The following is a 71,147-nucleotide window of genomic DNA, read 5'->3' as shown; positions in this document are numbered from 1 at the left end:
GATTCAATAAAAACACCCACCATTGATGTGAGCTCCAAAGAGTTTTATGGTGAAGGTTATGATGACAGTGACAAAAGGATCCCAGACATGACAATTATAAACAAACAATTAGGTATCGAAATAATTCCCCTTGAGTTTTTATGAATTTGTTTCTTGGTAAGAGATTTAGGTTGGAAATTTGGGTGAATTTTTTAGGTTGGAATCCCAAGACACCAATCTGGGAGATGTTGGAATCGACGCTTACATATCAGTACAAGACATATGCTGAAGCAATTAAGCAAACCATTGCAAAACCAGTAGCTAGTTGAATGTGCTTATATGAAAAGGGACTCTTTTTGTTTTTAGGAACTATACCTATATTTTGTTGTGTACCCTGTCATTAGACTCATTACAACCAAAAAATTGATTTACTTGAATATATCAAGCCTGAAAGATTCTGCTACATAAATGATGTCGTATTACTAAAAGAATTCATGCAAAATCGGTTTATAGGACTGTTGTAATATTATTTACACGTCATCTTCATTTTTTAGTTGGTTAATAGTCTGTCCAGTTTTAGTTTGGTTTCAAGTCAAGGATATGTTTGTAAGGAATCTGAGAACTCCAAGGTGAGGAGATGTTTCGACGGGACGCACACTATTTTCATTCCGATTTTGGGATCTGGAAACCATTTACATTTTTAACAATTTTAAATTAATCAAAATTAATTTAATTGGTTTGAGTTATATGTTTTAGTACAATATTTTTCTTTCACAAACTAGGAAACTAATATAGTTTTTTTTAGTCATCCTATGTCTTAGTATGAAAAATGATGTAGAAGAAGCTAACCAACGGCATCATGTTGGTTCAGATGTATTGACGTCAACCAAATAGTTTTCTATTGATCAAATAGAAGAAGCTAACCAATGAAGTGAAGAAATAAGAAGGCTAAAGGTGTACAAATCGGATTTTCTCTGAAACGGTTTTAGTCAACAAAGTCAAAACCAAATTGAATCCATGCTGGTTTTGGAGCAAAAATATTCGAACCGGTTAGGGTTGAAAAAAAGACCTATGTTTTCTTCACTTTTCTATATTTTGCCAAACTTGATTTCGGTTTTAGGATTTAACAAATTCATTCTTGATCATACATGGACCAAAAAACCAAACTTATGGCTTTGCCATGCTGTAATGTACTTTTCTAGCGTTGAAGGTCGTTTGGGAGTTCAAAATGATATTTTTGTTAGCGGATATTATTCATGCACCTTTTGTATTTTTATTTGTGTATTGTATTGAAGCCCGATAGTATTAGCCTTGTATTGTAATCGGCCCTTATGGGTTTGTATTAATACGTTTGTTAATGACTAATTCATCATGGGAAATTATCTCAACTAGCATAGTATCAAGCCAAAAGCCATAAGCGACGATTCCTCTCTATGTCGACTCTTCTCATCAATTGACACTCTCATTCACCTGTTTCTTCTTCTTTTTCATAATGACAGGTTCTACCTCCACCACCCCCATTCACAATGCTTATGCTATTACAAATATAAAAACTTACGTTCCTCTCATTCTTGATCTCACAACTCGGAATTATGAAACCTGGAGTGATTTTTTCCGAGCCCATTGTATTGCCTATGATGTTTTGGATCATATAGATGATTCATACGAGCCACCTAACAAGCCACCGACAACAACAGCCTAGGAACAACTCGATCAACTGGTCAAGCTCTGGATTTTTGGTTCAATCTCCCAAAAACCAATCACTTCCACCCATTCTCCAAATGCTAATGCCCCTAAGATCTGGACTAATCTCTACACCATCTTCTACGAGAACAAAGAATCTATAGCCATGCAATTGGAAACAGAGCTCCGAACCATCTCCATGGGAGACCTCTCCATTCATGACTACTGTGAAAAAGTTAAAAAACTTGGAGACTTGCTTGAAGGCCTTAGAGAAACGCTAAAAAGAACGCAACTTGGTCACACATGCTCTTAATGGTCTCTCCAACAAATACGAAGGTGTTTCCTGGATCATTCATTTCACAAAACCGTCCTTTTCTGAAATGAGATCCATGTTGTCGGTTGAAGAAACTCAACTTATATCTCCCTCCATCACCGCTCCTTTGCATGACAGCCACTCATCATCATCTACCCTTCTTCATGTAGGTTCAACCTCATCCAACTGTGGCAATGGAGGCGGTTCGTACCGAGGCCGCAACCAAAACAGACGTGGCAGGGGGTTCCAACAACCGGCGGGGTGGCGACAATATCTCTCATCAGCCTCCTTGTTTTTTTGGTCAGTGTGTCCAGTAATACGGCTAGATTTTTATGCCTCCGCCACAACCACCACGCAATAGTGACAGACTCCACCCTCGGCCTATACGCAACAGTGGTCTAGTGGAGCTTCAACCCTGAGCCATGTGGCAGACCCAATTCCAGCTTGGCAGTCAACCTAACAACTCCACACATTAGGCCCATCTTCACCAAACAAATACGGATCATCCTCGTTGGGCTTGGTTGGGATCTTATCAACCCACCTCACTCCCGTAACTGTTTAATACCATGACTCTTAACGATTTGGGCAATGACGGTTGGGTTATGGACACTAGAGTGACTGACCATGTTCATGTACAATAAGGTATACTCAAAACCGTATGTAATACTCATTATCCTCCATCTATTTATGTTGGTAATGGACCTGCAATACCTGTTGTGACTTTGGGACATTCTCTTTTTCCTATCCCTAATATCTATCGTTCCCTTCACTTAAAAAATGTTCTTATCACACCCGACATTGTCAAAAATCCTTATTTCTGTTAGCAAATTCACTACTTATAATAATTGTTCTATTGATTTTGATCCTTATGGTTTTACCGTTCTTGATTATCAGACACGCCTCCCTCTATTCCGTTGTGATAGCACCATGCCCCTTTATCTTGTCTCAAGCTCCACAAGTAATGCTTTTGTCTCCATCTCACCCATCACGTGGCATCAATGACTCGATACAATCAAGTCTTGAAGCATTTATCTTCAAATATTTCTATTTCTTTTCAATTTCCAAAAAATAATGTAGTGTACCATGTGTGTTAACTTGGCAAACACACTAGATTACCATTTTATTTGTCCGATTCTTCTGTTTCTGCACCTTTTGAAATCATTCATTGTGATTTATGGACATTGCCTATCTCTAGTAATGGTGGTTTAAAATATTATGTCTTGTTTCTTGATCATTTCACTCACTACTTTTTTTTGGTGATTAAGATTTTAAAATTTGTCAAAATTGTCTTTGGAAAAAAAATTGAAATAAATATTACTTGCAAAATAATTGTCAATTCTAGTTTTGCATATGATTCGATTATTTGATATTTATTAAAAATAACTATTTAAATGTCACATAATTTTATTAATACATTGTTTCAGACCACATGATAATACATAGAAACTATTAGGAAACTATATAGCAATTGGTAAAAATATTTTACACATTGCTCCATCTTCCAGACCACTGTATTATCTAAAAATATAATTTTCCTAATTTCGACGGGTTATCGATCGTAATTATGAACATGCAAGAAAATGAAAAATATCAAATCTTACTTAAATATAATTCACAAGAGATCATTAACATCCTTTGGAACATGGGATTCCTTAAAGAACTGTTGCGAAATACATATAAATATATAAAGTACATTTGTTGTATATATAATAGCTATACCAAATGAAGAAATGAATTCTCGTAATCGGTTGAATTTCCAACAAACACATCCATAATAAAACATATAATAGATGCTTACCTCTATGTAATTTATGGATGATATTATACATGCTAGAAGAAGTTTTGTGGGCCATTGATCCCGTGCCTAGTATGAGGATAATGAACTTAATGGAGCCTTGATAGCAAGATGAGCTATTATAAATGAAGAGAAAATCGAGTCATCAAAACCATGTTATCAACTTCTAACATAACTTTTGTGCAAGATGTTCTACGAAGGGCAATTGTTGACCAAAACCAATAGCATCAACTTCTAACATAACTATTAATCAGTATGCTTACATGCAATTGTTGACCAAAACCAATAGCATCAAGCTTCATTAAGTCCTGTCAATCATGAAGCAAAAAATATAATAGCATCCTTCATACTCTCAAGGTTAGTTTCCGAACTATGCCAATAGAAATAAATATCTAGTATAATGTAATGTAAAAGGAAATCTATTAAGAATCAAAACGGTAACATAAAGACTTAATAAATAGCTCTAATATGTAAAAAAATTATGAATTATGTATGTTTTATCTAGTTTGATACTTAGAATAGGTCCCTTATTGTCTATCCTTAATTATAACTTAGAAAGTCAAAAGCCATAAGTATCGATAATACCCCTTATCAATATTTTGTTCCAAATCCTGCATTCCACCTTTAGACTCATTATTTTTGTTTATATTGAGGCCTTAATATATCAAAACAGAATACCCATCACATGATGAGACTTAATAAACATAACATTTTACTTTCATTTATGTTGATCATAATGAATTTTGTAAATACATTTTGATTTATGAATTGTTTATCATGATCTTTTTTTGGAACTCTATTCAGCTCAATGAAACTTTGTGAACAAATAACATTGAATGTTGAAACAATGTGAGTTGTTTATGTGGCATGGGCTGACATGGTGTTCCTAATCGGCAAAATATTTATTCAAGCATTTTAAAAAACAGTTGACAGGAAAAATATTGCCTTGTTGCTCAACCCAAGATCTCATCAACCATCATGCCTTCATCCTAATCAAACAACACAATTGTCAACTTTTCTTGTAAAAATTGAAGTTGTTAATCAGTAATGTTGTAATGTTTACATGCAATTGTTTGACAAAACCAACAACAGAAAGCTTCATTAATTAACTTCTATGCATAATCAAACTTTTGTACGATGAGAGGGAATAAGACACAATCAATGGTTTTTCTATAAATGATTAAAACAATCCTAATTTTGTCTTTGATTGACAAAAATTCCCCCATATTGTTGTGGTAGTAAAGGTCCAAATCCATAATAGGAGAATCGATTTTGACTACAACTTTTGGTAAAAGTTAACAGCACGGCCGTTTGTTTTACAGAGGGAGAGAATGAGAGACAAGCGATTGAGGCAAAAGATACAAGAAAAAATAAGCATATGTTGAGATAGGGAGAGACACACAAAATCTTAAAGCAATGAAGCCTTACCATTTGATGCACCACATCTAATAGTTCCAAATTAGATCATGCGGCTTTGATTTGCGAATCGAGCTCAAGATACGACCAAATAAGAACTGTAACACTCCAAAAATCAAAGAAATTTTAAATTTTCAAAATCAACCATTTAACAGCATTGTTTATAAAGCAATCATTGTTTCAAAAACATTATTTCAAAATCAGAGTTTCCCCAAGACCCATTGACATAAAACAGGAGTTATAAATCATCCTCTGAAGTACCTGAAACCATAAAGTAAAACTATAATTCAAAGCTTAGTGAGTCTCCCCAAAGTACCAACACACCATATAACAAACAAGCATATACATTTGAGTAGCCAACCTGACTAGACCGTCTCGCATGGCCTACAACTTATCTGGATCGCTCTACGAGCAGTGGACTTGAGTGGACCGCCTCGCATGGCCTACAACTTATCTGGACCGCTCTACGAGTAGTCGACCTGACTGGACTACCTCGCATGGCCTACAACCTATCTGGAATGTTCTACGGGCCGCTGACCTGACTTGAATGCCACGCAGGGCCTACAGCTTATCTGGTAGTCCCCGAGTGTCTTGGACTACAACACAAAGCATGACCTCCTCAACCTAACCATAATATGTCGACATGTGTAACAGATAAACATAAACACAAAACTAGCAAATACAGATAATCATACTGATCTACTAATTAGTCATATACTAGCATAATACTATCCTATAACCAGGATACCTAATCTAGTGGACCGACAATGGTGTCTTCGACCCACAACACGGTGAGGACAACTCACTTCTCAGTCTTAATGTCGTCTGAATAAATCCCTGCTCTGACAACCGGCTCTACTCGACTCCAAAATATCAAAACAATTCTCATTAATAACATTTTCCGAAAATAACCTTGTTCAAAACTAGTCAAAATCAACAAACAAACCAAGTCAAACCAGCCTAGTCAACTCAGACCTTGTACGTGGGGTATACACGCGTCCGAGGCATCTGGGATCAACCTGCGTACATGCAACATACCATTTGGTACACTTAGCGTATGCACAGTTTTTCCATTTTAACCACTTAAGAGCTTAATACTTTGATGTTTTACATCCAAATGCAAATCCAAGGCCAAAATACCATTTAGAGCCATAAAGTTTCCAACTTTATGACTTTGCATGCCCATTAAGTGCTTAATACAAACAATCCCAACTTCTTAACACCTTAAGACCTTCTAAGGCATGCATGGGGAAGAACTAAGCATCAAGATCTCATTTTTATGAATCAAGACCATTCATTGGTTCTAAAATGACAACTTATTTGATCAAGAGCTTGCCATGCTTAAGAATCACAAGGGTTGGGACCAAAAACGACTTAAATTGAGGAATATCTAGATCTAGAAGAAAGGTTGATCAAGCTAGGAGCTTTTTACCTCCTGGAGGTTGCTAGCAAGTAGAGAATCCCAGATCTAAGTTTCTTCCAAGTTCAAATGTCATTTTACCACCTTCTTCTTCTTCTTCTTCTTCTTCTTCTTCAAGAATACCACCAAAACACACAAATTAGCTCAAAGTGCACTCTTCACGCTTAGGGTTAGCTAGAGGGACGATTTTTCAGATGGAGGTTGATGAGGGTGAAGGTCTTGGGGCAATAAGGATGTTTAAATACGGTCCAAACCCTACATTTTAGGGTTTGAAACTCTCGTACGTACGCCCTGTGTACGCCCAACATATTACTTTCCTTGCATGTACGCCTTGCGTATGAAGCGTATGCCCAACGCACTAAGTCTCGACCCAAAATTACCAAAATGCCACTACGAGCCATTTTCCAATCCTTCTTATACATGTACACCCGCAGATCCGGGCTAGTCAATTTAGAGGCAATAGGGGTCAAAAATGTCTTTTCGACAAAAGATTATTTAGAATGAATAGTCTTAACCAAGTTTTAGAATATGTCACAAGGTTTCTGTACATATAAAGAACGCCGAAATCCGAGTTATAACGAAGAAGTTATGGCCCGCCGAAGTTTTACGGCAAAACCGGCACTGCACCGGAAGACGTAAATAGTGAATTTATGATAGAAGACTTTTTAGCCTTAGTAATCTAAACAAAAGTCGTAGAATATGTTAAACTAAGAGCGTCGATAAAAAGAACGCCCAAATCTGACTTCGTATGAGGAAGTTATGATTTTTCTAAGATTCGGCTTAGCAGTGTACAACCCGAAACTCGAATTTTAGTTCGAGCGGTTTTTGGCTTACGTGAAATAAATGAGAGTTGAAGATCTCATTAATAGGAACTCAACGGTAAAAAGACAGACGAAAACGGAGTCCGTATGAAGGAGTTACGAATTCTTTGCGGTCATTTAACAGTCTAAACGCCTCGTACTGTTAAATTTAAGATCGGTCGAGAATTAGCCGACGGAGTCAAAATGAAAGTTGTAGATATTATTTTTACCTACGCGTGGATATAAAGAACGTCAAAAACGGAGGTCGTATGTGAAAGTTACGGATTTTAGAAGTCGGAAGTGTGTTGTGCGAAAATGGGTGATGTGACACAATCTTGGCCATTGCTTTCTCCCCAAGTCTTGCCACTAGATGGTGACATGTGGCACTAAGTTCAGCCATTTTCACCCTATAAATACCACCTCTCCCACCCTCATTTTCTTCATACCTTTCCCATTCTTTCTTCTCTTTACTCTCTCTAGAACCTCTCTCTAGCCCCGAAATCCCCCGAAAAGCCTAGGGAACCTCCCTAGCACGAGGCGGAAGCCCCGGAGTGCTCGACGGCTCTGAGAAGAAGAGCTTTTCGGCTTGGAAACGCTGCTCCAAGCAAAGCCTGGTTTTCTATAAAACCCGTTGTAAGTGAGCTACGCCTACACTATTTTTAATATAGTTTTTATTTAATTATATTAACGTTATTAAGAACATATAATAAATACTTGGGCTATTATTATGGGTTATATAAGTATTTTTTTAACGCTTATATAATAGTAATAATAGCTAGACTATTAATTAGTCTCGGCGAATAATAGACTAAAATCTATTGGTGATAATACTAGGTTTCGTCGAAGGAAATTATTTTAAAGTAAACGAAGCGCTGTCCGAGTACCGAGTCACCACCTTCTCAGGTGAGTGCATAGTCCCTTTCATGAACATGATTTTAATACAAGTATTGATTGAAGTATTAATTATATGTTTATGTGCGAGTTAATTGATGTTGCTTGAAATTCGTGTTAAAGAACATACCTGATTATATTTGATAATTTAGGATAAAGAGTAGACCTAAATTAAATATGAGGAATATTGGGTAGTATATTCTTACGAGTACAAGTGAGTTAAACTCAGAGAATAGAAGTTAGTATATGTCACTTATCCGGGAGTATGGATTAGACATAGTCATTGTCCCTAGTCCGAGAATATGGATTAGGCATAATCATTCGTCGTTAATCCGAGAGTATGGATTAGCTATTGTCCCTAGTCCGAGAGTATGGATTAGGCATAATCATTCATCTTTAATCCGAGAGTATGGATTAGTCATTCGTCCCTAGTCCGAGAGTATGGATTTAGTAAATTCGTTCATTTCTGATCCGAGAGTATGGAGTAGGTAAAACGACTAATCTTAGGTCCGAGAGTATGGATAGCCTCGTTGCGAGGATCGACGGGGTGGGATAAGAGTTGTTTATATATATGTATGTTGAAATTGTATATTTTTTGAATTTTAAACTATATATATGGTATAACATTGTGGGATTGAAATCCCTATGTGCTCACCAGGTTTCCCAACCTGACCCACTCAGTTTATTTATATCACAGGTGTTGATATGAAGTGACATTACACTGAGAGATTTAAAGAGATGTAGACCACTAGTGTGAATAATTGTAAGTTCTGTTTATGCTTATGTTCCTGTATTAACGATGACATCCCAAACGTTTTAAAATGAAATAAATACGTTTCTTCGAAAATGTTTTAATAACGTATTTACCATGTTTTTCTGGGAACAAATTCCGCAACCTTTTTATAAAATGAAGTACTCTGATTTTTATAAAGCATAAACAAAATCGATCTTTTCTGGCCGTGATTTTGGGGATGTCACAATACACATGGACCAAAATGCAATATTTCTTCATATATAGGGTTAAAATTGATATTACCTCATCATCGAGATGTTATAAGAACTAAGGTTACAAATCAAGGCGTGGACTGGTGCGTGGTGTCTGATGGTTGTTACAATGCTGATGACTAATCATGTGAAGATGAGGTGGGGAATACGAACCAATGAATGCATACAGAAAGACTCATTTGTAGATGAAGATGGGAAATCAAGTCGTATTTACTGATGAAACCATAAGTCGATTTATGGTTTGAAAACATGAATTGGTAGAATAGTTTAGATGGTGAGATGATAAACAGGTGAAATGGGCTTTACTTGCAAATCAACGGTATTAAATAAAAAAAATTAGAAATTTCAAACCGAAAATCAAAAGAAATCAGAAGAGAATCAAGTATTACATGATTAGAAGGGGGGATAGAGAAAATCGGGTTTACCAAACAAATTCGATTGATACTCCAGAGAAGAGGAGAGGAGATAAGGAATTTCAAAAAATTCAAATCCTTTTATCCTCAAATCACGTTTAATTGAACCGATTTCAAATTTCAATTACGAATTTCATAGATGAAATTCGAGTTTGTAGAAACCAAAATGTAAAAGAATATAAGCAAGCCGCATGGCAAAACAAATGTGTAGAAAGAAGACATGTGGCTTGTTTAGATTTTGTTTATTAGACTAAGGAGAATGGTAATACTAGTAACACCTTGTTACCTCAAATTTTGGAGTGTCACTCATTTGTTAACATTTAACACTTATTCTTAGCATTTGGTAGGGAGTGATAAAACTCCTAGCACTTTATTTTTTTCTTTTTCTAATTTAATTAAATTACTTTATTTTAATGTAGAAACATTTTTTGTGCATAAATATTAAAAAATTTATTTTTTAAACCATAGATGAATTTGTTTTGTAGTTATTATTATTATTATTATAAATGAATGTGTACCATTGTGATATCATTATGAAACATAACTTTCACTTGATTTAGAAATAATCTTAAAACTCCATGGACTAAGCTTAAGTAAAGTAAAATTACTAGGACCATTCGATAAATATACCATATTTCATCTGCTTCATCTTTTTCTCTTTTGGGGAAACCAAACAACAAAGACGATTTATCTTCTTCTCTTTTGAACAAAATCGTCATTTTTGCATTGAAAGGTTCGTTAAATTGAATTCAACAAATTGAATTTTGTCAAGCAAATTAGTAATCTGGTCAAACCACACACAGACCAATCACATTCGTTTCTCACCTTCTCTCTCTTCTCGCCAACATTGTGACGAGCCCCCTAGCGAGCACTAGGGGCAATGTTCTAAGTTGCTTAGCATGGTTGGCGAGGGTATTTGGCGAGCCACTCCGCTTAGCCTTAGAGGAGGTAGATTGATGATAATGATTGTTGGGGGTTTTCAATTCTTTTTTGTATTATCTAAATGTTGTGTTTATGTACGTATGTTATGTACCCTATGGAAACCCAACACAAATCAACTTTTCTAAACCCAACATAAAATATGGTATTCTAAGTGTGTTTGAGTGTTGCAATTACACACACATCTTGTGTCGTGTCATGAGAGGGTAGCAAATATTGTTTGTGACCCATGGCACAATAAAACTTTATAGATTAGCAACTTACACCATATTTCTAAGCCTCTCCTAGATACCATCTTCATCTATAGATGATGGAAATGGTTAGGGGGTTTGCTTATTTAATCTTTATTTTCTTATATCGATATGGCACCAATAATAAAAAGATATTAGTGTTTGGATTGGTAAAAATTATAAACACTTATTAATCGAGTTGAATAAGGAGTTTTGAATAATTTGTTTTCTCCTTATTTATTTGAGACTCCTTGTTTAAGTGTCCATATATATTAGTGTCATTTTCTTTTTCATGAAATGTTATGTAAATTTGGTTTCCCTTTATTTATTTGAGACTCCTTATTTGAGTTTGGAAGTTGGAACCTAATTACTTATTTACCCCTATCTTAACCACTTAACCTAATAATCCATATACATAATAGTGCCGTTTTCTTTTTCATGAAATGTTACCGGTATTTTTTTTTTTCAAACGACCGGTTTGCATCATCGTATCATTTGGTTAGTATTTATTTCGTATATTTAATTCTTAATATTAATAGACATTCATTCCTTTTAAGATGGTAGAAATTGTTAAACTCACTTCATAAAAATGTTACACCTTTAAATTAGTCTCTTGTAAATAACCAAAACCCGAATTACCCGTCTGACCAGTTTTCAATTCGGGTAATCGGGTCGGATAACTTAGGTATCGGGTATATATTTTCGGGTATTCGGGTTACCCTATTTTTTGTAGGCTGGGTATAGGGTTTCAGGTTGCGATTCAAAAAGTGTAGCGACAGTTTGAGCCCGGAATACCCGATTTATTTAAAAAATAAAGGATCCGTTGGGTAATATCCACAATTATCCATATGTTGTTTATGACTTTCCCTAAATTCCTGATCATTTTTTTGCTTATTTATAGTGTTTTAGTTTGCAAATCTTCCATCTAAAACAATGAGTAATATATCTATTCTATATATTAAACTCTTTTTTGATTCTATCATGCGATTCAACTTTTAAACTAAAATCTTTGAGTATTTGTTTTTTAACCTCTTATTATTGATTAGATTAAGCTGTTAAATGATTTCTTGATATCTCAAGTATTATTGACTAAAAATTTTCAATTTTCAAAGTTGAATAACTTCATTTATGTTTCGTTTGCTCATATAAATAAGACTAATAAAACATGATATATTTACTTGATTACATTTATTTTCAGGTAATATTCGAATTACCCAAGTCCGACCTACTATCCAAATTAATCGAATTTAATTCGGGTCGAATAACAAGTATTTTTTTTATATGAAAAACCCGAATTAACATACCCGATTTAAGCGAAACGCGAAAAGTTTACTTGATCGACACCCCTACTTTAAATGCGTTTCAAATGCAATTAGAGAAAAACTTTAAAACGAATGTAGTGCAACACATTTAAAATCATATAATATCATGTAGCATGTAACATCTTTAATTTTTTTTTTTTTTTTTTTTTTTTTTTTTTTTTTTTTTTTGTATTTGAATTTTAATTTTGCAGATAGTCTCTCCCTCTTGTATGCCTTTATTTTATTTTTTTATCTTTATTGTTTATAACGTTTTAGTATGTTAGTTCTTTTTTAGTACTCTCTTGTTCACTCTAATTTCTTACCTATTTTCTAATTTCTCAGATCCGTACTTTTTTTTTTTTTCAAATGTCCGATCGTTATGTCTTAAATTACTTTTCCTTTATTTGTACATTTTCCATTTTTTTTCATTATGCATATGCATCACACCATCCAAGTAACGAAGTAGTGTCTCATCTGAGGGGATATGATTGTCATTTCTAATTTCTACATCCATATCTAGCTAATTGTATATAATTAGTTAGTTAATTCTATACAATTAGTTGTGAGATCATAAATTAAATGGGTTAATTATATATATATATATATATATATATATATATATATATATATATATATATATATATAATCTAAATATTTGAGAATTTTAAATTTATAAGAAAAATAATGAATTATTAAAATTAAAATGTTTGTTTTATCTTTTATATTTAAACAAATAATTTAAATCAAAGTTGTTAATATCGGGATCCTACATAGGATCGTTTTTGGGTTTGTATGATCGAGATCGGGATCCTAAGACCCCACAAAATAAAATATAATTTTAATTTATAATTTTTAATCATGAAAAATAGTTCAAACATTCAATTTTTTGTTTAAAAGTTATAAAAACTTCAAAATATTAATCATAAGTTGCAACACAAAATGATAAATACTAAATTGGTAAGGGTAAAAGACATAAAATGTTTTAAAAAAAAGAAGGGAGGTAGGATCGGATCGGATCTCAATCCTACGATTCTACTTACGATCTTACGATCCTACCATAAATACGATCTTTTGACGATCTGGATCGTTTTTCATACCTATGATCGTACGATCGGACGATCGGACGATCAAGATCGCGATTTTAACAACATGATTTAAATATTAAAAAAAAGAAATTAATAAAATTTAATTTTAGAAATTTAAAATTAGAATGAATGTTCATTAATAAAATTGATATTAATTTATTATTATATTTATTATAGTTATTACATTAAAATATTATATAAAATTTTATAAAATAAGAAAACCTATGAAATAACGGAAAAAAAATAATTCAAAATAAAAAAAATAACATTTAATAAACAAAATAATAATAAGAAAACTAAATAATAATAAGAAACTAAATAATAAGAGTATGATACGTGAAGGAAAAAAAAACCTTAGAGTAGATAAAAAGTAAATTCTAAAACTAAACAAAATAAATTGATTATAGAAAAGTTGTCAACAAGCTATCAAAATCCAAAAATGGAAACCGTAGCTCATGAGCTCAGTAATGGAAACACCATCACCGCTCCTGACGGAGAACAAACCGGCTCCGCCTTCAAGCTAGTTGGCTTCAACAACTTCCTCCGAACAAATCCAATGTCCGACAAATTCTCAGTCAAAAGGTTCCACCACGTTGAATTCTGGTGCTCCGACGCCACCAAAACTGCCTGTCGTTTCTCTTGGGGCCTTGGCATGCCCATCGTTCAGAAGTCTGATCTATCTACCGGAAACACAACTCACGCCTCCTACCTCCTCCGCTCCGGCCAACTCAACTTCCTCTTCACCGCTCCTTATTCCCCTTCCACCACCACCACTGCCGCCTCCATCCCGACGTTTTCCCTAACGGATTGCCGCAACTTCACCGCCTCCCACGGGCTCGCAGTCCGCTCAATCGCCATCGAAGTCGAAGACGCCGAAATCGCTTTCTCCATCAGCGTCTCCCACGGCGCCAAACCCTCCTCTGCTCCAATCACCCTTGGAGATAACGACGTCGTATTGTCTGAAGTAAAACTTTACGGTGACGTCGTTTTGCGTTACGTAAGCTACAAGAGTCCCAACTACGATGCCATATCTACTTTTTTGCCCGGGTTCAAACCCGTTGAAAATACGTCGTCGCTTCCTGACCTTGACTACGGGATTCGCGGCCTTGATCACGCCGTAGGCAACGTCCCGGAACTAGCTCCGGCTGTAGATTACGTGAAATCATTCACCGGATTCCATACGTTCGCCGAATTCACGGCGGATGATGTTGGTACGAACGAAAGTGGACTCAATGCGGTCAATTTAGCATGCAATAACGAGATGGTTTTGATCGCGATGAATGAGCCGGTGTACGGAACAAAGAGGAGGAGCCAGATCCAGACGTATCTGGAACACAACGAAGGCGCCGGAGTTCAGCATTTGGCGCTTTCCAGTGAGGACATATTTGGAACCTTGAGAGAGATGAGGAAGCACAGCGGAGTTGGTGGTTTTGAATTTATGCCGTCGCCACCGCCTACTTATTATCGGAATTTGAAGAATAGAGTTGGAGATGTATTGACAGATGAAAAGATTAAGGAGTGTGAGGAGTTGGGAATACTGGTGGATAAAGATGATCAGGGGACTCTGCTTCAGATCTTCACCAAGCCTGTGGGTGACAGGTAATATTATGTTCCTCACATGAAACTCCTCAATATTCTTCACTTCCTTATTGCAAAAGTAGCAGACATATTGAGGGTTACCAATGGGGGTGGTAATTGGGATAATTAAAAATATAATATAAATGAACTAAAAGTTAAATAAAATTTTAGTGTTAGCAAATTATGTTAGACCAGTAATTTGTCGTGAGTGTGAGTAGACAATCCGTTTTGTAAGTTGAATTTTGATGATTGTATCGATAAAAGTTAGATAGTATTGTATCTGTCGATAGATAATATACATGGTCGGGTACCACTGATTAACTCAAGTTTATATCGTCGTATAAGAAAGTATTATATGTGACCAAAGTCATACGTAGGTAAAATATATAAAAATGAACATGCAAACTTACATTAAATTTACATTGAAACGTGAACAAACTCACATATAATATGTTTCTTTTTAAATTTATACCGAAATGTACATAAAAGTAAGTAAGAATTTTCTTTTTTTAAATTAACTAACAAAAGTCCAAATTAAAAAGAAACATATTATATGTGATTCGATTTATACGTAGAAAATGTAAATACAAATAAAAATGAAAACATAAAACAATTACGTCAAAAGTAGACAAACTTGACTTTATATAGACACATAAATATAAAAAAACAAGTTTTTTTTTTTTTTTTTTTAAATCCTAACGAACGAAAATTCTAAATATTCTTCGAAACGTTGATTACCTCGAATTCATACAAGGACGTACATAAAAATAAGCACGAAAAATATTGTTGTTTTTCTTTTTTGATAAATAAATATACAAGGTTGGTACCGGTGATAAAACATTTTATATGTGACTAGACTCATACGTAGTAAACGTGCATAAAAATAAGCATGAAAATGTATATAGAATTTACTTTGAAACATAAAGAAACTCAAATTTATACCAACACGTACATAAAAATAAGTAAGTAATATTTTTTTAAGGTAACGAGCGTAAGTTCAAATAACAAAAATTGTATTATATATGATCTGACTCACGCATAAAGCGTATATAAAAATAAGCACAGACATGTAAAAAAATGGCGTTGTAACGTAGACTAACTCGAATTTATACCGACATGTACATATGAAAAACATGTAAGTTGTTTAAAAAAATAACGAACAAAAACTATAAATTTAAATTGAGACATTGATCACCATGAATTTATACCGATACATACATTAAAATAAGAAAATAAAAGTTTAGTTTAGGAACAAAAATTATTAAGGAAAAGTAGATTATATATACTATGGCGATAAACACAAAAATTTACAAAATGTAAATGACGAAATTGACATTTTATAAAGTTCAAAATGAAGTGATAAAAGTTATATTTTAAAACGTATTTTGAAAAGTATATAGTGAAAACAGTCATTTTAAAAAATGTATCGCTATAAAAATTTATTTCATCAAGTATTTAATAAAATATATAAATGTAAAAACTATCATTTTAAAAGGTATAAAAAATATATTGATGAAAAAAAGTCACTTTATAAAATATTAAAGTAGAAAAAGGCATTTTACAAAGTATTTTAAAATTATAAGAGTAAAAATTATCATTTTAGAAAGTATAAGGTAGGATACCTCGGTGGAAACTACCACCGACATTACCTTTTAACACTTATATAATTGGAACATGGTTAATGTGTGTATTGTGTTCTGCAAGATTCTTTCGGTTTTAAATATTAAATGGGTTGAGAGAATTGCTTAATTTTTGTATCGTGTTGCAACAATATATTTATTTAAACAACTTTTTCAAACTAGTTTTTTTTGTGAGGGGTTTAATGTTTAGGTTTTAGACCTTATAAGCGTATCGTGTTGTGTTATAATATTAAAAGTATTGAAAGAATTTGACAATAATTTTAATTATTTAATTTTCGTGTTGTATCACCCGATTATTAAACATGACAAAATCTCTTATCAAAACTTATTATTTTCATGTTCGATTGATGGATTGTGTCAGTTTTACCACCTCTAAATTGATAATCTACCACTACAAACCTTGGTTGACAATTTTAGCAGTAATTTTTTTGGTAAATGATTAAACTGGAAATTTCGTAGTTGGTCACATTAAAATGATATTAACACACATATTACTTAAGGGAAAATATCACTGATGCCTTACAAACTTTTCAGTTTTGGTTTAAAATGTTTCTAGTGTTATTTTTTGGCTTTTCTAAAGGCATAAAATCCATTTAATGTGTTCAAAAGCCAATATCAATAGATATTGGAAGGGTCATCTGGTAAACATTTGTCTAGTCAAAATGATTTACTATGTGTGTATGTGTGTGGTGGGTGGGAGGGGAGGGGGTGGTTGATTGTTTAAAGAATCAGAATCACCGATAACAATAAAATCATCATAGCAGTAAACCCTTCAATAATTTGTATCGTATTTTAGTTTTATAGATTAAGAATTTAAATAGATTTGTTAATGTTATATGAAGAATGTAAATAAATGTTTGATTTAAACATAAAAGATTTCGTACACTTTAAAACCCAAGAACATTATCAAAAAATCATGTTAGATTCAAACATAAAAAGAACTTTAACTATCTATATGAGTTAACATAGAAAAGAAATTACAACTAAACGTCTAAACCTAAAAATATAAGTTACTTCTTACCTAGAGGGAAATAAATTTATTAAAGTAATTAACTTTTATGTTTGTTTACATTTGGGTAATAATTTTTTTTTTCTGTACAAAAAAAGATAGTTAGCCATATGTGAACAAACCGAGAAGGTAAGAGAAAATTACATGAATGGTCTCTGTGGTTTGGCTAATTTACGCATTTGGTCCCTAACTTATTTTTTTAACTTAGATGATACATATTGTTTTGTTTTGTTTTTGTTTTTTTTTTTCATGTCTTACCTCAAAAGACTATTGTGTCATTTTTAATTTATTTTTTAATTAATTTTCTTATTTATGTATTTAGTTTTTATATATTTAAATAAAAATTAATAGATCCCACGTATCTGCATCTCCTCATCCTAAACCTGAAATCACATTTAAGAAATTTAAGTTGGGTCCCACCAGTCACCATCCCATCTCTCATCATTCTCAATTTCTATTTCCTTTCCATCTTTAGTGACATCGATATCTCCACCATCCCTTCTTTTTTTCAATCCTTCAACTCCCGCGACCAACACCAATCCTTCTATTGGGTTGTGGTGGTGGAAAATTCAATGAAGAGACAGTGGGTTGTGGTGAGGAGATGCAGATATGTGGGATCTATTAAATTTTTTAAATATATAAAAAATAAATACATAAATAAGAAAACTAATTAGAAAAATAAATTAAAAATGGCACAATAGTCTTTTGAGGTAAGATAGGGACCACACGGACAACAAAAATAAATAGTATGGATCATCCGAGTTAAAAAATAAGTTAGGGACCAAACACACAAATTACCAAAACCATAGGAACTATTCATGTAATTTACTCTTACATTTTCGGTTTGTTCACACCTGCGTAACTATCTTTTTTTTTTTTGTACACGTCTAGGTAACAAACTTTTTGGAAGTGTTCACATATAACCGGTTATGACCGGATGTAACTTGCTACAGCTGATCATAATGGTCATATGTGAACACTTCCAAAAAGTTCGTTACCTATATGTGTACAAAAAAAAGATAATTACCTGAATGTAAACAAATTGAAAAGTTAATTACCTTAATAAGTTTATTTCCTTTACCCAGAAACCAATCACCATCTCTTTGTTTCAAATACCTATTTATCCATTAGTTTGAAACTCTATTTTTGGGGTTTAGATTCAAATCTGAAAACCATTAGCCACCACTCTTCACCAACATCTTCCATTGTTCACCACTAGTATCTTCCGTCGTACACCATTATTTATTATCCAAGATCAGAAGAAGCAAATCACACCCAGATCGGGAACAAAATCAAGAAAAAAAAATGTGTGAGGAATAGAGCACCAGAGGTGACTTCCATAGACGGGAGCTCAGTCCCCGTGCCGGAGATGAAAATGAGTGGGAGGTCAGTCAGTGGCACAAATCTTCGATTTTTACCGTTTTCATTCTTGGATCTGTTTCTTAAGTTCCAAAAATAGCCACTAGTATGAAAAACTTAGAAGATCTTATTTGGTTCAGATTTACCATTGTTCTTTTCCTTGACAAACAGATTTGGAAACCATCTCTTTGCATCATTGAGATCCAAGATCACTGATTACAGTCAGAGGTCATGATATCATTGTTCCTGGTATGTTCTATAGTATACATATTGTTGTACACGGATTAGATGGCCTTCTCGAGTTCAGACCTCATATGATAAACTCACTTTCGAATGTGTTGACTGGTTGGTCAATGTTTTTGATGTTGTAAATATGTGTTTATTTATCTGAACCTCCTATAGGGAAAATTTGACGGTTTCTTGGGTCGATTATGATGGAGTTTATCTTAAGTTGTTAGATGAAGAATGGTCGTTGGTTTCTATGAATGGGAGCAACATAAAAGCGGAAGAAGAAGATGATGGATAAAGATGTGTGGTGGATTTCAGTTTAATTTCTTTTTTGAGTGAAAACGCCACGTGATTAAGGAAACCAGGAATTACATGTTAAAGTTTTTTTTAACAGGTAAAAATGGACTTTGTGTCCCTAAGCGACAAAAAAACATGAATGACCATTTAAAATAGTACTTGATACTTGGTTGGGTTACGATGACATTAACCCATTACTTAAAGAGCTAATCGGAAGAAATAACGTGTTTGTATATACTCTTGTTATCATACCTCATTCTACGATGACTTAACAAGTAAAAGAAGTCTAAAATCTTAATTTTTGAGAGTTTGTTTGTTGTTCTTTCAAAGCTTCGGTTTTCAACAAAATTTTAAAAGAAGGTTTTAAAATATAACTACAGATTTACAACTTATGTTGGTCAATATAAAATTTAAAGTTATATTAACATAAAAGTTGAGCAGGAAAGTCCATGACTTTTAGATAGGGTTCATCATTTTCCATTGGGGATGAAGATATAAGGACACATTTTTATTCCCATTTGGGATGCCGGATTAGGGGGGGGGGGGGGGGGGGGGGGGGATAACGGGATGAGGATGTGGAATAAGGTTCCCGATACTCTTCTGTCTCATTCTCATCTCTAGTTATAAGAAAAGAATATAATAATATTGTTCTATTATCTATTGAAATTTAATACATATCTACAAAATAAAATCAACGTGTTTTGATGATTTACCGACCAAAAAATCTATATGGATGTAACTTATGTCCTTAGAACATCTCAAAGTACACTTTATTTTTGGAGTGTAAAATAGAGTTTATAGTGGTTTATCACTTCATCTACATCGTCACTCTAAAATATATTTTACACTTTAATAGAGTGTAAAATTAGAATGTAAGAAATAGTATAACTAACACTCCAAATTTAGAGTGTAATGGTTTATTTTACTATTTATTAAGTGTAAAATAAAGTTGAGTTGGAGATGTTACTCTATTTTACAATTAATAAGTAAAGTACAATTATAAAAATATAATGAGGTTGGATATCCTCTCAAGGTTTTTGTGTCACTCTATTGGCTGTTAGGCGTAAAGACTCATGAAAAGAAATCAAACAAAAGGAAATGTCTTGCTTGCAAATTATGGGAGATAGAGATAGAGAAAGGAAGAACTTGATTTTTGTTTGTGTGAACTAATACGTGGTAGACATGGAGAAAGAGTAAAACCTTATCCATTTTCCTTTAGTATTTTCAACAACCTTAAATTGCATATTAATCATTATGAAAAACATATTTGATAATATTTTTGCATTTTGTTTATAACAACAGTTGTTTCTAATTGGTCATTGTTATAATTCTACTTTTTTTTTTTTGTGTTCGAGTAGGCCAACCATATTTATAGAGATAATTCAAAGAGTTGGTTGTATGTTGAATGACGATAAAGGAAATATACAACAAAAAGCAGGGTGTGGGGGATTTGGCAAGGGGAACTTCTCGGAGCTCTTCAAATCTATAGAGGAATATGAGAAGACACTTGAACCACCATTGAACCAATAGCCGATAAGTGAAAAATGCAAATGTCTTGTTGATGTGTATGTGTATTCTATGGAAAATATTCCTACAAATGTATGGGAATAATTGTTGGAAATATGAAATGTTAATCATATTTAATCGATCTTTGCTTGAAAAAACAAGTTCTATTTGTAACCAAAATTACTATGTAATAACCTTAAAATAAAATAACAAATGTTATTTTACTTTATGTATTTTGATTTTAGGATATAAAATAAAAATGAGTGAATGTGTGTCTATATATATATATATATATATATATATATATATATATATATATATATATATATATATATATATATATATATATGAAACCTCCATGATTTTTTTATTTTTTTTCTAATTATTATTATGAATTGGTTAATAATGTTAACTTAGTATAAAAACTAAATTCTAATCATAAATTAAATAAACTACAATATTAAAATATTATATTTTACTTCTATATATAAAATTACGATTTTAAATTTTTAACATATTATAGTTAACTTATTAGTTTAAATATGTTGTCTTATGTGAGCAATTGTCGTTTTAAAGTCACAACTTTTATATAATTTATGTTTTTATGCAAAATAGTTCAATTATTAGTTTTAATATAATGTTAAAATTGTTAACTTAAATCAAAATTGAAGTTAAACTTGAAAAAAATTGAAAGACTATTTTATAAATAGTTAAAAGTTATAAATTATAGTGTTAAATCTAAATTATAATCTTAAACTAAAAAAAAAACATGAGACTTTTTTTTATAATCATTAGGAATTTTCATATAATTTGCTTAAAAATAACTTATAATAAGAATAGTTAAAAGTAAAATTATATAAAAAATGATAATGTTATCTTTAAAAACAAAAAGAAAATGTTTGTTGTTTAAAATAAAAGTAAATTACTAAAATCATCACTATGGTTTGGTCAAAATTGCACGTTTGGTCCCTAACTTTTTTTTTGCACTCGGATCATTCCTATGGTTTGATTTTGTTGCGTTTTTCGTCCATGTGATTTGATTTTGTTGCGTTTTTCGTCCCTTACATACATAAAGTTAGGGACCAAACATGCAACTTTTACCAAACCATAAGGACGAAAAACGCAACAAAAGCAAACCACATGGACGATCCGAGTGCAAAAAAAAAAGTTAGGGACCAAACGTGCAATTTTGACCAAACCACATGGATAATTTCAATAATTTACTCTTAAAATAATTACAATCAAAGAAACTAATATTCATCAAATATTTTTTAAAAAAAGTTAAATTTCTAAAACCAAATTAAAATAATTAAGAGTTTCCAAATAATTTATTTTGAATCAATTATAACAACAATAATTAAAAGTAATATTGTATACATAAATTATATTGTTACCTTTAGAAACAAAAACAATGTTTGATGTTTTAAATAATTACAATAACAAAAATTAAAATCTTAAGCAAATAAACTTTTTAAAATTAATTAATCATAACAACAACTATAAATATCATTAAACCATATATTGTGTTTAATTTTATTCATGAGTAACTTGCAATTAGAGATCATTAAAACAATTGAGATTATAAAATTTTAAAACATGTCTAAATTAGCATATAATTCAAAACCAATAATGTTTATTTCAACTTATTATACGATTTATTATATAAGAGCTAACAACAGTATCTATTAGTTATTCGTGAAAATTTCATTTATTCAATGACCAGAATTAGACAGGGGTATATCGCTCGGAGACGTAGAACAAAAAATCGTTTATTTGCTTCAAGCTTTCGGGGGGCTCATTCAAGACTTACTCGAACTATTACTCAACAAAAAATAAGAGCTTTGGTTTCGGCTCATCGGGATAGGGATAAGAGCAATAGTTAGTTTTAACTATAACTAAAAAACAATCAAAAGATATCTAAAGATATTTAATAAAAATAGGATTCTAATCTATGAATCTTGAAAAGAAACACGCCCAACTAAATGGTTCGACCAAAATCAATTCTTACTTTAACTAAACAGTTATGAACGACTTAAAAAATTCAAGTCGAATTGACTAATCCGGTATATTTTCCACGTTCATAGGATTATATAAGAGCTAACGACAATGTCATTAAAGTATATATTTGTCATATTTTGCGCAACACGGCCTAGTATCCATCTATATCTATATATCTTATAAAGCAAGCATTTTTCCATAAACCTCTTGCATTTGAAACTCTCAAGACTATTTAACTTATACAAATTAATTTATGATTAGCTTAAATATTACGATTTGTAACTTCCAAAACTATTGAAATCATGTTATTTTATTGATGAGTTAGATGAAATATTTAGCTTATTTAATAATTTTGTAGATTATAGATTGCATATATGTCAACACAAAATGATAGATTATATGTTTAGGGTTTGAAAAGTTATGTGAGTGGTTCAATCGATATAAGAAAGCAATTGCAACTTTTCCAAACATAAATTCATGTAAACTCAAATTGGGTGCATGTAAAGTTTTAGATATTAACCAAGCTTCAAATTTAGATATGTTTGTAAAGGTATACTTGCGAAAAAAATGTAAGCGTATGTGTTATGCATCGTTCTATAATCATAGGATGATGATAATTACTTCTCATTAGCTTTTGGTAAATCAACATTCAAACTATTTATCAGTTAGAGCAATTAACTTTGTTAGCATGTATGTATCTTTATATTGTCTCTCTTTTTTATGTTAAGACATATATTTTATGTCCAAGAGAACATTATTCAGTATGTATTTTATGTTATTATAAGTTATATATTATGTTTGTTTCTATCGCTTATTTTGTTGTAAATAACATCGATGTAGTTTTTATAATTGATTTTTGATGAAAAGAGTTTACAATAATTATTCCAGATATTTGGAGATAATGGCGAGTTAGAATGAATGATTTTTAATATGATATGACTTTATTGTTGAAAACCAATGATTATGTGTGTTATAAAATGAATTCTTTATGTTCTGCTAAAACTGCTAAAACTTACATGAATGTATTTATTGTAAAATGTTTTTATAGTAATAAAAATAAATTATTATCTTATAATATTTGTCAATTTCTTTTTTCCTTATTCGTTCTTTACCGTAAAGGAAAAGTAAAATAAATAAAGTATTAATATTTTTATAAGAAAATATAAGTGATAAAAATATACCTCAAGTGTAATACTCATCATCCTCTAACCGACTCTTAACATATATTTTTTTTAAGATTGATCGCAAAAAATAACAATTATTGTAGTTTTAAAATTCAAATCACCATTTTATTTGGAACGTTTATTCTCCTCCAATATTTTATAGTAACAAAAAATGAAAGTACAATACAAAAAGATGATAGTTTTTAAATATAATATTGATTTTTTTCAAATAAGTAGTTTTTAATTAAGTAAAATGTAATAACTGTTTAAAATAACGTAAAACTAAAGAATATATTATATTAGATTAAAATTTTGTTGTTATTTGAAATAATAATAATAATTATTATTATTATTATTATTATTATTATTATTATTATAATATAGGAAATACAAAATATTCAAATAAATTATTTATAAATTAGTTAATAATATCTATAGTTTTAAAAAAAATCAAAAACTTAAATCAATTTGATTCAAACACAATTGTTTATATCTTTCTTATCGTATACTTAAAGTTATTATACTCTTAGTTACAACTTAGTATAAAAATTATTATTTCAATGATAAATGTTTATAATATTGTTTTTATAACCTATAATTATTAATATTTATATTACATTATTAGTCACAACTCAAGAGTTTAAAACTCTCATTACAACTCAATAGTTTTTTAATTTAAATATAATTATGATTTCAAATTTAATGTAATTAGTCATGCTATTATATTTTCCATTACATTCAAAAGTTTTTTAAACTTATGGTTATTAATATGTAATGTTTTTTTATTTTCCACTTATTTTTTATACACATTGTAGCTATATTAGTGGTATATAAGTAAGTTTTGATTAAAAACTTATATGTTTGAAAAGATTTGTGATTTAAAATGAAAGAGTTAAAAAAAAAATTTATCACATCAATGGTTACTTATAAAGGAAACATTTTTCCTTTCACCACATTCATCTGAAACTCCCACGACTTTTCAAAAAATTTTTTCCAATAATGATTATAATATATTTAACCTAAAGTGTAATCATATATAAACTAAATTTCAATATTAAAATAATATATTTACTTTTACTTATAAAGTTATGTCTTTAACTTTTAACATATTATACTTAATTTAAAATATTAAGCTAATAAATTTTGAAAAATTAATTAACAATAACAACAATTATATAACATTAAACCATATATTATTTTCTATTTTCATTCATGTATAGCCCGCAGGTTGTGACATCTCCAAATTCACGATCATTTTAAAAAATTTATTTATGTTTACTTTAAAATCAGAGTAGCATTTTTTTAGAATAATATTGCGGAATTTGTTCCCAACAAACATGAAAATGATATTATCAAAGCATTTCTGAAGAAATATATTTTGTTTATATTAAAACATTGAGATGTTATCATCAATATAAAAGCATAAACATAAACACACCTTACATTCATTTACACTAATGATTTACATCACCGTTAATATATCCGTTTAATGTAGCTTCGTATCGACACCTGTGATACAAATAAATCGAGTGGGTAGGTTTGAGAAACCTGGTGAATACATAATGTTTTCAACCCATAATAATATAGTTAATTTGTTTCTTCATATACTTCATGTCAAACAATTAAACCGATTACCCATCCCCATTATCTTTATTTAATATTCCCTAAAGAATTATCGTCTCCTATATCGTATTTAACTCTCATCTCTTTATATCACATTTCCTTATGCGTTCGTTCCTAAGGTTCATTGCCTACATCACATAGACAGTAATGATTTGGGGATTACCCCCTCGATACACGCCTAGTAAGGGTTGGAGTATCATCGCATGAATAAGTAGTTACAACATCGCCTAAACTCGTAATTCATAGTAAGGGTTAGAGTATTTTCACATGAATATGTAGTTACAACATTGTCTGAACTCGTAATTCATAGTAAGGGTTAGAGTATCATCACATGAATATGTAGTTACAACATCACCTACAGGTTATGAGCGTGTTGGTGTTTCCACGGGGTTGTCTAGAATAGTTCGTGATCGCCACCTATACTCTGGTAGATGACTACATCTCCACATTGTCGGACAAGGTTATGGTATCTTTCATCCTACATCACCGATTCATCATCACCTATCTATCCTCACCTAATTATCATCACCTTCCTATCACCACCTATCTCTCATCATTTTATTTCATCATACACCAACTATTTCATCTACCCATGTTTTATCCCAACATATTTGTAGATATAAAATAAATATACATTTTGAATCATTTAAAACATGTATAAAATCATTCATCCAACATAGACAGCAAGTATTCAGATAATATGCACACATAGCATGTAATTTATATAAAATACTTCATATCTATGTGTAAGATGAAAGGGACTATGCACTCACTTGTTAAGGTGGTGATTTTGAATTCAGACAGTGCTTCGTTACTCTTAAAACAATTTCCCTCGACAAAACCTAGTATCATTATCACTACGGTTTAGTTTAATATTCACCGAGACTAATTAATAGTTAACTATTATTACTATTGTATAAACGTTAAACAATACTTATATAACCCATAATAATAGCCCAAGTATTTATTATAAGGTCCTAATAACATTACTATATTAAATCATAAGCTATACTAAAGATAGGTTAGGCGTAACTCACTTACAACGAGTTTTTCTCAAAATCGGGGGCCGTTGGAAAAGCGTTCCCGAGACAAAAGGCACTTCTTATCCGAGCCGTCGGGCACTCCGGGGCTTCTGCCTCGTGATAGGGAGGTTCTCTAGGCTTTTCAGGGGGGGGGGGGGGTGTTCGGGGCTAGAGAGAAGTTCTAGAGATAGGGGAAGTTATGGGAGGTGTGAGGAATGAAGAGGACTTAACCTCTTATTTATAGGGGGTGGAGGGTCACTCACCTCGTGAGTTTCTTGATGCTCACATCGTGAGCCAGCTGGAGACAACCAGGCACAACCTGGTGTTGACACGTTGCATCGCACATAGGGTGGAAATCAGTTGATTTTCAAAAATTAATAACTTTCGCGTACGAATGTCGTTTTTTATGTTCTATATATCCACGCGTAGGTAAAAACAAGATCTACAACTTTCATTTAGACTCTGTCGGCTAATTCTAGACCGATCTTAAATTTAACAGTAGGAGGAGATTAGACTGTTAAATGACCATGCAGAATTCGTAACTCCTTCATACGGACTCCGTTTTCATTTGTCTTTTTATCGTTGAGTTCCTATAAATGAGATATTAAACTCTCATTTAAATTTCATAGGCCAAAACCCACTTGAACTAAAATTCGAGTTTCGGGCCTTGCACTTGTATGTCAAATCTTAGAAAAATCATAATTTCCTCATACGAAGTCAGATTTGGGCGTTCTTTTTCTAGACGCTCTCGGTTTAACGTATACTACAACTTTTGTTCAGATTACTAAGGCTAAAAAGTCCTTTATCAAAAATTCACTATTTACATCTCCCATTATCGTGCCGGTTTTGCCGAAAAACTTCGACGAGCCATAACTTCTTTGTTATAACTCGGTTTCGGCGTTCTTTATATGTACGGAACCTTTGAGGCATATTCTAAAACTTGGTTAAGATTATTTATTCTAAATAATCTTTTGTTGAAAAGTCGTTTCCGATCCCTATTATCTCTAAATTGACTAGCCCGGATCTACCTGCGTGACAAAATGACCCATAAACTCATCTTTGAACTAATTAAAGTCATGTATGTACTCCACTGGTAGGCTTTTATACTTTAATCGCGCTAGCCCTAACAAGGTGGTGGGGAAGAATAAGCACCATTATTTCTCGTCTAGGTAATAAGCGCCCATTGTCCATTTGTATTTTACAGTATGATCATCCAAGTTGCCTGATCCATCGTATTTTGAAATTTCTAGTATATTTGCTATTATTGGTAATTGATACTCACGTATACTCCTGATAAGGGGTGAGTTGTCAGATTTCAAGATGTGACAGTTTTTGGTGTTCCTTGTTGAGTCTCTTAATGCATTGTTGTTGTTGTTTGGGCGATCCATTGAACCTGCTACATTGTTTTATCTCTGAGGATGGTTTGTGTGGTGTAAGATTGTTGTACACGTGGGGGACAGTATGATTGATAATGTGTATACGGGAATCGTGGTGGAAACATAATGTATAATGGTGCATTTTGTTGTGCCAACGTTGTGGTAGTTGTTGAATGTTGTTGCAATGATGCGGGAAGGACTCACACCGTCAACTTGTTATTCGTCGGGGTAATCTTAAGTTGTCATGTTGGTACGGTTTTTTGCCCGGGCTGGAACTACTAACTGATACAATCATCATCGAGCCTGCTTGTCTTGTTTTCTTTCATTTTGCTGATGATTGTCGCTGTAGCTCTCCTTCTTATTGGAATTGTACTTGGACTAACATTTATTTTGTTTGTCATAATGAAACAATCATTGGTGGTACTGTGCTTGGCATAATTGTGGTAAGTGGGGTGAATGTTGGGATTAAGGTAATGAGGCTGAAGCTTGAGTCTGCGATGACAAGTGTGGTTTGTGATTTATCTTGCATTGTTTTTATAAACAGGTGAATCCAATGTTGCTAATTGGAATCCTGGATATGTTGCTATTTGGCCCTCAGAGGCCTCTTCCAATTAGTACTCAGGAAGTCACATTGCACAAGGTATACAAAATCATGGTTAAAAAGTCATATCGCGGGTTGGACCCCGATATTACTCTTTGATGCCTAAGTTAGATGTCGACTGAGGTTACAAGAAAGATTGCTTGAGTTTCTTTAAGAGATAAAAGATGATGTTACCTATTCGATGTATGCTTTGTCCTTTTTATGTATTGATGTAGATCCAATTTATTAATCTCTTATCGAGGTATTGCTTTTGCCCAAAGGCCGCAAGGATGGAACCCTTCAATAAAATAATGTTGCCTTTTCCATGTTCCCCGAGACATTGTCATGCAAAATATTCCCTATATATTTATTGTTGTCCGACATGATTTAAACTGGATTAAGTTGAGCATCGGCCTGTTTATGTATTTGGGTTTTGTTGGGGTTGTTTAGGCTGTTTCTTGTCTTGCCGACCAAGTTTTATGTATTGGCCAGTACCCATACACCATTATGACTTTATGATGATAATTATGCAAGTGAAGAGTGTGTTGTAGGTAGGGGAGAGAGAGAGAGAGAGGTGGGCCAAGTTATTTATTATTATTTTAAATAAAGGAAATCAAAAATATATCAAAAATGGTAAATAAGTCTTTTTAAGTGGATAAGATACTATTTGTTAATTTTTTTGAAACAACAGGGACTATCTATGTGTTTGTTAAACTTAAAGAATATATTTGAAATTAAAAAAACACATGGACCTAGTTTTTTATATATAAATTAATCCAAATACACCTCTATGTATTCTATTTTTTTTACCACATAGAAAACAACTTCATAAAAAATGAATAGTAATTTACACGAATAGTCTCTATGGTTTGCGGTAACTTGTGCGTTTGGTCCTAACTTTTTTTTTTTAACTTAGACGGTCTCTAGTATACATTTTGTTACGCGCTTGGTCCCTACGAAGTATAAAAATACTAATTTGCCCTTTAGTAAAATTACACGAATAGTCTCTATGGTTTGCGGTTACTTGCGCGTTTGGTCCTAACTCTTTTTTTTTATTCTGTGACATCCCCAATTTCAGGGCCAGAAAAGACCGATTTTGTTTATGCTTGTTTAAAAATCAGAGTAATATTTTACATAAAATCGTTGCAGAATTTGTTCCCAAAATAAAAATATGATAAAGATTTATCAAATCATTTCCATAGAAAAGTATTTCATTAAAAGACTCAGGATGTCATGTTCGATACAGATCAAAAGAATAAACAATACATTATAACCTTACAACAGTTATTTACAACTAATGGCCTATAATTCAAAAATCCCTCATCATCATCCAAATTATGCTCTGGGTCCACTACCTGTAAAACAGAAAACTGAGTGGGTCAGGCTTGGGAGCTTTGTGAGCATATAGGGTTTTCAACCCACAAATAATAATAAATTTAATAATTTCAACGATCAACAATAAATTTATTAATTTTATCAAACCAACAATAACCCTGATTATCCATTCTCGTTATCCTCACTTTACGTTCCTAAACACCTATACCAGGGACCTAATCTATGGATTTTATCATTGGGATGGACTTTACTGCTAAGGGGATTCCTCAGCCATATATGTTCGTAAGGCAACCATGAGGGGGATGTAGTACAGTGGTGAACATCAAGCCCACAAACACCTACAGGTTGCGAGCCTGCTAGCGTTCCACTAGACTGTTTGGAAAAGTCAATGGTCGTCATCCATACTCTGCTAGATGACTGGAACAACAACAACATCGAGGCCTCTCATCATTTTAACACACATCAACTATTTCGTCTACATATGTTTTACCCAACATATTTGTAGATAAAATACATATACAGTTTATAACTTGTATAAAACATTGTATTCAACAATCATTTCAAATAAACAATCAATATAATTACACATAACACGTATTTTATAGAAAATACTTCATATCTATGTGTAAGATGAAAGTGACTATACACTCACTTGATTTGATGATAATCGGGCAGCAATTCGTTCCTTGAAATGATCGTTTATGATAAAACCGGGAGTTTTATTGAGAAACCGGGCTCTGCGAAGGTTGGAGTTTCAAAACCGAAAAGATAAATTTTTCTGGGTTTTCGGGCACTTCGGGACGTATTCCGGGCTTTAAAATGATATCGGGGCTTCGAGGGAAGTCAAATAGTCAAAATATAAGTTTAGGGGTGAAAAATGTCAAATTTCCAAAAGTAACTGGGAAGGCTCGCAGCGCCCCCCTCCCCCCCTTTTATATAGGGTGCGAGACCGAGGTTTGAATGGCTAAGAAAGGTCCACGTAGCAGGTGCGAAGCTCGGTCACGAAGGGAGACGTGGCAGCAGCGACGGCGTGCGAGGCTCGGACGTGGCCCCTGCGAGACTCAGACACGTGACGGCTACGAGGCGGCTTCTGATTGACCGAGACTTCGGTCCGAGGGAATTGCGACACGCATCGGATCCGGATTCGGCCACATCTTGGTGACGCAGCAGCTTCGGTACGCGAGGTGAGGGTGACGTGGCCGACTACTGTTCATGCGAATTTTTCAAATTTTGAGCCCCGAACTTCTAAAATCCATAACTTTCGCATAGCTAAAACTACGCTCTACAACTTTCGTTTAGACTTCGCCGGCTAAATTTGACTTCAATTTTAATATTATTATTTTTAACAGACCGGGACAGGAAAATCCGTTAAAAATTCACAACTTCTTCATTCGACGCCCGTTTTCGTCAGTCTTTTTACCGTTGTACTACTATTGACGAGACCTTCGATTCTCGTTTAGGTTGTGTCGGCTAAATATCGCTCGATCTTAAATTCGAGTATTTAGCTGTCTACTGCTAAGCTAAAACTTAGAAAAATCATAACTTCATCATACGAAGTCATATTTGAACGTCCTTTTTATCAAAATTCTCAGCTTAACGAATACTATGACTTTTGCTTAGATTGTGAAGGCAAAAAATCACTTTATCGTAATATTCACTTTTTACGCTTCCCGGTGTCGTGTCGGTTCCGTCGCGAAACTTCGACAGGTCATAACTTTTTCGTTATAACTCGGATTTCGGCGTTCTTTATATCTCCGGAATCCTTGTTTCGGGCACTAAAACTTTCTTAAAAGATATCGGATTTTTATAATATTTATTTTCAATGCTTATTTTCATTATTAATTAATTAAATCATAATAATTAAGGAAATAAGCATATAATTCACATGATATTCACATAATTCCTCTTTATTACTTCAAAATGAGTTACAAAGGTTGACCTAGACTATTACAACATTATTAATGTTTTTAGCTCAGAAACACGGGCGTTACAATTCTCTCCCCCATAGGATGATTCTGTCCCCAGAATCACACATCAGCAAACAAATGCGGGTAGCGACTCATCATGTCACTCTCCGTTTCCCAGGTGAGATTTGGCCCATTTGTATATTTCCATTGCACAAGCACTAAATCGACCATCTTGTGTCGCAACTTTTTAGTCTTACGGTCAACGATTGCCTCTGGCTCTTCGATTAACCTTTTGCTTTCTTCCAGCCTTAACTCAGATATTGGAATAGTGTTGGGAACATCTACCGTGAACTTCCTTAAATACCACACATGGAAAGTGTTATGAATACCATCTAGTTCTTTTGGTAGTTCTAGCTTGTAAGCTTGATTTCCAATCCTCTGAAGAACTTTAAATGGTCCAACAAACCTTGGACTCAACTTTCCTCTTTTACCAAATCTTATCAGTCCCTTCCACGGTGAGACTTTAAGCAAAACCGAATCACCAACTTCGAATGTTATCGGTTTTCTTTTCTTGTCAGCATAGTTCTTTTGACGATCCTGAGCTGCTAACATCCTTTCCCTAATCACTTTCAACTTTTCAGCAGTCTGATGGACTATCTCAGGTCCCATATACTGCTTTTCTCCAGCTTCAAGCCAACAAGACGGCGTACGACACTTCTGTCCATATAAAGCGTGATAAGGTGCCATCTTTATGCTCGAGTGGAAACTATTGTTGTAGGAAAATTCTACTAAAGGTAAATGTTCATCCCAGTTACCTTGGAATTCCAGGGTACATGCTCTCAGCATATCTTCAAGTGTTTGTATTGTTCTTTCGCTATGACCATCAGTTTGTGGATGGTAAGCTATACTTAAACACAACTTGGTACCCATTTCCTCTTGTAGACTTTTACAAAATCGTGACGTGAAACAACTATCACAATTTGATACAATTGTTAGAGGAACACCGTGAAGTCTCACAATTTCCTTCACGTAAGCATTCGCAAGCTTATCTATAGACCATTTTTCATTGGCTTCTATGAAGTGTGCACTCTTGGTGAAACGATCCACGACCACCCAAATCATGTCGTGACCGCTCTTTGTTCTGGGTAGTTTAGTCACAAAATCCATGGTGATGTCTTCCCATTTACCCATGGGTACAGGTAAAGGTTCTAAACTCCCTTACGGTTTCTGATGTTGTGCCTTGACTCTTGCACATGTCACACACTCGGCCACATACTTAGCAACATCGAGCTTCATCGTTGGCCACCAGTAAGAGGGTTTTAAATCCCTATACATTTTCGTACTGCCGAGATGAATCGAGTACATGGTCTTGTGAGCTTCGTCCATCAGAACATCTCTTACTCCTCCCGTCTTAGGTACCCAAATCCTATCTTGGAATACCTTCAACCCTTGGTTGTTTGTACCGAATACTAATGTTTTGCCCAAACGTTCTTCTTTTCGGTCATTCTTCTCTAAAGCTTCTTCGTGGGCTTTCTTTATACTCTCCATAATTGTTGAGACAACCTCAATTCTCAACGCTCTTGGCCTTTTCTTTTCAAGGTTGACTTTCCGACTGAGAGCGTCAGCAACAACATTTGCTTTACCAGGGTGATAAAGTATCTCACAGTAGTAGTTCTTGAGTAATTCCAGCCAGCGTCGTTGCCTCATATTCAATTCCTTATGATTAAAGAGATACTGGAGACTCTTATGATCAGTGAAAAGTTTGCACTTCGTGCAATAGAGGTAATGTCTCCATATTTTTAGAGCGAAAACTACCGTTGCCAACTCCAAATCATGAGTAGGGTAGTTCTTTTCATGCTCTTTCAGTTGTCTTGATGCATATGCTATCACTTTATCCCGCTGGGTCAGAACACAACCTAACCTAATTTCAAATGCATCACTATAGACCGCAAAGTCTTCAGCTCCTTCGGGTAAAGAAAGAATTGGTGCTTCACATAATTTCTTCTTCAACTTCTCAAAGGCTTCCTTATGCTTTTCATTCCAAGTATAAGTAGCTCATTTGTGTGTCAAGGTTGTCAATGGAGCAGCTATCGAAGAAAAGCCTTGGATAAACCTTTGGTAATATCCAGCAAATCCTAAAAAGCTTCGGATCTCCGTAGGACTTTTTGGTTGTTCCCACTTCATTACAGCTTCAATCTTTGCTGGATCAACCATTATCCCATCTTGGTTGACCACATAACACAAGAATTGGACTTCTTGAATCCAAAATTCACATTTGGAGAACTTTTCATACAACTTCTCCTTTTTCAGGACTTCTAGCACTTCACGTAGATGCTTTTCATGCTCCTGCTTGCTTTTCGAATAAATCAAGATGTCGTCTATGAATACTATCACGGATTTATCTAGGAATGGTTTACAAACCCTATTCATCAAATCCATGAAAGCCGCTGGGGCATTGGTTAGTCTGAACGACATAACCAAAAATTCATAGTGCCCATATCTTGTTCTAAACATAGTCTTTTCAATATCCAGCTCTCTCACCTTTAGTTGGTGGTATCCCGACCTAAGATCGATCTTCGAGAAATAGCTCGAACCCTGTAACTGGTCGAACAAGTCATCGATCCTTGGCAACCGGTACTTGTTCTTTATCATTACTTTGTTCAGCTCTCTGTAATCAATGCACATTCTCATGCTCCCATCCTTCTTCTTTACGAATAACACCGGAGCTCCCCAGGGCGATGAACTAGGTCTAATGAAACCTTTTTCCAATAATTCTTGAAGTTGTGTCATAAGCTCCTTCATCTCCGTTGGTGCTAATTGGTAAGGTGCTTTTGCTATTGGTGTTGTTCCTGGTAACAAGTCTATTCTAAAATCTACTTGTCTGTCAGTGGGTAATCCGGGAAGATCTTCAGGAAAGACTTCCGGAAAGTCACACACCACTGGTACTCCTGCACATCCTTCTTTTCCTTCTTAGCATCGATCACAAATGCTAGATATGATGTACATCCCTTGGCCAAACATTTTCTGGCTTTCATTGTGGAGATGATTCCAGAACTCACTCGGCGTTTGTCCCCATACACCATAAATGACTCTTTTCCGGGTGGGTTCACCCTTACTATCTTCTTCTTGCAAAGAATCTCAGCATCGTTGGCGCTAAGCCAATCCATTCCCAAAACGATGTCAAAACTGTTCAACTCTATGGGTAATAGCTCCTCGTGGAATTCGTTTCCGTTTAGGTTAATAACGATGTTCCTAATACGATCACTAACAGGTACGAACTTGCCACTAGCAACCTCGACTATTAAAGCATTATCTAGTCTATCGATAGGCAAGGCTAGTTTTCTACCAAATTCATGCGAAATAAAGGAGTAGTTGGCTCTGGAATCAAACAAAATTTGGGCAGGCAATTCGTTTACGAGAAAAGTACCTGAAGCGACATCCACTTCCTCCTTTGCAGCTTCAAGTGTCATTTGGAAAGCTCTGGCTTTTGGCTTTGGTGGGAGATTGGGCCTTGCTTCTCCTTTCTTCTTTGGGAGTCCCTTGAGATGTGCCCTTCCTCACCACACCCATAGCAAACTTTTTTGATGAGGGTGCATTCATTGGCATAATGACTAGGCTTTCCACATTTAAAACATGTAACCTCTTCGCCACATTTCCCAGCATGCTTCTTCTTACACTTGTCGCACCATTTTGCTTCTCCTCCTCCTCCTCTCGAACCAGACTTTGAGAATTTACGTTTCTTGTTGGGCCTTAAAGGTCCCTCAAACTTCCTCTTCTCACCAACATCTGTCCTTTCCAGACCCTTTTCCCTAATCTGGGTCTCGACATTCTTAGTAGCCCAGATGGCGGCTTTCAATGTGGTTGCTTGCTTAACCATTGGACCAAAATCCACTGGTAAACCTTGTGCAAACTTATTGACCTTAGAGAGTTCAGTTGGAACTAAGTATGGAATAAGCTTCATCTTTTCAGTGAAACTAGCAGCGTATTCAGTAACGCTCATTTTTCCTTTCTTCAAATTCTGAAACTCATTATTGATTTCCAGAAGATCCTGCTCAGAGCAGTATTGCAATTTCAGTTGTACCACAAAATCTTCCCAAGACATCTTACTAGCTTATCCCTTTGGCATCGAATTAGCTAGTAACTTCCACCAGCTTAATACACCAGATTTCAACAGAGGAATTGCAAGTGCGGTCTTCTGTTTGTTGCTGCACTCACAACTTTCAAACATTGTCTCCATTTCGGAGATCCAATTTATAACTTCCACTGGCGTTGGACTTCCGGATAGACACGGTGGTTTGGATGCCATGAAATCTTTGTATTTGCATCCATGTCCATCACCTCCTCCATTCTGGTTGTTTCGTCTAACTATCGGTGGGTTGGCTTAACCAACAGTCCCACTGTAGTTCCCTCCTACTGATTGCCCTTCACGTAGTTTCTTCCCTATTCTGTTGTAGCAACCTCCTGGTCTCCTCCATCTGACGATCCAACATTGTTTGAATCATCATTTGCACTCCAGCCATCGTTATTGGCTCCAATGTAGCTCCTTCAACAGGTACTTGCTCAAGTACTGGTGGTTAATTTCTATTTCCATTTGCATTCCTAACTCCATTGCGGGTTCTTGCCATCTTGATCTATACACCAAATAAGGTGAATTTAGATCTTTATTCACTATAGACTTTGAAATGTTTACATGCTAGTTCTAATATCGTAATCATACGCTTAGAATCCTACACACATAAGGTTTTCCAGATCCGGTCAGCAACAGACCATAGATCCGAACAAATAATATCATCTATGGCAAACACATAACATTTAGCACATAAAAACATTTTAGGCATCTTTCCTAAGATATACTAGTGCTCACACCTCACAATCATCGCTTAACATTCCGAGTTTAAGTCTAGAAATCCTACAAATTCCGAGTTCGCTTAAACTAATGCTCTGATACCAACTTTGATATCCCCAATTTCACGGCCAGAAAAGATTGATTGTGTTTATGCTTGTTTGAAAATCAGAGTAATATTTTACATAAAAGTGTTGCGGAATTTGTTCCCAAAATAAAAATATGATAAAGATTTATCAAATCATTTCTATAGAAAAGTATTTCATTAAAAGACTCGGGATGTCATGTTCGATACAGATCAAAAGCATAAACAATACATTATAAGCCTTACTGCAGTTATTTACAACTAATGACCTATAATTCAAAAATCCCTCGTCATCATCCAAATTAAGCTCTAGGTCCACTACCTGTAAAACAGAAAGCTGAGTGGGTCAGACTTGGGAGCTTGGTGAGCATATAGGGTTTTCAACCCACAAATAATAATAAATTTAATAATTTCATCGATCAACAATAAATTTATTAATTTTATCAAACCAACAATAACCCTGATTACCCATTCCCGTTATCCTCACTTTACGTCCCTAAACACCTATACCAGGGACCTAGTCTAAGGATTTTATCATCGGGATAGACTTTACTACTAAGGGGATTCCTCAACCATATATGTCCGTAAGGCAACCATGAGGGGATGGAGTACATCGGTGAACATAAAGCCCACAAACACTTACAAATTGCGAGCCTGCTAGCGTTCCACTAAACTATCTAGAAAAGTCTGTGGTCGTCATCCATACTCCGCTAGATGACTGGAACAACAACGACATCGAGGCCTCTCATCATTTTAACCCACATCAACTATTTCGTCTACCCATGTTTGGACGTTCTTTTTATCAAAATTCTTCCTCATACAAAGTCATATTTGGACGTTCTTTTTATCAAAATTCTCGGCTTAATGAATACTATGACTTTTGCTTAGATTGTTAAGGCTAAAAAGCACTTTATCGTAATATTCACTTTTTACGCTCCACGGTGTCGTGTCGGTTCCGTCGCGAAACTTCGACAGGTCATAACTTTTTCGTTATAACTCGGATTTCGGCGTTCTTTATATCTCCGAAATACTTGTTTTGGCCACTACAACTTTCTTAAAAGATATCGGCTTTTTCTAATATTTATTTTCAATGCTTATTTTCATTATTAATTAATTAAATCATAATAATTAAGGAAATAAACATATAATTCACATGATATTCACATAATTCCTCTTTATTACTTCAAAATGAGTTACAAAGGTTGACCTAGACTATTACAACATTATTAATGCTTTTAGCTCAGAAACACGGGTGTTACATATTCGGACGGTCCCTAGTATGTATTTTGTTACGCGCTTGGTCCTGCCAAGTATAAAAATACTATTTTGCCCTTTAATGATTTCTTTTTTAATTTGATTCATTTTTATACAACTATTTATATTGTTATTAACATATAATAAGCCCACCCCCAACATTTTTCAAATTTCTTTCCTTTATCTCCCCCATAACTCATATCTCTTCCCCCTAACCACTAGACGACTTATCGCCAATACAAAACAAAATCACAGACAACAACACAGTTCTAATTACATGACATGAACCTGTTGAATATGAAGCTAAAGAAACAATTTCTATTACCACTAAAACAACCCTAGAAAACAAAAATACGATGTGAAATCCATGTGCCTCTTACAATTACAAATCATTGAATTGTAAATGGTCTATCAAATTCACTACTCACCACAAAAGATTTCAACAAATACAAGCTTACTTTCCAAACATTTTTAAATTGGAAGCTTGTAGATTAGTGCTAGGTGAAAGTAAGAAGACGAAGCCATTGATTACTCAAAGAAAATAAGCACCAAATCACCTTTAAATTTGGTCGATACCCCCCCCCCCCCCAATCCCCCAAACAGACACACATCGCATCTACCATGGAAGTATCGTAATGTACTCACAGTTCACCAATGAAAATCACCCATCCTTGTTACTTGTTTGGTTTGTCGACAATGGTAGGCCCATAAATCTAAACCCTAGATATAAAAATTGGTGTTTTTTCTCGGTTTTGTAAATACCAGATTAGTAAACAAGCATTAGAAATTGTGTCCTTTCTCGGTTTGCAAATAACTAGATTAGTGAATAAGCACTAGAAATGGTGTTCTGCATCTTGACTAAAAGCTTTAGCGATTTTCATATCCACCACCATTAAACTTCGACATTGATTTAAGATGGGGGTTCCTTACATGCTTACACTAAGGGGGTGGCGGGGCAGTAGATCGACGCTTGTGGTGGGAGCAATAGATGTTGCGGCGGTAGAAGATGTAAACGGATGTGGAAGCTGTGGGTGAACCAAAAAATGTGGGTGATGAAAGTGGGAAGTAAATATAGATTCTTTATATTTAATAATAATATAAATAGGGGAATAAAAATGAATTAAAAAAATAATAAGAAGCAAAATAGTATTTTTATGTGTGAGAGGACCAAGTTCGTGTAATTTAAAAAAAAAAAAAAAAAAAAAAAAAATTTAAACTCAACCTCAAATGCTCCTCATTTTTGAAATATATCTCGTATCATCTTCGTTAAGTTGCTGAGACATAAATGTTGATCCCTCTATTAAAGATAACTTATATAAAAAAATTTAATATTTTCAAAATAATATGATTAGTGTGTAAATATTCAATTTTGAATTAAATAATTAGATGTAAAAAATGGCATTTCTAAATATTTATATGTTAAATATATCTAAAAGTGGCTTTCATATAATTACTCTTATGATTTTATCCTATGCATACATTTTAGTTAAACGATTTAAATTTAAAATCTTATATTGCCATTAATTTGTTAGATAAAGTGTATATATGCAACTTGAAAAACAGAGATTAGTATCTAATTTCTGGTTTGAATCTTTGAGATAACCAGTTAACCAGTGTTACGTGTCAATATCATCACTCCAAACCAATCGTTGATACTTCCGTGTGGTTCATATCCTGTTTCTGTAGGAGACGTGCTCCTACTCGCTTCTATATATCTATCTATATATTCGATCTACACCTAATTCACGATTTCAAAATCCAAATCCAAAATGGGAACGGAAGCTAAACTCACCAATGGAAACACCGTTACCGGAGAACAAACCGGCTCCGCCTTCAAGCTAGTTGGCTTCAACAACTTCATCCGAACAAATCCCATGTCCGACAAATTCTCAGTCAAAAGATTCCACCACATTGAGTTCTGGTGCTCCGACGCCACCAACACCGCCCGACGTTTCTCCTGGGGCCTTGGAATGCCCATCGTTCAGAAATCCGATCTATCAACTGGAAACGCAACTCACGCCTCCTACCTCCTCCGCTCCGGTCAACTCAACTTCCTCTTCACTGCTCCTTATTCCCCCTCCATCTCCTCCGCCGCCACCTCCACCACCGCTTCCATCCCGTCGTTTTCCCACACTGACTGCCGCAACTTCACCGCCTCCCACGGCCTCGCAGTCCGCTCAGTCGCCATTGAAGTCGAAGACGCCGAAATCGCTTTCTCCGTCAGCGTCTCCCACGGCGCTAAACCCTCTTCTTCCCCAATCACCCTTGGAAATAACGACGTCGTACTGTCGGAAGTTAAACTCTACGGCGATGTCGTTTTGCGTTACATAAGCTTCAAGAATCCAAACTTTGATGCCATATCTAACTTCTTGCCCGGGTTTGAACCAGTTGAAAAGACGTCGTCGTTTCCTGACCTTGACTACGGTATCCGCCGTCTTGATCATGCGGTAGGCAACGTCCCGGAACTCGCTCCGGCTGTAGACTACGTCAAATCGTTCACCGGATTCCATGAGTTCGCCGAATTCACGGCGGAGGATGTCGGCACGAGCGAGAGTGGACTCAATTCGGTCGTTTTAGCGTGCAATAGCGAGATGGTTTTGATCCCTATGAATGAGCCGGTGTACGGAACAAAGAGGAAGAGCCAGATTCAGACGTATCTGGAACACAACGAAGGCGCCGGAGTTCAGCATTTGGCGCTGGCAAGTGAGGACATATTTCGGACCTTGAGAGAGATGAGGAAGCGCAGCGGTATTGGTGGTTTTGAGTTTATGCCGTCGCCACCGCCTACTTATTATCGGAATTTGAAGAATAGAGTCGGAGATGTATTGACGGATGAACAGATTAAGGAGTGCGAGGAGTTGGGAATATTAGTCGATAGAGATGATCAGGGGACTCTGCTTCAAATCTTCACCAAACCCGTGGGTGACAGGTATGCCCATATTCACCAATTTCCTTGAATTCATTATCAGCATATTCAATAATACAGAACCCTAACTTGCATATTGATGAATTCCCAAAATTTGGGATTGTTGTTTGTATTTGTATCTGGGCAGGCCAACCATATTCATCGAGATAATTCAGAGAGTTGGGTGTATGTTGAAAGATGATGAAGGCAAGGTGCAGCAGAAGGCAGGGTGTGGAGGATTCGGGAAAGGGAACTTCTCTGAGCTCTTCAAATCTATCGAGGAATATGAGAAGACGCTTGAAGCACGAACCACTAGTGAACCAACTGCTGCTGCATGAAAGCTGCCCATAATAGGTAGTTTGATTGAAATCCTATGATTCCAACATATTACATATGTACATGAGGATTCTGTAGAAAGTGAGTCCTGAAAATGTTTGAACTTGACAAGAAGATATTGGTAACATGTTCTAATTTTCTATACGGAATAAATACTGTTGGGTTAGTTTTTCTTCATTGATCAAAGTGTTTTTAGCTTTCGCAACATGCTCGAATGTATCATGGAAGAAAGACAACAAAGTTGTTTACTTTTCTGACAAAAACACACACACACACACACATTTTATCCCAAAACACTTCAAAGAGCTCGAGAGTGAAGTCCAAGGGCGATTTTGGTGTCAAGAGGGCTTTAAAAAACTACTTTTTGAAGAAATAGGCATAACCCTAATCTCTATTGATGAACTTAGGTTTACCATGTTTTGGGTTTTGATGAGGATATCTGAAACTAGTTAAATAATATTCAAGAAATGATGTTATTTGGTTAGTAAAACATTCTTATATGAAAGTAATTCATGTATTATGAACCTAATTATTTGTTGAATAATTAGAGTTTATAAAACTTGATCGAGGGAGAATTTCATGTCATAAATAAAAACTTAAAATATCATCTGTCTAAAACCTTTTTTTTTTTTTTTTTAATTATTTTGAACTGTTATTTTTATTTTAAAATATCATTTATATTTTTTAGAAACTTTAAAATATTATATTTATTTAACTTATCGTTTTCTTTTCAAAGTGAGATAATATACTTAAAAGGGAACAAAAGCACCTGCCATTTGCCAATTAGTATACCAACTCCTTGCCTACCATAAACAATTATCATATTAACTCTTGTACCCTTCACAAGGCAACACGTGACAATGCATGAGTTAAAGTGATTTAATATTGGATTATTCAATCACGTAATATAACTCCAAAATTTATTTCATTTCCTTTACAAGAGAATCTCCATGATTGCTTTGAAAACAAATACAAATATTTTGAGAAGCCAAGCATAAAATACCAATTACAAAGTTCAAAAAATCAAAAAACTTAAGACAATTTTTTACGTGGACGTTTCTACTCCTTTGTGTCAAACAAGTTTACAAAGTTTTCAATAACAAAAATACTTTTAACTATCAACAAACATTGATTCGATCAACAGAAGCAACCATAAACATGGTTTTTTTAATTCAATTGATAGAAGCGAACATGAACAAACACTAATTTAATCATGGTTTCGCCGCGCTAAAAGAATTTAAGAACCATACATTTTGAACCATAATCACCCAAAAAGAAGTGTTGTTCCAGGCGACTTTTGTATCAATGGTGTACGACAACATTGACTATGACGGTGTTGGTGACCTCGACAATGGCAAAATCGCCCTCCACCTATGTCAGGGGCAGACCAACAAGTTGCACATGGCGTGTGCTACCCTTCCAATTTTCGGTGTAGTATAATTTTTTTGAGAAATTGTCCGGCGTAATACAATTTTCCGGCATACCACCCTTAAAATCATGTATGTTACCTTTGTCATTTTCATTTACGTCCGTCGATGCCCACGTTTGTATTGTTTTAATTTCTAGACGAGCTTCGTACCAGTTCATGAAATCCTATCGGAATTATGCCTACAAAATATGGGAAAATGACTTAAAAGCCCAATCAAGTTTCCAAACCATTTAAAAAAACCTCAATCATGTTTTGTCTGTTCAAAAAAACCCAACGAACTTAACATTTTGTCTAAAAAGTCCAACAAAGTTCCAAACCGTTCAAAAAATCCAAATTTTGTTTTGTTTAAATTCGTTGGAGTTTTTTTTTTAACAGTCAAAACATGATTGAAGTTTTTTAAAGGTTTTGAAAACTTCGTTGGTCTAACAAGTAAATTTTCCGATACAGTAATAAGTCACGTCATCTATTTCTCTTATTTGACTTTCCGGAAAGTGTAACTTAGTTGGACTTTTTAGAAAATATGTTATGTTTGTTGGGTTTTTTTGAACAGACAAAACATGATTGGGGTTTTTTGAACGGTTTGAAAACTTCGTTGGGCTTTTAAGTTATTTTCCCTACAAAATATAAGGAAGGTATTAAAGCCTATCCATATATATATATATATATATATATATATATATATATATATATATATATATATATATATATATATATATATATATATATATATATATATATATATATATAAAGCGTTAAAAAGACATCACCTTATGCATAAAGATAATATTAATTTTTCCAAGCCAATAAACTATTATAAATTTCATATTGTAATAACCAAATAAAATTTAGAATATAGTTTTATTTATTTACTCTCACATAAAATACGGACATAGTGAAATATAATTTTAGACATGCAGTAAAAAAAAAAGTCTCCTAACTTTCACTATTTACTAAAAAAAATTCTTATATAAATGTATTTTTATGGTAGGAGATACTATTTAGGGGTGTTTGAGCGTATTTTTCAATAGAGGTGGCAAATGATGACGCAATACGATAAAAATATCCTACACGAAACGAAATTGAGACGAAACTAAAATTCGAATTCGTGTTCGTGTCAAGTGTAAAAAACACGACGTCGTGTCGTGTCGTGTTCGTGTTCAAAATTTGACCCGAAATTGACACGATTTAACATTTTTTTTATCGTGTTTGTCTTGTTTTTCGTGTTATGTATGAATAAATATTAATTAAATACATTAATTGTTATTTCATGTTATCTTTGTCGTGTCGTGTCGTGTTTGTCGTTTTTTAATTGGTTCGTTTTCATGTTAGTTAGAAAAACCCGAGATCGTGTTGTGTCGGGTACGTATTACATAAAACTTTGTCGTGTCGTGTCGTGTCAGACAAAAACACGACACGATAGTCCGATTTGTCACCCCTACTTTTTAATTAACTTATTGACATTTTTAGAAAAGTTAGAAAATTTTGGCCTTTTGAAAGTCATTTTTTACATTAAAAATTTGATGTTTAAGCTTTTTAATTATGAAAAACTAATAAATATATAAGTCACTTTTTAATTTATTCACTTATTGAAAAACCAATATATATGTCATTCTGAAAAACACTCCCAAGCATCCTTTTGAAATTATAATACACAAGCCTTTTAAATTATCTATATTTAACTACATAACAGTAAATATTTAACTAATAGTACAATACATCATTATATTGTTAAATTTATACAAAATTGCATAATTTTGTGAAATAATTGAATGTGCTTGCCCACGAAAGAAGTTGAATTGAATGGGTTCAGTGCTTCCCCACCTTTTATCAGAGAAAAAAAGTGCTTGTCCACCTAGCTTACAATGGAAAGTAGAATTCGCTTTGAATATTCAGTTCTACAAACGCCTTTGGGCAATTCACTTTTGAAGTAATCAATTTAAGATGTGATTTACTTTATTGATGGGGTTCACGTGGGACGCAGAAAATCAGGGCAAGCATGGGGGGGGATCGACTCGTGAACCATGATCAGTAGCAGGGGATCCTTCAATTGAAATTTCAAGTTGGTAAAGTCAGCAACTGCGTCATCTGCAGCCATTAAAGTCGATTTGAACTTTTAAGTTGGTGTGGCAGCATCATCAGTGTTTATAAAAATAAAAAAGCAAAGGTAAAGATCGAATGTTTGAATAAACAAACCAAAAGCACGTCTTGCTATTTCATCCATGCCTTCTTGATTATAGCACCCAACCTGTTCGACAAAATGCCTGGCTATCATTGGCCATGTCTTTATGTCTTCACTACTCATCTGATGCTAGCTAATTGCCATCACCCCAAGCCCAAAATCCCAATAACTTTATACCAATTTCGAAAAAAATTATTGATAACTGATAAGTCCATTAGGCTAATTATAAAAGCCATATAATTCACGTTTGAGTGGATGTGAAATACATGTGATGCACTCTCATTTATTATAATGGTACCAGATCAAATATGAAATATCACTATCAGTCATTATAAAAATAAAAAATAAAACATATGTAGGGTCATTGTGCTTTGGTACACAGATCTAAGACACGAAGCCGAAAGTAGGCAACTTGAAAGCGTTTCCATAATTTCTTCTTTCTTACTTTAATTTCTTTCCTTTTTCTTTCGGATATTCATAGTTTAAATTATACAGTACATCCGACCAATTTGATATCCGGTTGTGATGGTTGCTGAATGACAATGGATTGTCCTGTGGCACTCAAAGTTTACCTTTTTTATGGGGTAAAAAGCCCCACAGACAGATAATAATGTTGAAGGAGACACAATTATCACCTTTTTGTCTATAATCAAGCAATGGTCCAAAAAGACGACCCAATTTGACTCAGACTCTTGTTTATATATGTTTTCCCGACTATATTTTTATGGGTCTTCTAGTTTAAATTATAGTTCGCAATCAGACAAGGCGGCATGGTCATAGACTCATAGATGATAAGTTTTTGATCTTTTGAATTGGAAAAGAAAGGATCATCCATGGCTCCTACAGGAAAAGCTTTGGGATTCTATAATGAAGACAATGACTGGTAAACTCTTTCTCTTTTACTCCTCTTAACATTATATGATTTCCAAATTCACTTGCTTTTTTGATCATTTGGTAATCAGTATCTGAGTCTCTTAAAGAAGTTACATATTTGTGTGCCAGGTTTTGTAATGCAGGTTTGCCAAGTGATCTCACCATTGTCATAGATGGAGTAAACTTCCATCTTCACAAGGTGTACTTTTTCTTCCAACTTTCAATGTTTAATTTCAGCCTGTGTGAACTGGTGTCAATCATTAATACCAAACTTTTTAAACTGCATGTTTCTCCAGTTTCCCTTACTATCAAGATGTGGGAAAATAGAAAAGTTGATGAAAGAAACTGAAAATAACAATAAAGGTACTTCCACCATCACCCTGGAGGACATTCCTGGTGGTGCCACCTCATTTCTGTCTGCATCTAACTTCTGTTATGGTGTTCATATTGAACTTACACCTACAAATATAGTTATGGTGTATCACGTGTCAGATTATCTTGAAATGACTGATGAATATGGAGATGATAACTTATTCTCAAAAACAGAGACTTACTTCCATAAAAATATACTAACAAACTGGAAGGATTGCATGGTTGCTCTTCAAAGTTGTGAAACCATTGTAACACAAAGTGACAATCTCCAAATCATCAGTAAATGCTTGAATGCCATGTCAGCAATGGTGTGCACAGACCCGAGTTTGTTTGGATGGCCAATGATGATGATGTATGGTTGCTTACAAAGCCCTGGAGGTAGCATTCTCTGGAATGGAATCGACACCGGTGCAAGAATCCAAACATCGGAATCGGAATGGTGGTTTGAAGATGTTTCACATCTTAGTATTGTTTTGTTCAAAAGGCTTATCAAGACACTGGAATCTAAAGGCATCCAACCCGAAAAGTTAACAGGTGAAATAATTCAATTCATCATCATACATTCCATTATTTACAACTTTGCCACTGACTTGCAGGTGCTATTATGTACTATTCTGGGAAATGTCTCCATGGTTTAGGCAGATGGCAAAGTGGGCAGTTTAGTAAAACTAAATTTAGCGCAAAATATGACATAGTTGATCAAAGGGTAGTATTGGAAATCATTGTGGATATTCTCCCACATATAAAGGGCGAGTCTTTTTGTCGTTTCTTATTGGGACTTTTACGTGTTGGTTTAATGTTGGGTGTTAGTGATAAATGTCAAGAATCACTTGAAAGGAGGATAGGAATGCAACTAGAATTTGCTACATTAGATGGAATCATGATTCCTAGTTATATTGATTCTGATACATTATATAATACGGACACTGTTGAAAGGATGATTAACTATTTTATAACTTGTGAAGAAATGGGTTTTACAACATTAACAAATGTTTCTAAGCTTGTGGATAGTTATATAGCAGAGATTGCATCTGATGTGAACTTGAAACCTGACAAGATACGTTCACTTGCAAAGTCTCTTCCGGAATCTTCAAGATCTTTGCATGATGGACTATACAGAGCTTTGGATATTTATTTTGAGGTCTTTTTCTTATATACTCAAAAAAGGTTTTTTTTTTTTTTTTGATTTCTTTTAAGTAAATGATTTTTTAATTCAGGCTCATTCGTGGTTGAATGAGAAAGAAAAAGAAGGTCTATGCAAAATCATTGAGTGGGAGAAACTATCCATTGATGCTTGTGCTCATGCTTCTCAAAATGTACGCCTACCACTTAGAGTTGTCTTCCAAGTGTTGTTTTTTGAACAGATGCATATAAAAACAGCTCTAGCAGGATGCCTTCATGTGTTTAATGACGAAAATAACCCTACATATCATCCATTGGGCCTTGTGCATGAGAATGAGCTACTAAGAGTTGGCATGGAGAAGATGAGGAGAAGAGTGAGTGAACTTGAAGAAGAGTTCAATAAACTGAGGCAAGAGATGACAAGGATGAGTGGGGCCCATTTGTGTAAGTAATGTTTTGGTTAGTATGGGTAATTGGGTACCAAGAAAACCCACCCGAGAAGCATTAATTATGGATCTTGGATGTGTTTTCTTGATTCCTTTTATCTTTCTTTTTTCATCAATGGTTGTAGCTTTAATGCATTACGATGCTACTTGGATTTTTGTAGCAAATGAGCACTATGCTTTACAAATGGCCAATTTGTATAAATTATTACAATGTAAATCCAAAGATTAAAAAAACAAAACATTGAATCAAGACTCAAAATTGTAGCTTTTTGAGATGAACAACTCATGGTAGCATGTTGTGTATGTAAATTTTAATTGTTTAAACAATGGAGGATTGTTCATGGAGAGCGACACACAACAAGAATGTGGACTATTTCCAACATTTTGCCTTTCTGGGATTATGTATTTCCATTAAAGGTTTTACCTTGTAAATCACCAAGATCCTATTATGAGACAAATATAGCCTAATATTATCACATTTACACATAATTAGTAATGCAAGATGTTAGCAATGAATCTTCAAATATAGAATTTGAAACTAAAACTAATCGTGTGCAATTGGGATTTCGTGTAGAAATCTATCTTAAACCCTATATATATAAATCTCCAAAACCCATACCCCTTCACATAAACATAAACACAAAGCAAGATTTAACCACAATGGATCTTATCATTTACCTTATTCTCATTTTCTTTATCAGTCATTCTCCCTTCGCATCTTTTGCATCTCAGATACATAATCCTTCCTCAAGAACAGGATATGAACTCATTAAGGAGTTGAATTTGAACCCAAAACTCGATCTTAACATCATCAAGCCAAACATATCCAATTCTTCTTCAGTCAGCATTACGGGTTCCAGAATAGTTGAAAAGCCATTAAAGCTCCAAGTTCTTGGGAATTCAGGTGCTTCAGTTCATGACCTTGCTCATCTTGCTGGATATGTTCAAATCAAACACACTGTAGGCGCAAGGTATCTTTTGTCATCACCACATCATGTAGAATGAAAAATATATAAACAAATATCAAATAGTAACTAAACGAAATATATTAACTATGTTTGAAGGATGTTCTACTACTTCTTTGAATCAAGAAACAAGAAAGATGATCCTGTGGTCATATGGTTGACTGGAGGACCTGGTTGTAGCAGTGCAATAGCTCTTTTATATGAAAATGGTCCTTTTCAACTCACCAATAACTTATCACTTGTGTGGAATGACCATGGTTGGGATAAGGTCACGTCTTTTAACTCATCCATTCTACCATATATGATATACCCATTGAATGAAAAAAAAAAAAAAAAAAAAAAAAAAAAAAAAGTAACTATAACATGCATATTGATTTTCTAGGTTGCAAACATGATATACATTGATCAACCTATTGGAACTGGTTTCAGTTACAGTTCAAGTGAAAAAGACATTCGACATGATGAAAAAGGTGTAGGAGATGACCTTTATGACTTCCTTCAGGTAATTTGAATAATTATGTGATCTCAAAATCCCAAATGTAAAAAAACTAAAGTTGAAATTTTTAATGAATGACAGGAGTTCTTTAAGGTGCACCCTGAGTATGTGAAAAACGACCTTTACATAACTGGAGAATCATATGGAGGACACTACATTCCAGCTTTTGCTACCCGTATAAACCAGGGGAACAAGAACAAAGATGGAATTCATATAAACTTGAAGGTGGTGTTGATTACAATCTTCCAACAGTTTTAGGATTTACAATTTTGCTCATGGAATTGTGATTAACTGGATAGGGATTTGCAATTGGAAACGGACTCACTGAACCTGGAATCCAATTCAAGGCGGATGTTGATTTCGCTTTGGAAAATCAGTTAATTACAAAAAACGATTACAATGAATTGATTCAAATAGTACCAAAGTGTGAAGAAGCAGCAAACAAATGTGGTAATTTTCATTATTTAACCTTGTTATATTTTTGTTAATGTCGTATATATACTTGAGGTGTTCTAATTTTCAGGGACAAATGGTAAAGCCAGTTGCCTTGATGCCTGGAAAATATGTGTGGAAATTCACTACAAGATTTTGTATGCTAGCAATATATGTGTAAGTAAACAAATAAATATCCTACAACCATAACTGGAAGTGCAATTCATATGTAATAGAAACAATTGTTGTATAACAGCCTTATGATTTGAGGAAGCAAAGATGTGGGGACTTGTCAAGGATAGATGAATTCTTGAACTTGGAATCAGTGAAAAAGGCATTAGGGGTACCAGAGGAAATACATTTTGGGGCATGTAATGCTATGGTGTATCAAGCAATGAAGGAAGACATTATGAGAAACCTTGAAGTTGGGATTCCAGTGCTTTTGGAAGATGGTATTCAGATGCTTGTTTATGCTGGAGAATATGATTTTATTTGCAATTGGCTAGGTATGATATCATACAAATGAAATAATGAAAATAAGCAAGGTTTTTTTTTTTTTTTTTTTTTTTTCATTTTCTGAAAGGACTTGGTTTTCTCTGAATTAACAGGGAACAATAGATGGGTCAAAGGCATGAAATGGTCTGGTCAACTAAATTTTGCTGCATCTACAGTCTATCAATTTATAGTAGATGGGAAAGAAGCTGGATTGGCAAAAAACTATGGCCCTCTCACTTTCCTTAAGGTTTGTGCATGAAGATATCAATATATGAATATATATATATAATATATGTATGTATCCAATGAGCTTTTATGGTTAAATAAATTTTTTTTTTTTTTTTTTTTTTTTTTTTGTAAATCAGGTGCATGATGCTGGGCATATGGTTCCACAGGATCAACCAAAGGCTTCATTGCAGATGTTAAAGATGTGGATAGAGGGAAAGCTTACTTTACCAGTTACCACAAAGATAAAAAAATAAAACTGTGTAGTAATGTTGTGAGTATTAAGAAATAATGTAAACAATAAAAGTGAGAATGTTTAAGCATGAAGAACATTGGGTATTTAACAATCAGGTCTTACTCCATGTAATTCCCTCAATGTATCAATTACAGGACGAAAGCCAGATTTCAAAGGAACAACCGATACAACTCGTTGATGTTGTGCATTGCCATTCTTGGGTTTTGAAAGTGTCACCTTCAACATCTCTCCCTCCAGAATCTTACTCGCAGTCTCACCTGAGAAAACATAACATTTTCAATCCGTTAGGAGTTAGGACACACAATAACAGTAGAACGAAAACGATGAAGTAGTTGCCATTTGCCAACATATTTAAACAAAGATTCAAAGAACATCAAATGAGAATAATGAAAGTTAATAGATCAGATATTCTTTTTAAATGGGTAATTTTAAAATGATACTAACCGGAAAAGGGATGAAGCTTGGCGAAATCGGCGAAATCTTGAGCAGAGCAACCAAAGAGAACCCTAGCAGCCCTGTCAAACATCACCACCTCAAACACCTTCGTCTCTGTCGCTACGGACATGAGGACGCGAAATAATCGTTTAGAAGAAGGATGAGAAGTAGAGCCGCCGCCGCGATGAGGAACAGCACTAGTATTTCTAGTGAAATTGCAGTGATCGCAGTGAGTTACGGACGGCGGCGCGGTGTTGGTTTCGGGGAGAGCTCTCTCGCAGAAGGAACACACTGTGTAATACAAGGCGGTGTGATCAATGGCGACGACTGTGCATATGGTGGTAGTCCGTTTGTCCACTTCCATTGCGGTTGCCGAATGCCGGGGGAACAACAAACTATGCTGACAAGAAGGTAAATATGAACCTTTTTCTTAAATGTATAATATGATATGCTTCAACAATTTATTCATCAAGCGGGGATAGCTCAGTTGGGAGAGCGTCAGACTGAAGATCTGAAGGTCAGGTGTTCGATCCACCTTCACCGCATTTTTATTTTACATAAACTTTTTTGATGATTAATCTGTTATACTTATACATAACTAAAAACTTCACTGAGAGAACCCTAGGTCATCTACATTCTTATAAAGACACATACGTTTAATGATTACAAATATACCGTATCACAATAATAGAAAGAGGTATGTCTTTTTGTACAATTAAGGCATATGGTGGTTGTCCTATCTCTATTATGCATAGTTGATATTTCTTTACATAATTGCTTAAGGTTTTTTTTTTATGATTGATATTTTGTAATGTTCGTACCGTGTAATAATATTATTTCTTTTTCATTCCACAAAAAATGTATTCATATGAGTGAGTCATTTCCTTCAATCACAATGGTGCATCATCTTTTTTGATTTATTCCTTTTTTTTTTTTCTAACCTAGAAAATTCTATTTTTTTCAACCCACTTTTAAAATTATATTTTATTTAATTAAATTAGAAATACAAAATAAAATAAAACATAACATTGTTTTCATTTTAAAAGAAAATTTTGCTAATTTAAAACAAAAACAAAATTCTAAAATAATATTAAAAATAACATTTAATTAAAAAACCACACTATAAATAAAAAATACACAATAATTATAAAAGTACACTTAAAAAGACAACTTAATTTAAATTCTAAAAAGACAATTAAAATTAACTATATATTATTCAGAGTTAGAATGTAGACATATTCAATGTGATCGGTAACATCGGATCGAAGCTAATGGTGAGTTTCAAAATTGCACAATTCATGTATTATTTTTTGGTCATCGGTCGGGCCGATACACAGGAGATATCGGAGCACCCTTATCTTTCAATATCAAATTGTGTAGTATAATAAAAGCGTACATTATGTTTTTTGTTTTCTTCATCGTCGTAACTCGTGTAAGCATTTTTAATATGTCTCAACGTCCTTTAAGGACCCTAAAAGAACATTTTACATCTTTTCTAGTTGATTATTGTGCAGCCTTAAACCGTATCTTTTGTCGGTTACTGAATATGGATATGCTTTCACAAATACGGTCCATGATGAATATATTTCATCCGCAAGATAGTAACTATGTTTGTAGTATTCATTATTTAAATAAAATGAACAATCGAGTCCTGTTTCATGATATTTCTCATCAAACAACGGTGATTGGTGGAGGACATTTAAATCATTGCTCGAACCAACTACAACATAGAATGCATGTCAAAATCATAAATATTGTGACGTCGCCGCTTCTAGTATCAATGATGGATATTGATGGTCACCCCTCATGTATTGGCTTCTCAATTCCATTGGATAATTCCTCCAATTCTAATGTGTGTACTCAATGCTACCAATCATTCCAGGGAATCCATGTATAGCTTCATGTGCTTCATACAAAAGTTGAATATCAGTAGATGTTGGACGACGTAAATATTCAGCCTTATACATTTGGACAACAACGTAGCAAAAGTTTTCAAGAGCTTCACGAGAAGTTCTTTCTGACATATTCAGATACTCATCTAACAAGTCTGAGTTATAACCCTTTGCTAATTGACATATTGTTGATGTGCATTTTGTAGTGCATTAAAACTTCTTTGATTTGTTGCATCCCATGTTGTTTGAAAATAAGGATAATTCATTCCAAATCACCAATAAGTCACATAAACAAACATTTGTTCATACGGTTGAATCATCCGCAAAATAATGTCGAATCAGGAGTCTTTCAGCCTTAAAACGATCCTTGTGGTTTGTGTTTCATCTTTTAATGTTGCTTGAACTAGCATTGTTCTTAAGAAGAAGTTGTACGGTACGAGCCAATAATTATTGTTGATAAGTTCATCCTTAGATGATGAACTATCATCATTAATTTCCATTACTGTTTTCCAAACATTTGGATTCATTTTGAAAAGAGATTATAGAAAGAAAATGAAACAAACAAACATATATATATATATATATATATATATATATATATATATATATATATAATGAAACAAGGATACATATAGATAATCTTAATAAAAAAATAATACAAATAAAAAACATAATAATAATGAGAAAGATTCTCCAGTCAAATGATGTCGACATTTTGAACTTCATGGGTGTTCGAGCCGATACACAGGAGATATCACAACACCCTTATCTTTCAATATCAAATTATGTAGTATTATACAAGCGTACATTATGTTTTTTGTTTTCTTCACCGTCGTAACCCGTTTAGAAATTTTTAGTATGTCCTAACGTCCTTTAACGACCCCAAAAGAACATTTTACGTCTTTTCTTGTTGATTATTGTGCAACCTTAAACCGTATCTTTTGTCGGTTATTGGATATGGATATGCTTTCACAAATACAGTCCAGGATGAATATATTCCATCCGCAAGATAGTAACTATGTTTGTAGTATTCATTATTTAGATAAAATGAACAATCAAGACTTGTTTCATGATATTTCTCATCAAACAATGGTGATTGGTGGAGGACGTTTAAATCATTGTTCGAACTTCATGGGTTCTCCAACTCCCAGCCATACTTAGTTGCGATTTTCCGTTTCCTTTTAAGCACCGTGCACATAATACCTCCAGCCAAATGATCATGCGATCATAGAAAATACTCTAGATCTTAGTTTCTCTCTCCCGATCCACTAGTTGAGCTTTCCTTTCTTCATTAGCTTCGAGAATGCGTAAATTTTGTTCCCGATACCGTTGTCTTTGTTCCGCCTCTGTTTCGGTTGTAGATTTGATGTCGGGAATTTGTTTGATGAGATCAAACATTTCATTTTTTTTTTGATGATGTCGATGTCACTTTCTTTCCTTTTCTTTTTCTTAAAGGCGGTGAGTCTTCAACACTAAACGTCTGCTGTTGGGGGGGGGGGGGGGAATCTAGGAGGATACTGTGGATCAGAAGATGATGTGTAAGCGTTAGATGAAGATGTTTTGGTTCGTTTTGATAAAGGAGGTGTGGAGTCTTCACCAACTTTTTTCAACCAGTTCCCATTTCGCATTGTCTTTCAACCACTCCCAGGCTTGTTGATGAGGAACACCTTTCTGATTAAATTTTCCTATGGTACTCGCTTAGCGAGGATTGTAAAACATTAGCCTCATATCTCCCGTTAGCCAGACTGTTCATCTACGGTTATAGATATTGTTGAAAGTGTTACTATAAAACTCGATCTAATGTATCAATCCAAATCACAATATTGGTGCGGAATCCCAATCTAATGATTAACGCAAAACAATTATAATGAATTAAGAACACAATATCTAATCTTCAATGCACACTATATTGATCAATAGTCTAGTACATAAGATCTCTATGTCTCGGTTCTCTCTGTCTCTCTCTAAAACCAAATCAGCTGATTAGAATGACCAACCCTCAACATGGTTAAATCAATACATTATATATACCTAGACCTAAATACAAAAGCCCAACCCAAATCCCAACCGAAATCATCATTAAGTCCACCGAAATCACATTGTGATTTTGGTCCAAACACCACCAAATTCATGGTGTTTTCGGTCCTAGACCGATAATTTTCAAAGCTACCTAAAGTAAAGTATAAACCACAAATCATGTCCCAGCAGTTACATTTCTTTTGGAGGTCTTTCCATTTTAAGTTTACTTGGTTTTGTGACCGATTTGAACCTCCCATTTAAACACTAAAACGCTCTAGAACCTTCTACCAAAATGCATTGAACCTTTGTTGATTTCCATGTTGATTATCTTTAGAAACATCGACATATACCTTAACCAAAGCCAACTCTTCGTGTTCCACCCAGTTCTTTTCGCTTCTGGTAGTGTGTATAGTTGCATTTTTTCTCAACAACGGGTTGCAACCCCTTGTTGGTTTCTTCTTCGTTTCTTTAGGTAGTTGGATCGTCACTAAAACTGTCAAGTTCTACGTTCTGAGCATCATGGAACTGGAAATTCTCAGGTTGAGAAGATTGGAATTGGGTTTCTGGAACCCTTTGATTAAATTGATATCATAGACTATATCTCTTATTTTCTTCTGGAAGCCTAAATGTGTTGTAAGATTGTTACACCAAAAAATATTGTTGTTGGTAGTTTTGGTTTTTTTTTGTAGTTTTGGTATTGATGATATTGTGGATTTTGAAAATCTGAAGAAAAAATAGAATGTCTTGACTTGAACCGCCTTGTGTGGCTTTGAGTCTTTGGATAGAACCGATTTGTTTAGATTTATCTCCGGAATCCATTGAATGTAACTCAAGGAATTAAACCAATTTGTATACTATTTCTCCAATTTCCCTTACTATTAAGATGTGGAGAAATAGAAAGTTGATGAAAGAAACTCAAAATAACAATAAAGGTACTTCCACCATCATCCTAGAGGACATTCCTGGTGGTGCCACCTCATTTCTGGCTGCATCTAAGTTCTGTTATGGTGTTCATATTGAACCTACACCTACAAATATAGTTATGGTGTATCACGTGTCAGATTATCTTGAAATGACTGATGAATATGGAGATGACAAATTATTCTCAAGAACAGTGACTTACTTCCATAAAATATATACTAACAACAGGAAGGATTTCATGGTTGCTCTTCAAAGTTGTGAAACCATTGTAACAAAAAGTAGAGTCATCGTCGCCACGATGAGGAACAACACTAGTATTTCTAGTGAAATTGCAGTGATCATAATGAGTTACGGACGGCGGCACGGTGTTGGTTTCATTGAGAGTTCTCTCGCAGAAGTAACACAATGTGTAATACAAAGCAGTGTGATCAATGGCAACGACTGTGCAGATGGTGGTGGTCCGTTTGTCGACTTCCATTGCAGTTGTGTAACGCCTCGATTCTCACGTATTGATTAGATAAAAGGTTCTTTGGTTTTAAGTCCTACTCGATGAGTTGGTTTCCCTACTCGTCGAGTAACAACGGGGTGGGATCGCGTGTTTAGTGACCTACTCGTCGAGTCTAATAAGGGACTCGACGAGTAGGAGCTGGCAGATGAAACCCTAAATTCGGGGGTGTTGCACCCTATTTAAGGAAGCCTTAGCCTCCTTTGGCATCCTTACAGTCTTGGAGAGCTCAGTGAAACCCTAATTCGTCTGGTACTCCTTGTGGTGTGCTTTAGAACTTGGAAAGAAGATTGGCTTGGAGGGAAGAGCTTGAAGAGCAAAGGAGTTGAGGCAAGGAAGGTGTGGGAAACAAAACTTACCTCATCTAGCATCTTTTGGAGGTATCAAGTTGCAATCTTTACACCCCTTTTCTTCTATACCTTTTTGTGGTTGAGTTTTAGGGCTTCGTGGATTTTTAGGAGTCATATTGGTGAGCTATGGGCTAGACCTGAAGTTGTAACTTCAGATCTGGACCCTTCTCAAGTTCTAGAATCACAAAGTTCATGTTTTGGTCGTGGTTGAGGCCCTCCTTGTGCATGAAACCCCATTAAGAGATTAAATTTTCATTAAGAGTCTTTTTAGTCATGCATGCACGTAAAGTTTGCAACTTTATGTGAAAAGCATGTCCTAGAAGCTTGGATATGTAATCTGGAGCCATTACATGGCTTAAATAAGTCTGTATGGCTTAAGGACTATAGGAACTCGGCGAATCACAAGGTTGACTCAGCAAGTCTTATAAAGATGGCCATTGAACTCGACGAGTTGATAAACAACTCGGCGAGTCCGATGAAGATTGCCTTAGACTCGACGTGTTGTATGAACAACACGGCGAGTCGGATGAGTTTTCCCCGAGTTATGAATGTGTGTGTAGCCGACGTGTTGCAAGAAGGAAACTCAACAGGTGGACTTAGGGTTTCGATCGAAAATCGTGAGAACTCGACGAGTCACCCTATGACTCGGCGAGTGGGAAAGAACTTCAAAGAACTCAGCGAGTAGCCGAGGGTACTTGGCGAGTTAAGGTTAACAGGGACTGTTGACCTTGACTGAGGACTTTGACTTTGACCTGGGGTTGACTGGCTGGTTTATGGAGTACTTGTGAGGTTGAGGATTTATGAGTATGCTCGTACTATGGTAATAGGTGGAGGAGTCATTGGCGAGTGATCCGAGAGTTGGGATTTATGTAGAGAGTCGACATCTGTGAGGTGAGTTATCCTCACTATATCAAAAAGGTCTAAGGCACCAAGGTCGACCCTTTAGTTGTTATCGTTATGATATATATATATATATATATATATATATATATATATATATATATATATATATATATATATATATGGTTATGATCTGATAGATTGGAATCAGGATAGACAGTATGTTATGCATCTATGATCTTTAGGGATCGAGAATGTTAGTGGCCTGCTAGGTCTGTATTCTAGTCATGAGAGATTGCTATGATTGATGATCAGTGAGTTAGCTATGTTTGATGCCTATATATGCCAATATATGTTAGTTTTGCGCACATGATTGTTTGCTCGTTGATTTGGGTTGAGGCGGTCCTGCTTTGTGCTGAAGGCCAACATACCTTATGAGCGGTCCGGGAAGACTGTAGGACCACATGGCGGTCCAGTCATGCCGAAGGCTCAGTGAATATTCAGTAGACTGTAGGCCCTGTAGGACAGTCCCGTCAGACCAATGGGCCAGTATGCATGTTGTTGATTTATGGTTACATATTTGGTATTTCAGTGTGATATTGGTATTTTGGGGGTAACTCACTAAGCCCTCGGGCTTACAGTTTGCAGTTTATTGTTTCAGGTACTTCAGGAGGAGATCATGGCAAGGAAAAGGCGTGACCGTACCGCTCCTCATCCTTATGATCTTATTCTGGGACACTCTGATGGATATTGAAAGAAACTGTTTTGTAAACAGTTACTCGTTGGTTTTTAAATTATGATTGAAAAGTTTTAAATTTTGGCGTAAAAATTTATGGGTGTTACAAGTTGGTATCAGAGCCTTGGTTTGAGTGAATTGGAGGAGCACTCATGTGAATTCAATCTCAAATCAAGGAGATTTTCGGAAAGTAAAATTTTAAAATGTTTTTTTTAAATAAATGATGGAAGATGCAGAGGGTACGATCAGTCGAAGCCTGTAAGTGAACCCCAAAATACCATACAGTCATTTGATATTATGATATATTAGAACAACATGCTCTAATATGTCAGATGGAAAGGGGTGAGGTTAAGGTGGTTGTCAAAAGAATGGAATGGATGATGTCAAAATCCTCTATAATAAATGAATGTTTTTTTTTATCACTTGTCACACTCTCATTCAAATTATCAAATGTCATTTTGTGGTTATTTTGAATTAAATTTTTTCACATGTCATTTTATAAGTTTTATTATTTTATTAAATTCTACATAATATTTTAATGTAATAATTATAATAAATGTATATCAATTTCATTAACAAAGTTACCTTTTAACTTTAAATTTTTCAAAATTAAAATTCATTGGTTTCTTTTATTTATTTATATTATTTGTTTAAATTTAAAAGATAAGAAATATTTTTATTATAATATTTTATTATTTTTCTTATAAATTTGAAATTATCATATTTATATTTATATATTTTTTTAATTAGTTTATGTAATTCATTCATAATCTCACACAATACAATTGAAGGTTGGATAATGATATTTCCAATCAAAATGACATGAAATGGAGAAGAATTATATCAAATCATCATCTAGGATTTACCTTCTAAAGGACTACATTCATTTCATTAACATGTCATTTCATACTTTCTAAAAAAAAAATTTAGTGGCTAACAGATGATAGTTTGATTACCCTTAGTTACTTGGAAGCCCAATTATCAATTATCAATTATCAATTTCCAGGAAGCCCAATTACTTTGCAAACAAATTTTTAGGGTTTATCGTTTTGAAGCACCGCGAGTTGCAGAAGATGACAAGATAATCAGATTTTTGCTGGTAGTTGTACATTGTACTGTTTGATCACTTCATTTTATGCGGAGTCGTGTGCAAGTTGATATTTGACTTAAGTTTTCAGCAGGTGTTTAAAAGAAATATCTTCTAATCATACACTCTGCAAATTTGCGATTGTTCTGTGTTGCGTTTGTGTTGAGAAGCAAAACCATGGCGATTTATTCACCAGGTTTCGTCGTTGCACGACTCCGTGATTCATCGAGCATAAGTGAATCGCCAATGCTTTCCATGAAATTGAAATCGGTACTTAAAAATGGGGTTTCTAATTTTATGCAAAACCCTATTTTAAGAACCCGTGGCAGGAATGCGCTTACAGCCAAGTTAAAATCTGCTACATCTGACAATTTAGGGAAAACAGTCACTGTTACCGAGGTTTTCGACTCAAAACCTGATCGAGAAAGCGGTGGTGGAGACGACGGAAATGGAAATTCTCCACCTGGTAACGGCGGCAATGGAGGCGGTGATGAGGGTGGCGGTGGTGGCAACGAGGACGATCACGAGGAGAAAGAGTTTGGACCGTTAATGAAATTCGATGAAGTGATGAAGGTGGCTGAAACACAAGGCGTGAATCTTCCTCTCGATATGTTAGAAGCTGCAAAAGCTACCGGACTTCGCAAACTTATTCTTACACGATACATGGATTTACAGGTAAAGGAAGTTATTTCAATTACAGTATGATACAAAGCTTAAGTTGTTTTACAATCTGTTGTTCAGGGCTCTGGGTGGGCTCTAGGTTTCTTGATGAAGTATTGTGCAGTTCTTCGTAACAGAATGCTTGCTGATCCATCATTTTTGTTCAAAGTTGGAACAGAGATAGTGATTGATTCTTGCTGTGCGACATTTGCTGAAGTCCAAAAAAGAGGAAAAGATTTCTGGGCAGAATTTGAGTTGTATGCTGCAGATCTTCTGGTAGGCATAGTTGTCGACATTGCTTTGGTTGGCATGTTAGCACCATATGCTCGAATTGGAAAGCAAACAGTAGCAAGTGGTGGTCTTTTTAGTGGCCTAAAGAACTCTGTTGCAGCTCTTCCAAGCAGGTTATTTCAAAACTTCCCTTTTCTTTACAAAATCAAATGATTATGTAGTAAACTTTTGAATCATATTGCGTGTCCAGTGTCTTTGAGTTTGAGAGACCAGGGTGTAGATTTTCAGCTCAACAACGACTTGCAACATACTTTTACAAGGTATTGATAAATTTTGCTCAATTTCTTACGTAATGATGACATGACAATTGACATGACATGTGTTTTGGTGATAATAATGGATACAGGGGCTCTTGTATGGTTCAGTTGGATTTGGGTGTGGTATAATCGGTCAAGGAATTGCAAACATGATTATGAATGCCAAACGGTATGCTTCTCACATGACAATATGGCAATGCTACTAGTGAAATGTCGAAAATACCCTTTAAATCTGTTTTGTAATTTCAGGAGGATGCATAGTTCAGATGAAAATTTACCACGAGTGCCTCCTTTGGTGAAAAGCGCTGTTCTTTGGGGTATGTTATGTTTTGTAATGATTCTGATTGTTTATATGATAATTAGCATGCAGATATTTAGGTTTTTTTTTTTTTTTTTTTTTTTTTTTTTTAATTATTGAATAAACATAAACACAGGTGTTTTTCTTGCGGTGTCTTCTAATACGCGTTATCAAGTTATCAATGGATTGGAAAGTGTGGTGGAAGCTTTACCTTTGGCGAAACAGGTCCCTGTAGTTGCAATGGCGTTTACAGTTGGAGTGCGTTTTGCAAACAATATTTATGGTGGAATGCAGTTTGTAGACTGGGCGAGATGGAGTGGTGTTCAGTAGTTGGATGTAGAATTTTGGTATTTTGGCAGTTACCTCCTGCTCCTTTTACTAGGTTGATTACTTATATCCAACCTGGTTTTTTTTTTTTTTTTTTTTTTTTTTTTTTTTTTTTTTTTTTTTTTGTTGTAGTAGTTTGAAATAAGAAAAATTAATGATATTGTATCTTTGGTGTTTCTTTAATTAGTATTATTGAACAAAATCTAATTAAATTAGGGTGAATCAAATAATAGATATGGATAATGACTTGAAAAGGTTAACTTTCAACTTTATTCATATTTAATTGCTCAACTTTTTTTTTTCTTGTTTGATTTAATCTTAAATTTTTTGAAACTATTCAAATAATCCAGGAGTTAATCAAGCATGAAAAAAAGTTAAACGATTAAATATGAAAAAATTTGAAAGTTCGTTATCCTTTTAAGTCATCTTTTTTTGTAATCCTCTATTAGTTTATTTTGCTTATTGGTAGCAATTACTTAGATTAATAAATTTGAATTTAGTGATTATGTTTGTTTTATGTTGTGTTTCTAAGGAGTATTACATAATAGAATACCTACCACATAACCATGTTGTAGTTTGACTTTAAACCTAGTTAATGAGATAAACTTCAGAGTTTCTTAATTCATTTCATGTTTTATGCTTTTATTTATAGTTAACGTTTTATAAGTTATAATGGTAAATCATTTATCCAACCACAGATAAAATAATTTGTGTAATTTATATATATTACAAATTGCTACACTATTTATGATGAAGTGTTGTGAATACAACACTATTTGTGCGCATTATATACAAAATACTAGGTTATAACCTGTGGAATCCACGGGTAAGAAAAAAAAATGACATTGGTGTGAAAATAGTTGTCAAATTTATTTTATAACCATCACAATCAAACTTATAATTACACAAATAAATTTATTAAGCAAATACTAAAAAAAATGTATCTTATCATTTATCATTAATGTAATTCATTATAACTCTTATGCTTGCTTATTTTCTAAAATTGTATTCTTAACAATTATACAATCCAAAAAGAACATAAATGATAAGTTCTTTATTGCATTTTAAATACCATGAAACACAATCATATCGCAGCCTTCCGTACAGGCGAACCAACAAAACCATTACCTCCAAACACTACAAGCTGATAAAAACAAAATTTAAACGTTATAAATATAAGAAAACAAAAGCTAAACGAAATAAATCCTTAAAAGAGCATATGTTTACCCTCTTAGGAAGATAATTCTGATAGATTTAAGAGAAGTGAGGCTCTTCATGACTCTCTTTTATTAATGAAAATCCCATTTATTCAAAAGCTTATGTTTTCTCAATAAAATAAAAATATTAATTTTATAACTTGGTAGGGAAATTACCTAAACATTGACAAGATGAAATGAAGCTCTTAAAAGGGGAAAATGTATCCTAAAGCACCACCGGACAATATAGTCAAATTTTAGAACCAAGAGTGCCCCCTGAAACAAAAATTGTATCTATTAATTTGTTCCTTTATAACGACATAAAAACTCTTCTAGATTAACATGCATTTCTTTATTCGATCTTGTTTGTAAAAAATATAATATTAAGTTTAAAACATAGAACAGAGGCTAGACAATTTATGTGTAAAGACAAATAGTGAAATATAAAGAAATAAAAGTAGGATGCAATAAAAAATAGATAAACGAAAGAAAATAGCATGTGATATATACATGTCCCCATTTGACCCATTATGGAAGTTACGTTGAGGACAAAAAATTCAAGATCGGTCCACATATCAGAAATTTGGAAGGAATTTGGTCCAATTGAAATGAAGATTAAGCAAGAGGACAAGTGTGTGTGCATATCAAAAGGCTATAAAACATGGATTTTCATAGATGTAGGGAATTACCCATAAATATCACCATTTCATGGTTTTCGGCACAACATTTTCTGTTCTCTAGTGCTACATACAACCTTTTTATACTGCAACACCTGGAGGTTAGGCAACAGAAGAGACCTTAATCCCAATCATCATTCTCACTTTATACAATGACCAAAAGAGTCTACATCCGATCATTCTTCCATGTTCAATGCAACTTACATACAACCTTTTTATACTGCAACACCCGGAGGTTAGGCAGCAGAAGAGACCTTAATCCCAATCATCATTCTCACTTTATATAATGACTAAAAGAGTCTACATCTGATCATTCTTCCATGTTCAATGCAACCAAACTGGTATAAGAGACATCCAATGACTGAAGTTTTAGATGAAACATTAGTAAACTTGATAAACAAATACCCTTCTATTTTAAAAATCGAGCACATACTATTTATGAGTAATGGATCAACTCATCATTATTTGGCCAAGACTACAAAAAAATGTTTTCGTCATATTCGTTTCCCGCCCAAATATTTATCTAAATGTCGAATTCTGATCCAGATAACTTCACATAATATTAGATATGATGCACACTAAATAGATTACAAACTAATAATATCTTTTTTTAGAATCAACAAAACAACCAAAGTCTGAACATGGATTTTATATGTATAATATGAATTGCTTTTTTCCACTAAAGACAATATATAAATCCAATATATAGGCGTTGAAAAGCCTAACCTGTCTTCCAAAAGTCAGACTTTTAATTCTGTGTGAAATTAGTGTATCCAAAACCCCTCATAGACATATTGATCACAAACTACCCTTAAAGTGAAAGATCACATTTTTTCAGTCAGAAATTTTATCAAATGGTGAATATGCATACAAAACCTTTATATATTGACATCAATCTATATCATAAGCCACATAACAACTACAACTCGTAATAGCAACTTGGTTCACTGCAAAAATTCCAAACGACATCATAAATACAAAAAGCCAAGAACAATAAAAAAAAACAATATAACCTCTTATCATGTTCTCTCCGACCAGCAAACCAAACCACCAGATCTGTGAAATTTTTGATAGACTTTCATATGTTAAATCCCTATAAATTATGGTCAGCAAAATTTAATTAGAGATTTCTGAATCCTCCCAACAAATCCTAAGACGAAGTGCAAATGCAATCGTTGTTGATTCTACCTGAATCCTTGCTTATTGATTTATTTCTCGATTGGCTTTTTTAAATGCTATCCAAGCCAACTGAGCAATGGCATATGCAAGAGATAACACCCAAGTCCCCACAACAAAGTAAAATAAATCAATCTTTTTTAAAAAACACGAACATACACTCTTAGAAAAAAGAATACCACCAACAAGATCGTTGAAAGATAACCATCAACAACAATATATGTAGAAAAGATATTAGTCATTGAGGCATTTTGTCAAACAGTTGGTGTTCATGGAAACTAAAAAACTCAAAAAACAAAATCCAAAAATTATGCTCAACAACCTAATTCGACAATGTTAAGATGGGTTTTGGAGAGAAGCTAACCTGATATAAATGCTTTCATTATTCATTGTTCACGTTTTTTTTTGGCTCCGACTCTTCAAAATATCATCGATTCATGATTTTGGAGGCTAGCTTTTTGGTAGCAAAGAACACAATAACAAACTGTATGAAAGGAAATAATTAGGAAACTTTTGAGTGATTCCTTAACGACATCTAGAATTTGAGCGGTAAAAGAAAAAATTGTAGCCTAAGAAGATGACCTTTCCATATGCTGAGGAATTTCTCTTGATCAGAGTGTTGAAACCCCTATGTCCCCTCTTTATGCGTTCCTAAAGTACTTCTCACTTGAGGTATGTGGTGGTTTGTGATTGTAAACCAACGAGAGAAAGACCTACTGTGTGTGTAAGTCTTTAGTTGTCATAAATGGTGTTCTTTCGTTGAGATGCTATTGTTTTCTTGAGTAGAGAAACATGTAGCAATGGTGGTTTTGACCAGAGAGAGATAGAGAAAGAGAGAGAGGGAGCCATCGATTGATGAGCGGCTGGATTAGGGTTTCAAATTGATGACCTGCTGAATAAGAGGCACATGGGTAGGTTCGGAAAATCACTTAAGTATTTTAGGCGGGATAAATTGTTGGGGGCGGACTAATACAATGCCACGTGGCAAAATGGCTCTTATTTATTAGAATAAGGGATTTGTTTCAAACTATATCAAGAGATATAAGGACATGAGAGTTCCAACTAAGCATTATCAATGTCATATTAGATGTAGCATGTCACCACTAAAGTTAATTGTGACGACACTTGGTATCTTTATTGGCAACATACATCGCCCATTATTCCTTTAAATCTTGTAGTGAAAGCAAATATGTTTTTTAAATCTTAAACATTAAACCGTACACTCATACAAAATAATATAATGAAATTTATTAAGAAGTCCTAAAATAGAGAACATAATAGTTTGACTTACCAATGTAAAAGAATTTATTTATGTGATGATGACTTGAAATGGAACGAACTTTCAATTATGTTCACATTAAGTCATTGAACTTTTTCGTGCTTGATTTATCCCTGAATTATTTGAAATTGTTTACATTTTATCTTGTAACCGGTCATAAGGGTAAAATGTGAACAATTTCAAATAATTCAGGAGGAAGTAAATCACGCACGAAAAAATGTTCAATAACTATGTGAGCAAAATTGAAATTTCGTTACCCTTTTAAGTCATTCTCACATAGAAGATATGGCGTCTATGGTTTTTTGAGACAAAATTGGGTTTGATTATAATAATAAGTAGATGTGCACAAATAGACCTTTTATATAAGAAAAACTGATATCAAAACCGTTGCACGTCCTATCGGACTATCCCAAACCATAAAAGAAACTTCTTTAATTTAATTCAAAGCATCTTTATTATGTGTAAATATTTTTATACTTTACATCCTTATTTTGGGCCTATACCTCTTACCTTGTTAATGGATTTTTTTTGAAATATAATAAAATAAAAATAAATGTACTGAATTCAAATAAATAAATAAAAATAATAAATTAAAAATTATCAAACCATTAATAATAATAAGTAATAATAGTAAAATATTTGATAGTTTTGTGAATATTATACTAGAGAAATCTTCGGTTGTTGTGGCATGCCTTTCTTTGCAACGTGAAAAATAAGATTTTTTTTTATTCTCGTTGGAAAAAAGGGCTTTCCAGAAGAAAGAATTGAATTAGCTAAGTCGGTAAGAATGACTACGACCTAGCACAATACGTTCTTTGATTTGACATTCCCGGTCAAAGCATTGATTCTAAGCCTTTCGTTAGCTCGTTACTTCAGGGTATTCTCAAATACTTTTTGGTAGGAGAACTCTTCCTATTACGTACGGATAATACTGCTACTCTTTTTTATACACGCAATATCTTTGTAATAACCACAGATGGAAAAAGCCTTAGCTTAGGTTGAGTCAGTGTCCCGAGGGAGGAGTTTAGGTGCCTTATAGTCGCACGAACTTCTTTTTATTTCTAGGTCATGCGAAGGGGTCCAATCCAAGATCGTACTATTCCTCTACAAAGACAACAAACACTCTCAATGGCTAGACGCCACTCTCTTTCTGAGTTATTCCAGCTTCTTCCTGATTTCGTGCCGCATGAACAAACAAAAACAAAAAAGAGGGCCATCTTAGCGGAAGGAGAAGGACCTGCCATGGCAGAGACTACTGACCCTATTCTTGTTCATATCCATCTTTTACGAGTCTGGAAAGCCTCTTCAAAGGGATCCTAAAAATATAATAGAGAAGGGCGGACAAGGCTTCCGCAAGAGCCTCCCACCTCTTCCCGGTCAAGTTAGATGGGAAGGAGCCCTATCAAGGCCTTAACCAGTCTCTTTATTTATGTACGTACACCTTTGTTTCAGGATGGGGTCGCCCTTCCTCCAGCTAATCCAACCATTTCCGAATCTGTCTTTCTCATCCCATCTAATGGAGGACTTTTCAATTCTTGCGATCCCTAGCCCCTTTAGCTTATATATATATATACATACTAGGAAACTGATGAGGGGCGTGATAATCACGGTCCTAGAGAATTGATTTAGAAGTTACGTTTGATAAACATAAATGTAAGAAGGAAAATGTCAGCAATTTATTTAAGATTCTTCGTATGTTATATAATTAGGTAATTGAACAATGTGTTGCGAGAGTTGATGTACCCATGTTCAGTTCCATTCTTTATGATGAAATTCCAGTCGATCCTATAACACATCCTACTATTGTTTCTAGAATTTTTCCTATTCTACCTGGAGATCTAAGATTTGGCTAAGGGGTACGGCTAAAAAATGGTTGCAATAGGTGTAAATGACTAACTCATAAGTTCCTAGTGGAAAAAAAAATTGAAGATATCTAAGTATTTACCAAAATAGATGATGATTCTAAGAAAACAAATTGATGATGAATGTTTGCATATAGGACATAGATGTCCTTCTCTTTTACGTCATCAAAAGGTCGACATCAAAGAAGCTAAATAAGAATTATCACAACGTATAGCTTCATCGATTTTTGTTCCCTTAATTTTTATAGCTTACCACTAAATGAATATAAAGGTCGTTTTGATCCTTGTATTTTAATTTTAAGACCACTTTTGAGCTTAAAATGTTTAAATATGCTGCGATAAGCTTGTGAATAGTCATTTTTTCAATTTTGGATCTTTTGAGCTACTTTGATACAAATTTAAACCTCGAATGTCCCGAATTATTTGTTCGAAAGCTACCTCATTTCCGTCAAATACAAAAGAACTTGATTCTCGTTGAGATATGCAAGTAGTTGAAACTTGTTAAGTAGCTGAAGCATGTTACCGATCAAAACCAAAAAATTTCTTCATTAGGGCATATTTGGGATTGCTTCTCAAAATGCCTATTGAGTTTTTAAAGAAAAGAAAAGATAGAAATTCATGACTTTTTGAAAAAACATTGTCGTTAGTGTTTGCCAAAAATCTTTTTAACTTATTGATTTTTTGAAAAGTCAATAAGCTAATAAGTCATATTACAAATTCTCCCAAACACCCACTTTAGTTTTAAATATTAATAATAAGATAGTTTCAAATTTGGTTCCAAACCTAGCTGAAAAAAAAAAAAATTGCTTTCGGTCTGAAAAATGATCTTTTGAAATTTTGATCCTTACATCATAATTTCATAGGACTTCTCGCATCGTGCTTCCCTTAAATTAACCACATTCTTTCTTACTTGTTCATCACGATACTCCAATACCCTTGATAAGTCGAAAAATTCCAAAACTATAACCAGTTCTCCTTGCATGATGTTTCGAATTGCGAAGAGACCCTATCTAAGTAACCACAATTTACAAAAAATAAATAATAAAGAAAGAGATCATTAGACCCCAAAGGTTTAGAAAAGTTATAGATAAAATCATAAAAAAGTGGTAATGTTCAAAAACATGCAACAAGTCTGCCTCTAAATGACATAATCTTTCTCTAAATGTAGAAAAAAACTTTTGTTAGAAACAAGGTAGTCGGTGAGTTAGTAAAGCTAAAACAATAAAATTTTGTTGAAGAAAAATGATATATTAATCATTATTACTTCGAGGACACTTAACAGTTGTACTATATTTAAAGAGTGATAACATGGTCTTGCAATACGTTGGACAATTAACCCCTCTCACTTCTAACCAACACAAATTCAGAACAATAAGTTTATTAATGATTAATATATGGATAAACCGTAGGTTAAAAGTGAAAATGTAGTCAATTAAACTATCTTGTTGTCTGCCTTATGGTTCACCCTACATCTGACTATGGAAAATGGCTCCGTCTCATTTTAAATTTCAGGTTGTATTCTTACAGAAGAAATTAATCTTGAACCATTTCGGTTGTTTTAAGAAAAAAGTACCCCTCTTGGTGTCTTTTATTAAAACCATATATGATTTGGAGCCATAAAACACCAAGATTGAAAGAGAATGCAACTCTGATAATAAAATCACATCTTTGTAATCGGTTTTTTTTTTCATTTTTAATGAGAGAGGATTTATTGTTTTTGAAAAGAAAAAAAAATCAACTCCATGTGATATCCAGTTGTTGATGCACATGTGGCATGGTAATAAGTGAACATTTTGAACATTATGTACAAGATCCATGAATTTGCTTAGACAACATGTATTTGTCTATATTTGAACGAAGAAACAAGAAAAAAACCCTTGTATTTTTTATAAAAGGATTCAAGATTTAGTTGTTCATATGTTTAAAAATTAAATTAAAAAAAAATAGTACCTTTACAAAAGAATTCAATGGGATACTCAAAATCCCAATTGCAGGTTCCATTTTTTTCTCACTTTCATGGGCCTACAACGGGTAGTTGTATAACTATAAATGATCCTCAACACTTACTAACCATATTACATACAATCATATCTCTAGGAACCACAAAACCTAAACAAAAAAGTTAGATAATAGGGTACCTGTTTGCGACTTTCATTGATGCCATAGACTACATAAAATATGATGAATGTCCTTCTTGCTTCCTTTGCTTAGCTTCATTACAGGAGACAAAAATGTGAGTTTCTTTTAAATGAACCGTTGAGGTTGGGCTTTAGGTGAATTTAGCATTGTTTAATTGATACTTACCTTGAGTACAACTAAAAAACAATCATGCCTTTTTCTTTTTATTTAATGGGTTTACATTTTACCAATTCAGTCTAGAAAAAGGGAATAATAATTCAAAAGCAAATAAATTTAGATCGAAATCTTCAACTATCTTTCACTAAACCCAATTACATTTGGAAATATACTTTGTGCTCACATGAACATATGTGCATACAATTTAAATAGAAACGGATAATTCTCCCCTCTACTTCGTAATCCACCCACAAACACACACAAAAAAATAGAAACCTAAGTTGATAACCGATATTTTTTTTAACTTGATTATTACTTTTAAACAACTACTAATATTGACAAAAACAAAGAGAAAGTTATATTGTAGTTTATCTGATAAAAACAAATTAAATGTGCGTCTTCAACCCTCTTCGCCTAGCATATTAAAAAGGAACTGAAAAATTCATGTAGTGTCATGAATGGCTAATTGCAGAAAAGTTCATACCCTAAAGTAAAGAATGGAGATCTTTAAACATGGAGATGATGTGATTTTGCTTACACAAACAACAATAAGAAGAAAAGTTCATACCATGGTAATATGTTAGAAATAAAGACGTGAGCCAGAGCAGGGCAGGTGCTGCAAGAGAAACGGAAGGGGGAAACAATCCCAAAGGCTACCACTGTACCACAAACCGTTTCTTGCATCAAACACAATCCTAGGGGAAATACTAAACCCTAGAGCTAGGTTATGTTAATTTACCTTGAAAAACCCCAATAGTCTTTCAGTTGCAACTTTCTAATTCTGAAAAACTCAACCTTGCAACTAAACCATCAGAACATCCATAAACAATAAAAATCCACAAATTACAAAAACCAAAATTGTATCTCTAGAAACCCCTATTAGTGACCTATTGAATATTTATTAAAAAAAAACAAAATAAGTAAATTGAAGACAAAAAACTAATGTACATGTTCATTTAATTCAAACTTACCTAATCCAAATAAACCAAACGTTTTAGCCTCAATCTCTTGGTTTAGCATGATGTAGGCCTTCTTTATTGCCAACTATTAATAGACTACATCAGTTTACAAAACATGGATTAAAGTGATAGCAATTCATCGTAATGAGTTAGAGGATGGCGGGGGATAGGCATCTTTAAAACCATGTGGAAAGAATGGCTCTAGCACTTGGTTTACATGCCACACAGTAATAACATACATATATTCAATTACCTTTTTAGAGTCTTGTTACCTTGGCTGAAGAAAAAAACTGCTCCAAATTAGCAATCATCTGAATTTATTCAATCAGAAAACAACAACTTAATTAGAATTCCAAAATTCGAACCAAAGAACAACAAGAATACTCCATCAGAAGGTGTTGCTAGCTATTCAATTTCCTAAATTAAAAAGTAGCCAATCTGGATTCAAGCTAAAACAATTCAAATAAGAGACTAAAAGCAA

General features: G+C 34.0%; 7 protein-coding genes, 2 long non-coding RNA genes and 1 other non-coding gene across 17 annotated transcripts in view; 7 read left to right on the top strand and 3 right to left on the bottom strand.

Annotated features, from left to right (window-relative positions):
• Positions 1–464, top strand: part of LOC145029266 (UDP-D-apiose/UDP-D-xylose synthase 2-like) — a 2,298-nt gene extending 1,834 nt beyond the window's left edge. Inside the window, exons 7-8 of the mRNA XM_078977859.1 lie at positions 1–112; positions 196–464. The exon at positions 1–112 is cut by the window's left edge and continues 117 nt beyond it. Coding sequence (XP_078833985.1) covers positions 1–112; positions 196–308 — 225 coding nt within the window. The 3' untranslated portion in view covers positions 309–464. The remainder of the gene's footprint in view (positions 113–195) is intronic.
• Positions 465–13,633: 13,169 nt separating this feature from the next.
• LOC145032370 (4-hydroxyphenylpyruvate dioxygenase-like) lies at positions 13,634–21,116 on the top strand. The gene is made up of 2 exons (XM_078981152.1): positions 13,634–14,869; positions 20,740–21,116. Exons 1-2 carry the CDS (start codon positions 13,710–13,712, stop codon positions 20,909–20,911), a joined length of 1,332 nt encoding a protein of 443 aa, XP_078837278.1. The 5' UTR covers positions 13,634–13,709; the 3' UTR covers positions 20,912–21,116.
• Positions 21,117–39,685: 18,569 nt separating this feature from the next.
• On the top strand, positions 39,686–41,491 carry LOC145032369 (4-hydroxyphenylpyruvate dioxygenase-like). Its single transcript, XM_078981150.1, has 2 exons — positions 39,686–41,002; positions 41,127–41,491. Exons 1-2 carry the CDS (start codon positions 39,843–39,845, stop codon positions 41,314–41,316), a joined length of 1,350 nt encoding a protein of 449 aa, XP_078837276.1. The 5' UTR covers positions 39,686–39,842; the 3' UTR covers positions 41,317–41,491.
• Positions 41,492–44,437: 2,946 nt separating this feature from the next.
• LOC145032368 (uncharacterized) lies at positions 44,438–45,162 on the bottom strand. Its single transcript, XR_013677102.1, has 2 exons — positions 44,937–45,162; positions 44,438–44,828 (listed from the first exon to the last, which is right to left on the bottom strand). It is a non-coding gene; the product is annotated as an uncharacterized LOC145032368 (long non-coding RNA).
• A 46-nt stretch (positions 45,163–45,208) lies between these two features.
• LOC145032366 (BTB/POZ domain-containing protein At3g44820-like) lies at positions 45,209–47,994 on the top strand. 2 transcript variants are annotated; one of them, XM_078981147.1, is made up of 6 exons: positions 45,209–45,805; positions 45,925–45,994; positions 46,092–46,701; positions 46,764–47,308; positions 47,385–47,483; positions 47,557–47,994. In XM_078981147.1, exons 1-6 carry the CDS (start codon positions 45,756–45,758, stop codon positions 47,632–47,634), a joined length of 1,452 nt encoding a protein of 483 aa, XP_078837273.1. In that variant the 5' UTR covers positions 45,209–45,755; the 3' UTR covers positions 47,635–47,994. The 2 variants fall into 2 exon arrangements, with proteins under 2 accessions (XP_078837273.1, XP_078837272.1); XM_078981146.1 differs by having other exon boundaries at positions 45,217–45,805; positions 47,385–47,994.
• Positions 47,995–48,268: 274 nt separating this feature from the next.
• LOC145032367 (replication factor-A carboxy-terminal domain protein) lies at positions 48,269–51,448 on the bottom strand. 2 transcript variants are annotated; one of them, XM_078981149.1, is made up of 3 exons: positions 51,049–51,448; positions 50,707–50,861; positions 48,269–48,693 (listed from the first exon to the last, which is right to left on the bottom strand). In XM_078981149.1, the coding sequence occupies exons 1-3, from the start codon at positions 51,401–51,403 to the stop codon at positions 48,685–48,687; spliced, it is 519 nt and encodes a 172-aa protein (XP_078837275.1). In that variant the 5' UTR covers positions 51,404–51,448; the 3' UTR covers positions 48,269–48,684. The 2 variants fall into 2 exon arrangements, with proteins under 2 accessions (XP_078837275.1, XP_078837274.1); XM_078981148.1 differs by lacking the exon at positions 48,269–48,693 and having other exon boundaries at positions 50,611–50,861; positions 51,049–51,447.
• Positions 48,297–50,625, top strand: LOC145032365 (serine carboxypeptidase-like). Its single transcript, XM_078981145.1, has 9 exons — positions 48,297–48,706; positions 48,800–48,968; positions 49,083–49,202; positions 49,278–49,421; positions 49,496–49,646; positions 49,720–49,805; positions 49,885–50,134; positions 50,237–50,370; positions 50,489–50,625. The coding sequence occupies exons 1-9, from the start codon at positions 48,396–48,398 to the stop codon at positions 50,603–50,605; spliced, it is 1,482 nt and encodes a 493-aa protein (XP_078837271.1). The 5' UTR covers positions 48,297–48,395; the 3' UTR covers positions 50,606–50,625.
• Positions 51,449–51,511: 63 nt separating the features above from the next.
• On the top strand, positions 51,512–51,584 carry TRNAF-GAA (transfer RNA phenylalanine (anticodon GAA)). Its single transcript has one exon. It is a non-coding gene; the product is annotated as a tRNA-Phe (tRNA).
• Positions 51,585–59,330: 7,746 nt separating this feature from the next.
• RER1 (reticulata-related 1) lies at positions 59,331–61,660 on the top strand. Its single transcript, XM_078981144.1, has 6 exons — positions 59,331–60,064; positions 60,131–60,453; positions 60,531–60,600; positions 60,687–60,766; positions 60,847–60,914; positions 61,032–61,660. Exons 1-6 carry the CDS (start codon positions 59,567–59,569, stop codon positions 61,223–61,225), a joined length of 1,233 nt encoding a protein of 410 aa, XP_078837270.1. The 5' UTR covers positions 59,331–59,566; the 3' UTR covers positions 61,226–61,660.
• A 6,469-nt stretch (positions 61,661–68,129) lies between these two features.
• LOC145032363 (uncharacterized) overlaps positions 68,130–71,147 on the bottom strand; it is a 4,059-nt gene continuing 1,041 nt past the window's right edge. For 2 of the 6 annotated variants that reach the window (XR_013677096.1, XR_013677097.1), the window contains exons 2-6: positions 70,679–71,147; positions 70,447–70,509; positions 70,276–70,366; positions 69,363–69,623; positions 68,130–68,422 (exon numbers count right to left, since the gene is read on the bottom strand). The exon at positions 70,679–71,147 is cut by the window's right edge. This is a non-coding gene — a long non-coding RNA (uncharacterized LOC145032363). The remainder of the gene's footprint in view (positions 68,423–69,362; positions 69,624–70,275; positions 70,367–70,446; positions 70,510–70,678) is intronic. The other 4 variants (XR_013677100.1, XR_013677098.1, XR_013677099.1 and 1 more) reach the window with 4 other exon arrangements.

The sequence above is a fragment of the Lactuca saligna genome, chromosome 2 (assembly GCF_052625555.1).
Source record: "Lactuca saligna cultivar CGN05327 chromosome 2, ASM5262555v1, whole genome shotgun sequence".
Classification (NCBI taxonomy): domain Eukaryota; kingdom Viridiplantae; phylum Streptophyta; class Magnoliopsida; order Asterales; family Asteraceae; genus Lactuca; species Lactuca saligna.
The sequence above is the reverse complement of the archived record's forward strand: the minus strand, read 5'-3'. Positions and strand labels throughout refer to the sequence as shown.

What these genes read in the sequence shown, in the direction of transcription:
- LOC145032370 (XM_078981152.1), top strand. Translation starts at nt 13,710, where the DNA reads ATGGAAACCGTAGCTCATGAGCTCAGTAATGGAAACACCATCACCGCT. An exon ending in ACCAAGCCTGTGGGTGACAG is followed by an intron (nt 14,870 to 20,739) that starts GTAATATTATGT and finishes GTGTTCGAGTAG; the next exon opens with GCCAACCATATTTATAGAGA.
- LOC145032369 (XM_078981150.1), top strand. Translation starts at nt 39,843, where the DNA reads ATGGGAACGGAAGCTAAACTCACCAATGGAAACACCGTTACCGGAGAA. An exon ending in ACCAAACCCGTGGGTGACAG is followed by an intron (nt 41,003 to 41,126) that starts GTATGCCCATAT and finishes GTATCTGGGCAG; the next exon opens with GCCAACCATATTCATCGAGA.
- LOC145032366 (XM_078981146.1), top strand. Translation starts at nt 45,756, where the DNA reads ATGGCTCCTACAGGAAAAGCTTTGGGATTCTATAATGAAGACAATGAC. An exon ending in TATAATGAAGACAATGACTG is followed by an intron (nt 45,806 to 45,924) that starts GTAAACTCTTTC and finishes TTTGTGTGCCAG; the next exon opens with GTTTTGTAATGCAGGTTTGC. An exon ending in CCAACCCGAAAAGTTAACAG is followed by an intron (nt 46,702 to 46,763) that starts GTGAAATAATTC and finishes ACTGACTTGCAG; the next exon opens with GTGCTATTATGTACTATTCT.
- LOC145032365 (XM_078981145.1), top strand. Translation starts at nt 48,396, where the DNA reads ATGGATCTTATCATTTACCTTATTCTCATTTTCTTTATCAGTCATTCT. An exon ending in AAACACACTGTAGGCGCAAG is followed by an intron (nt 48,707 to 48,799) that starts GTATCTTTTGTC and finishes CTATGTTTGAAG; the next exon opens with GATGTTCTACTACTTCTTTG. An exon ending in TTTTATTTGCAATTGGCTAG is followed by an intron (nt 50,135 to 50,236) that starts GTATGATATCAT and finishes CTGAATTAACAG; the next exon opens with GGAACAATAGATGGGTCAAA.
- LOC145032367 (XM_078981148.1), bottom strand. Translation starts at nt 51,403, where the DNA reads ATGGAAGTGGACAAACGGACTACCACCATATGCACAGTCGTCGCCATT. An exon ending in CAAGCTTCATCCCTTTTCCG is followed by an intron (nt 50,862 to 51,048) that starts GTTAGTATCATT and finishes ATGTTTTCTCAG; the next exon opens with GTGAGACTGCGAGTAAGATT.
- RER1 (XM_078981144.1), top strand. Translation starts at nt 59,567, where the DNA reads ATGGCGATTTATTCACCAGGTTTCGTCGTTGCACGACTCCGTGATTCA. An exon ending in CACGATACATGGATTTACAG is followed by an intron (nt 60,065 to 60,130) that starts GTAAAGGAAGTT and finishes TCTGTTGTTCAG; the next exon opens with GGCTCTGGGTGGGCTCTAGG. An exon ending in GTTGCAGCTCTTCCAAGCAG is followed by an intron (nt 60,454 to 60,530) that starts GTTATTTCAAAA and finishes TTGCGTGTCCAG; the next exon opens with TGTCTTTGAGTTTGAGAGAC.